Below are 64,069 nucleotides of genomic sequence, written 5' to 3' on the forward strand. Positions count from 1 at the left end.
GTAAATCAGCTTTGTGTTACCATAAAGCTGTCTCTCCTCTCTCCTAGCAACGGCCTGCCATTCCCTCGATTTTAGGTGGAATGGTCCTCTTGGTCGGTGTGCACGGCCCCCTCACTCACTCTCTCCTTGTCCTATTTATGGTAATGAGCCATCTGCCCTCTCTGTAACAGCCGCCCAAATAGAGGAGGGGATGAAGGGAGGGGTCTCTGACGGACAAGCGTCTGAGACAAAGACGCTTATCCTGTTGTGTCTGCCTCTGCCCCAGTGGATGCCTTCAGATACAGTACTGACATGGTTAAATGATGATCCATCAGAAATATATGTCGTGGACAAAGCATCAAGGAGGTTTATTTGAATGGAAGAACTGAACCAAATGATTTCAGTGTGCATCTTGATTGTGATACAGTGACCACACCACCACATCGGTAGATATGAAGTTGTGCAGGGTATTTATTTGTAATGTCAGCTCAACAATGACCCCTCCCCAATCTTGCACACACAGTTTTGACTACTGGGCCGAATAATGCCGAGCCAACTCATTATCCTCTGCTGCTGTATGGATTTGTCCCTGTGACTTGGTGACATGATAGCGTTGGTCACATCAGCCAATACAGAGCGTTCAATAGACTTCTGTTGCTACTGGATACTGGATTGGTTACCAAGCCAACACATGTGCTGCACTGTCATAACTCAAGTGGATTAGTCGAGAAGAAGACATGTGTTTCTGCAAGAAGACTGGTGATCCAGTGTGACGTTTACATGGCTTAATAAATATTATTTCCTGGTCTTCCTGGTCATTGCAACGATTCCTAACATTTTATTTTACGGGGATAGCTTTGTCACACACAACACCACAACATCATTCATGCTTCATTAGTTCTCAACTATCGATTTCACAAGAAACGCTTTCTGAGGAGAGGGATTAGATAGAGAAAGGAGTTTTGTACAGTACCAGCATTAAACATAATACCCTCAGCTAACTATTGATTCCTGCCTTTGCAAGGCCAATCACCATTAAAAGAATGAAAAAAAAATTGGTTGCAATCAGGATGTCACGTTTAGGAAATTGATGGTTAGTTTTGACTCAGTGGTGTGAGTCATCAGGGGTATAAAAATGTAACTCAAACAAGTAAATTAATTTTAGACCAGTCTGGAAAGTGTTTTTATAGTGGTCACAAAGAAATAGTATAATGCTGCAAATTAAAATTAATCTGTCATAAAGAATACTCCATCATATGCAACAGTTCTAATACTATTAGCAAATCCACATCTTTTTTTTCAATCGACCATCAATATGGAATGCAATAGGAAGACAAAAACTGAATGATGTGAAGCATCTTCCAAACAATAGACTCTGTCTCTATTGCATGGAGAGCTGGCGATTGTTGATGTGGACCACAGAAACCATGTGACACTCATTTCTCAACAGCTGGAGAGAAGTGAGAGGAGACATCTAGAGGGCAACTAGCGAATTGGAGCCAGCGGTGGTTGTTGGTATTAATAAATACCGTTTCAATGCTTATATTGTCATCATACAATAACCTGAGTCCCTTACAGATTTTTAAAAAATAAATTGAATTACATGGTGGCCTGGTGATCCAGTGGCTAGCGCATCGACCTCACAGTGCAGAGGTACCGGGTTTGATTCCAGCTCCGGACTTCCTGTGTGGAGTTGGCAGTTCTCCCCGTGCCTGCGTGGGTTTTCTCCGGGTACTTCGGTTTCCTCCCGAATTCCAAAAACCTGCATGGCAGGCTGATTGAACACTCTAAATTGTCCCTAGGTGTGAGTGTGAGCGCGGATGGTTGTTTGCCTCTGTGTGCCCTGCGATTGGCTGGCAACCGGTTCAGGGTGTCCCCCGCCACTGCCCGAAGACAGCTGGGATAGGCTCCAGCACCCCCCGCGACCCTTGTGAGGATAAAGCAGTTCAGAAAATGGATGGATGGATGGAAATTGCATTAAAAAGTCAAATTTTATGTGATCACACTCATTTGAACAGATTAATTAATTCATGTTTTGGAAAACGATATGTTAAAGAAGGTACTCAACTACTGCAACATTAAATAGAGTTGGATCTAGTTCTAACAATTTATGGGTTAAAAAAAACAACAACAACAACAAATCAAAAAGTGTCCCGTGAGCAGGCATAACTCTTGTTAAAAGGACATAATTAAGTTTCCTTCCATAAAATACACTAAAGTGAAAAACAACACATTTTAAATAAGTTATCAATCTGAAATTTAATAGCACAAAGTTGAATAACACAGAGTGAATAAGAAACGTACGCTATGTGGTGTAAATAGCTCTTATTTATATGCCATCCACTCAAGCTCAAGAGCACCACCAGTAGGACAACCCACCACCTGTTTCAATACAAGCAGACAGATTGTTTTCCCAATTCACCAGTCGATACCTATCACAAAAAAGCACGAGATTTCAACTTGACATGATCAAATCGATAAACCTTTCAGCAGATTACTGAAAGCGTCACTCACATACAATGTGCCAAAGACTATATTAAGCAAAACAAAAACATATTCCAGCTGACTTTGGGTGAGAAGTGGGGTACACCCTGGACTGGTCACAGACAAGAATTAACACATCAATGCCTATGGACAATATAGAGACTTAAATTAAAATAATCTTGTTTTTTTTTAAGAATGGGCACATGCTTGAGCCGAATTTCAAACCCAGAACATCAGTCCAATGCGCTGCCCAAAAATAAAACGGAAGTGAAACTTACTCTAATCATGTAGGTTTGTGTCTGAAATTGTAATTCAAAAAATTGTGCACAGCAGGGTAAAAACATCAATGTTGATTGATCAACTTTGAGGGGAAGTCAAGTAATTTTTTTTCTTTACAATATATATGTTCAATACCCACTAATCTAATCGCATTATTCTGATTAATATTGCATATGTGGAACATGAATTGGTAGCAAAATATTCCCGTTTTATCTATCTTAGGGGTTGGCCATTTTGCCACTTAATTGTCGACTGAAAATTACATCGGAATTGTTTAAGGCTCAGCAGTCTGAACAATTTATCATTTTGCGACCGAAATCGGCATCTCAGACAAAGCAATTTCGAGATCGTCAAAGCTGCATTTTTTTTTAAAGGGCTCATCCTCGACACTCACCGATCAGTGGCATGATACTGTGGACAGGTCATACTAACCAGCTCTGAACTGGTTTAAAAAAAAGGTTGCATCAACGTCACGCTCTCAACTGTCACCCATACGCAAGTATGCAAGTGTACAAGCGTACACTAGACTTTTCACAGCCCTTTAAAAAATAAATAAATAAAAACACACAGCTTCGACGATCTCAAAATCGCATTGTCTGAGATCGCGATTTCGGTCCCAAAACAATAAAACGTTCAGCCCTTGTGAGCACTGAGCAACTGTGATGTCATTTTCACTCGACAGTAAGTGGCACAATGGCCAACACCCGAGATGGATAAAAGCAGGTGGATTTTGCTGCTTCATTCATCTTCCACAAACAATATGAATCAGAATACCGTGTTTAGACTAGTGGAGGCACATAGAACATATTATTTTAAAGAACATTTTTGAGTTGATTTCCCTTTAAGTGGATAAAAATACAAATATTGATTATTAACAATTAAAACAATGAGAATATGTTCATTTCATCACATGTACTTGTGATGTCTCTGGCCGTGTTCAGGCCAGAGACAGTTGAAATTGGGGTGACCCCAGGCCATCGGGCCACTGTTAATGTGGAACCATGTGTCTGTTTCTTGACAAAATTCTACATAACCTTGTCAAGTCTATTGGTGCGAAACCACCCAATAACATTTGGTACGCCTTAATAATCTCACAAGCAGCATAAACCTTTACAGTGAAAATAATTTGATAAACTATACTGATGAATTATATTTGGCTGTATGAGTACAGCGTAGTACAGTTCTACACAAGGCTACAACAGCTTTGTAAAGGCTCGCTACTTGATTCGACTTTTGTATTAGTATATCTTTGAATTGTGAAGGTTTACTTTAAAACAATCACAATGCCGTTTATCAAGTCACCTTACCTCCAACCAGGAGCCTCACTGAAGCGTTGGCTACAATTTGGGTGTAGTTGGTGCAATCGTAATTGATTGTTTGGGCTGGATGTAAGAGGGCCATGTGACGGGGAGAGGTTGTCCCATGTGATGCGACTGATTCCAGGCGGACGGTGCAAGTCTGTTATGGCTCCTCCTGCTACAGTGGTTAGGCCGAGACATAGCGCCAGCGTAGGGGACCGGGAATAACCCGACCGCCGTGCAATTTTCCTAAACCCACCGCAGAAGATGACAGATCTCGCAATGCTCATGGAAGAGGCCTAGACGATGCGCTCGACGTCGCCTCTTCTGCTGTGAAGGCTTCGACATTTCTTCCGATTAACAACACCCCAAATGAACTCCGTCAGAGCAAGTAACGTTAGCAGAAGACCAAGGCGAGTGTCGAGGCCGCGCCCGGTGCAGCCGGAGAGGAACCACCAGGAAAGAGGTAACCTCGACATCGGTCTAGGAAGCGTTCATGTTGCTTTGTCACTCGGTCAATACTTATTTGTCTGGATATTTATTTAATTGAAGGTGTGTGATCGTCACTGTTGTTTCAGATCTGCAGAATGTCGGTTGTTGTTGAAACGATAGGTACCATATACCAGGCGTATACGTCGGCTTGTGTTGTCAGGCAACGCCGAGGCTTTTGTGTTCTGACCTAGCATTCAGGCCGCTCTTTGTTTTGCTCTAATTTATTTTTTTGCTCTGCGTGGGCATTGATTTGAGTTGACTTGTATTACCGATGTTGGAAGTGTGCTTTCCCACCAACCAACGTTTGTTGTGACGGTAAAATGACGAGCTTGATACGGGGGTTGCTTGTTTCACGACTGGCAAACGTAGGAAATGGTACACAAAGTGGTTGTCGTAGCATACTCAATGAACCCAGTCGTCCCCGATGCTATTATTAGCATGTTTGGCTAACTAGTTGAACCCAGGTGTTTGTTATCAGACCCTTTTTGGTCAATGAAGGAATACAACTTTGGGATTTGATGTTTTAACAACTATGGTTTGACTTAAATTCATCGAAACGCACATTTACTGTAATGGAGTAGAGTACGTGCAGCGGTTGCAAAACGTAAACAAAAGCTGGTTATGGTGTTGTTATAGCTGAAATGCGTTTGATAGAGAAAGAACATACAATTTCGCTAGTGATATGCAGTAGTAATTAGGTGCTAGTGGAAACCATTCACGCCAGCTCTGTTTGGCTGGAGTCATTAAATGATCTCATAAAATATACTGACGGATATTTATTGTCCATTAGAAAATTTTACAAGGTGTGTGCAGGTCGGTCTTTCCAATTCCTACCTGCTTTATCTGAATCTGATTGTTGCATTGTTTTTTGGTGGGGGCTGGCTCATTAGCCTGGGAGTGTCATCTTTGCAACCAGAGCAACAAGCAGACAAGGCTTTGCATCTCCCTTCAGGGGTACCTAACAACCCACCATTGCTTAGCATATAGCACTGGGTGAATGCTCTATTTAGGCTTGATTGAATCCCCTTCTTGATGGGATCTGTATTGGTTTCTGGAGCCTACAAAGTAGGTAATTACAACTTTTTGTAGCTGTGTTCTAATGTGTCTTTTGTGCTGTTGCTGACAAATGTTGCATCATGTACTTGACAGTCTTTGAGACGGTACTTATGTAATGCTCCACCTGTATGCTCTACCTCCATGTAATATGCATATAAATGTTGTGTCACCTGTACTTCATTCATGTCTGTCAATACAAGGGATGTTCCGACCAGGGTTTTATGCTGCCGGTTCTGATCCCAATTATCTATAAGTGAGATCGTCCGAAACAGATTCAGACGACTGCTTAGTTTATTCCACACTCTCCAATCACATGAAAGTTCCACACGACAGCATGATAGTTTTAGTTTGCCCGTCTCTGGTGCAGTGTTAAGGAAAGAGGGAGGGGATGCTAAACTGCACACAGGCTGGTCTGTAGTTGGCTGCAGACTGATTTTTATTTTATTTTATTTTTTGTGATCAGGCACTGATTGATATATGCCGGTCATGTACTTTCCCACGGAAACTGGCCGATTGCTGTCCCATCGGCCGGAGCACCACTAGTCAATATCTTACATATGTGTTTTGTTCAATAGTTTGATTAATCTCTATCTTTACAATTACCAGATGAGGACATTCCTGCAGATATGGTTGCAGAAGAATCTGGTCCAGGAGCTCAGAACAGTCCATACCAACTTAGAAGAAAGTCTCTGCCCAAGAGAACAGTGTGTCCGACAAAGACAAACATGGAGGTACAAGAAATAAGATGACTGTGCATGCCTCATAAACACAACTTTGTGTACAAATGTTTCCTTTGATTTGTTCTTCTCATAGGGTGCTTCCACTTCAACCACAGAAAACTTTGGTCACCGACCAAAGCGACCCAGGGTTTCAGGCAAATGTCAAGATATTCCATGTAACTATGCACACTTTTTGAGTGTACTGTAGTGTTTGTATTGACACTCGAATCAGACGAAAATGCACTTTGAGCAACTGTTTACACTGATTAGTTTTTCCCACATTAACTTGTTTAAACGTGAAAAAAATGAAACAGATTTTGAAAGATTTCATATTGTACAACAGATAATTCAACAACACGAGTGTAAAATCATTGTAGTCTTGAATGAAATCAAACGTGGTGTAGAAAATTGGTGTATAAAGTGAGAAATAGAATCTACCATGTTGGGTTTATTGGGTAGATGTTTTCTAGCATAAGGACATTGTCTTGAACCATTTTCCTTCCACTTCCCCTTCACTCGCACTCAAACTTTGTCCAAATTTCCAACCGTAAAAAACAGAACATTCTAAATCAAACCACCTGAAAGTAAAATTGCATTCAATCAGGCGGAATTACATGAGGGACTCACATGTTTTGATGGAAGGAGTGTTGTTATATTTTCTGAAATGAGACAACCTGACATGCGATGTGACTTCATGTAATTAATAATAATAATAATACATTTTATTTATAAGCGCCTTTCAAGACACCCAAGGACACTTTACAATAAGTATATATGCCTGTTGTTCACTCATAGCCCCAAATATATCCTTTCAGCAGCTCCAGCTGAGCAGTATTTGCAGGAGAAGCTTCCAGACGAGGTGGTGCTCAAGATCTTCTCATACCTACTAGAGCAGGATTTGTGCCGCTCGGCATGCGTGTGCAAGCGCTTCAGCGAGTTGGCAAATGACCCCATCCTCTGGTGAGTCTCTGGTAGTGTGTTACATCATTTAAAGCACTTTTTATGAAGATTTTTTAAACATTGCATCTTTAGGAAATCTGCTTACAAGGATGTGTTTATTTTTTAATAACATTCACACACTTATTTCTGTCATGAATTGTTCTGTTTGCCACACGCTGTCACGATACCAAAGTTCTGACGTACTTTATAGGCGTTTTTTTTTCCCCCTCTAATAGATTTCAGTGTGTATCAATTTTACATGGATTTTTGCGATTTGCCAGCCAGCCCAGTCGCTATCCCTACTGTGTGTTTACGCGTGCGTGCGTTAATTTTACAAATTATTGACTGATCTAAAGTTGAAAATGACTTGTTCTCTTTGACTATGTAATATTAATGATGAACAAACAAACTGTTTTTTTTTTCTACTCTCTTATAATGCAATACAATCCATCTTTATTTATATAGTGCTTTCACAACATCTGCAGTTGTAACGAAGTGCTTTACCGAGCATTCAACCCAAGAAACCAAGAATACAACAGAACACATCACATAAAACATCAACAATAATACAATCGGAACAACTATTCCTATGTATGCCTTTTATAGAGCACGGTTCTAAAGAGTAATGATTTTGGAGGACTTGGACTAGGAATGACTAACAGCTGAAAACAAGCATGTTTTGCCATTTTTATTTGAAGATTGTCTTTGCTATTTGCGAACTGCACAGCACATAGCACGTTTGGGGAGGGTAAAATATGTTTTTGTTGCATTTTATGCAGCGAGGTTTTGCGATGCTATTTTCGTAACTGTAGACTGTGCAGTCCTATGCCATGCCGATAACAATACAATATGGATCTTGTTTCAGGAAAAGACTGTACATGGAGGTTTTTGAGTACACGCGACCCATGATGCATCCAGAGGCAGGGAAGTTCTTCCAAATAAACCCAGAAGAATATGAGCAGCCAAATCCCTGGAAGGAAAGTTTTCAACAGCTGGTACGATATTAATTCATGAGCTTTCAGACCCCTGTGGTTGTCTTTTCTATTTTTTTTGTGTGCTTTATTTAAAGTATTTTAATTTCAGCATAGTAGAACAATGTGATTTTGCAAATGCTGTCCTTATGTCTTTTTCATGGCATCGATGGCCACATTAAATACAACCACACAATGTGAACATTGTCATCTGTAATAGTTTTGACTGACACTGTTAGGGAGTTTCACCCCATGACACAACGCAGAACACATTGTTAAAGAAACGAGAGATGTCCTTTTTATTTCTTACATCTATTTTGAAACATTTTGTCTTTCTTTTGTGCTGGGTTTGGATGGCTAATGTGAAAGGACAACACCACAGGCCATAACTGTGACCTTCCATTTGCAGGGTGTGAAAGGCACGCTGTGTTTAATTTGTCTTCCTTAGGGCTACATTAACCTTGAAGGTTTCCTTGAATCAGTACATTTCTGCAATATTTTCATGATGGCTTCACCCCCACTCATCTTAATACCGTCATCCCTCCCACCCCAAATGTCTTTGTCAGAGTTCGTATTGTGAAGAATGGCTAAGTGTGTGACCATTTGTTTGCAGTATAAAGGCGCGCATGTGAAACCAGGTTTCGCAGAACACTTCTACAGCAATCCTGCAAGGTACAAAGGGAGAGATAACATGTTTGTAAGTGACTTCACACAAACATTTGTTGGTCCTTTTCAATACCGCAAAGATGATCTGACGCCTTTGTTTTTTTTTCCCCCAACCAAGTACTATGACACCATAGAAGATGCTCTTGGAGGAGGTCAGGAGCCGCACTTTGACGGCCTCATATTTGTTCACACTGGTATTTACACAGATGAATGGATCTACATTGAGTCACCGATCACAATGATTGGTGCTGGTATGCGTGTCTTACTTTTCACATTTTGTTTCTTTTTAGCGATTCTGCACTCTAGTTTGACCCTTCTCTGTTTGTAGCTCCTGGCAAAGTGGCAGAGAAAGTCATCATTGAGAATACCAGAGACTCCACGTTTGTGTTCATGGAAGGTTCAGAAGACGCCTACGTCGGTTACATGACCATAAGGGTGAGTTTACATGATTATTATTTATGTGTTGCCTGATCTTAAGAGATGGTGATAATCTGGACTCTTGTGTCCACTGTAGTTTAATCCTGACGATAAATCCGCCCAGCATCATAATGCACACCATTGCTTGGAGATTACTGTCAACTGCAGCCCAATTATTGACCACTGCATCATACGCAGCACTTGCACAGGTATTTAAGGCTTCTAATACTTTGCTCTGCTTCAAGAGTGTGTCTGTACGTTACGTAAATGTTCATCCTGTATTTTTTTTTTCTCCCCCAGTGGGGTCAGCGGTGTGCGTTAGTGGCCAGGGTGCTTGTCCCACAATCAAGCACTGTAACATCAGTGACTGTGAAAATGTTGGGCTTTACATCACCGACCATGCCCAGGTACTATGCCCCTTCATTCACACAAGTCTGAGAATGAACATTTCAGAAAAGTATTTCATGTTTTTCCAGGGAATATATGAGGACAACGAGATCTCAAACAATGCTCTGGCTGGTATCTGGGTGAAAAACCATGGCAACCCAATCATCAGAAGGAATCACATTCACCATGGCAGAGATGTCGGCGTTTTTACATTCGACCACGGCATGGTAAGTTTTCAAACAACAAATCCCAGTAAGTAGTGTTTTCCTGCAATTACGGCACTGTGGTTTGTCAAAATCCCTTTTCTGGTCTGTTTCCAGGGTTACTTTGAGAGCTGCAACATCCACAGGAACCGCATCGCCGGGTTTGAGGTGAAGGCGTACGCCAATCCGACAGTGGTGCGCTGTGAGATCCATCATGGCCAGACGGGGGGCATCTACGTGCATGAAAAGGGCCGCGGACAGTTCATTGAAAATAAAATCTATGCCAATAACTTTGCCGGAGTGTGGATCACCTCTAACAGCGACCCAACAATACGGTCAGCATGCCCCCCCCAATGTCAAAATGCTTACGTATGCATCTGCTTGTGCCCTTTATGCTGAAATGTGCTGTTTCAATGCAGGGGAAATGCTATATTCAATGGCAACCAAGGTGGAGTGTATATTTTTGGTGATGGCCGAGGTCTCATTGAAGGAAACGACATCTATGGAAATGCCTTGGCTGGGATACAGATCAGGACAAATAGTTGCCCTATTGTCAGACACAATAAGATCCACGACGGTCAGCATGGTGGCATTTATGTGGTGAGATTGCAGTTTAGATGAAATCCATTAAGTTTGAACATTTCTTATCTTTTAAATGTATGTGCAATTTTTAATGAGGCACCTGTCTTTTTTTTTTTTTCCCGTCACACAGCATGAGAAGGGACAAGGTGTCATCGAGGAGAATGAAGTGTACAGCAACACGCTGGCTGGAGTGTGGGTCACAACAGGCAGCACGCCGGTACTGCGGAGGAACAGGATACACAGCGGCAAGCAGGTATGATTACAACCTGTATTACATTGGGTTTCCACTGGGCCAAAGTCTTTGATTTGAGAAAAAAAATAATTAAGGCTTTAAAGTTTCAAACTCACAGAATATTGTCTTGAATCATTTTTATTTGGTGTTAAATTATATTCATATAGCATGTCTGAAATAAAACTCTCCCACATCATATTTGAATATTTTCCAACCATACAAGCAAAGAACCCAACAAAGCAACCAATTAGCCGTCACATTATTAGCGAGTGCCTGTTAAGTGTCCAGGGAATACCGACATCACATAGCAAGGGCAAAGTGAGAAACCTAAACCAGCTGATAGAATAAACTCTGCTGTTATTTTTATTAACACAACGGCACAGTAAATGGCATGAGTTGTTTTAAAGGGACAAGCTTGTGCTGGATTTGCCACATTCATACAGAGGGTTTCTTTTTTTTTTTTTAGTTATTCAGCCGTTAAAATGTACTGGTAACTAGACATGAAATGGTCTGATCAGAATATTCAGATTCATCACCATCTTTCATTGGGACAGGTCGGGGTCTACTTTTATGACAATGGCCATGGTGTTTTGGAAGACAATGACATTTACAATCACATGTATTCTGGAGTTCAAATAAGGTTTGTATGAGGATCATTGTTTCACATTACTTTGGTCCACGCAGACCTAAAATTTGTTGTCGAAGTGAGCTTGTGTCCCAATTGTGCCCTCTCTCCCATCACTAGAACTGGCAGCAATCCCAAAATCCGGCGGAACAAAATATGGGGAGGTCAGAATGGTGGCATTTTGGTTTACAACTCAGGTGAGTAGTGGACTTAATCTTTTTAATTCTTATTATTTTATTTATTTTTTTAATGGTATGATGACCCAAATTTCTTTGAAATTGAAACGGTTTGTTTTGCAGGCCTGGGCTTTATCGAGGACAATGAGATCTTTGACAATGCAATGGCAGGAGTGTGGATTAAGACAGACAGCAACCCAACCCTGCGAAGGAATAAGATCCATGATGGGCGAGATGGCGGAATCTGCATATTTAATGGCGGAAGAGGTAACTATGTTGACATGAATCGCTGTTGTTGGACTATTGAATACGATAAACCCCTGCCCACTCACAAATTCACCTATTTAGTCTCTCTCCCCCGCACACACCGTGAATTTATTGCACAGGAAAAGATGCATGAAAAGAGTGAAATTGTCATGGTGTTCATTCAGGGACGGAACATTCGTATCAGTTTAGCTTTGCGCTCAGTATTTTGTGGCACAATGGAGGTATATTCTTAGTAAGGAGAGCAGAACGTTTACATGAAGACAAACAACTCAGACTGGAGAGAAATGAAAGTCGTATTTGCCAGGCTGGTCAAATTGGCTTTCAAATCTTGTGAGTCGTTGTTTTCAGGTGCTCTCATTTTTTGACTGGCTCATATTTCACTGAAAACAACTGGGAGGCTGCAGTTGTGAGATAATGTATGTGTTTTAGTCTGCTGCTGTTTCATTCTACTCTCGCTTTATTTATGTATGTATTATAATTATAAAAATATTTTTTTTGACACAAAGTTGCTGTGGTTAGATGTCAGTTATTTTTTTAATGTACTTACTGGAATTTCTTTTCCATTTACAAAGATAATTGTGGAATAACAGTAGCTTTCTTTGGTATTTTAAAATGGATGTAAATTGCCATTCGTGTCTTCCTTCAGGTTTGCTTGAAGAAAATGACATCTTCAGAAATGCCCAGGCAGGCGTCCTCATCAGCACCAACAGTCACCCCGTCTTGAGGAAAAATAGAATATTTGACGGCTTTGCCGCAGGTCAGTTCACCTGAAATCCAGAATTGAGTGTAATTACAGAGCGTTAAAAAAAGACAACGTATAGCTGAACCCCATTTGTTTTCACCAGGTATCGAGATCACCAATCATGCCACAGCGACTTTAGAGGGCAATCAGATCTTCAATAATCGCTTCGGAGGGCTTTTTCTTGCATCTGGTGTCAACGTTACGATGAAAGGTACTAGCTTGACAAACTTTCGGCCAACTGTTATCAAATGACAATTGTAATTTTTGTTGTCCTGCAGATAACAAAATAATGAACAATCAAGATGCCATTGAAAAAGCTGTGAGCAGAGGTCAGTGCCTGTACAAGATTTCAAGTTACACCAGCTATCCAATGCACGATTTTTACAGGTAATTTCATGTTAAGAGAACCAGATAACAATGTCACTCGCTGTTTTTGTTTTGTTGACTTTTCACGGCTCCCATTTGGCTCGCCACAGGTGCCACACCTGTAACACAACAGACCGCAACGCCATCTGTGTGAACTGCATCAAAAAGTGCCACCAGGGACACGATGTGGAGTTCATCAGACACGATCGGTCAGTGCGCCCAACACATTTTGGACCTTGAATACTCTTTGAGACGCACCCCTTTGTATTAAAACAGCAGCTTTCAGATTGAATAGATAAACAATGCTTCCCTCTATTCAGTCAGTGTGATTTTCATCCTTTTCCCCATCTCATCACTCATAGGTTTTTCTGTGACTGTGGGGCAGGGACACTGTCAAATCCTTGTACATTAGCCGGAGAGCCGACACACGACACAGACACCCTCTACGACTCTGCGCCTCCTATAGAGTCCAATACGCTGCAGCACAACTGAGCCCCAGATCATGAGTCCAGTCGCGCCTCAGCAGTAATGGATGCTCGGGACCGCAGTGGAGGAAGAGGAAACTGAAATTTAAATAGACTCTTGCAGAGCATTTACAATGGAAAAAAAAAAGAGACTTGGACATAAAATATGCCTAGCTTTTCTGTTTCTTTATTTTATAATTAAAAAAAAAAGTGACATCAATTGAAATGATGCAGAGGGAGTTTGTGGGCATGTCGGGTTGCCCAAATGAGGGACTATGACAACTGGGGGAGTGGATCACCACATTGGAGAAGAAAAAAAGGGCGGTCATGTAGAAACTTGGCAAAGAGAGACGTTTTGGTGGAGTAAATCACCCTCAAGGCCACAATGCTTCCATCGCTGGGTGACCGAGCTGCTCGTACCATCCGTATGAGAATATATGAACTAGCACTTCCGCCCCCCCAAACATCCAACTCAACTGTTTGATTTTAATGCTTTTTGTGTAGTTTTGTATTTTCATGCAAAAATTTTACTGTACTTGAATGTTTTTATTTTATTAAATGTGTTTTTTTTTTGTTTGTTATTGTACCCCAGAATTGCTGTAATTATACTCATGTCGCAGTATCTAACTTCTTTCTGTGAAAGAGATCTGAGAAATGAGAGGGAAACACTAAGCAGTTTCTCCTGCAACGCTGTCATATTTGCAACACAGACTGAAATGGACTTTCATAAGACTTCTCTTTCTTCACACCAATGTATTCAAAATGCATAAACGTATGCATAAAGCAAACAAGTCAGCTCTCTTCTCTTGACCCACACATGGCTGGTTGACCGCTATTGCCATGAATCTCGTGGCATTTACATGCCCAAAAATCCCAACTATTACACCTTGTCGTTTAACTGCTTCATTGTTTCCATTTAATTGAGCCCCAGGTCTTGTGAAATCCCTTTCAGTTTTTCCCCCCACATTTATCAGTGTTGCAGGAAAACTTAGTAGGCTTTTTACTCCATTGAAGACCAGTATCTTCATACAGCACTCTATAATTTCATTATCCCTCCCCCACTTCATGTGTACTGGTGATTGTGGGTTCTAATTCAGACTGAAATGTATGCATGTATCATAACATCTAGACTTAATATATTGTGAAGTATTCAATAACCGTTATGTAGGCACTAGCTTGAATTAAAAGGGTTTAATTTCCTAGGTGAACATTGTCTTTTTGTTTTTTTTAATAAACTTTATTAGATCACAGTAAGTAGTATTTTCTCCTGCAGTACAAAACAAAGTATGCACTAGAACTAGGCCCTTCACACTGCACCTGGGTCAAGTGGTGTGTTTGATATGTGTGAGCGCTATGTCTCAAAATAATACAGTGTCAGAAAAGTGACATGACTGCAGATGCAAATGTGATCAAAGCATAACCGTGCACATTGAGTGCGGGATTGTAGTGTGACATAACTATGCCTAACACAGGTTTCCAAATTACATGGCTTGGATCATCTGAACAAGTGCATTGAAATGGGTCTTATCCTGCGTGGTGTCTTCAGCAAACTGGCAGAGCTTCCTGTTAAGAGTAGAGAAGTTGTCACAGTGAGCTGGGCAACGACAACTTCAAGAAAAAAAAACCCCCAAAACATCACACTAAGAACTTACTTGAAGAGTCTGCGGCTCATGGTGCTCTTCTCAAACTCTCTGGCCTTTCTGTGCCCCGACTGGATGACCATTTCTGGCAGGCTGGCAAGTCGAGCAGCGTTGAAGCCATAGCTCTTGGGACACGCCCCAGAAATGAACTTGTAGAGGAATGTGATGGTTTCTTGGCTTGGATCCTCGCACTCGTTTTCCACCATGCATGCCTGAATGAGATGCATTGCAAAGCTCTTACTGTTTATGCAAGTTGCTGAAAATGTACACTATTCTACATGCTCCATTTGGGCAGCAACCAGGAAACAATAGCCTTCAACATCACATTCAAAGGAGAATTCTTTTACATCTGTCCTCAGTTTATGATGCTCTACATTTATGGCATTTCAACCTTACAAATGCCACACGGTAAGACTGTTTGTTTTCAATTTATGGGCTAAACATGTTTTTTTTATACAAACATAGTATTTGCAGCTTAATTACTGTTTTAGTGTAGATTAGTGATAGCCTAATTCATTCATAAAAATTCAACCGAAGACCCTCTACAGATTACAAGTGAATGTCACAAATGACATGCTCACCATGTGGCCGAGGCGCACCGCTGGATTGTTGGCGTAGTCTTCCACCAGGGAGTGGTAGTGTGTAGAGAAGAGTGTGCGACAGCAGATATTTTCAGCAAGTTCCTTCACAACAGCACAGGCGATGGCTGTGCCGTCATATGTGGCCGTGCCCCTTCCTGTTCACAGTTCACAACTGAATGCTTCCACAAACGCATGCAAAAACTAAAGCATCACGACGAGTGAATGTGTACCCAATTCATCCAGAAGCACAAGTGAGTCTTTGGTGGCATGGTGCAGAATACACGCAGTCTCGCTCAACTCAACAAAGAAGGTGCTTTCTCCTATAGCGGACAAGGGGATTAATAGAAGCTCAGACAGCGGAAGCGCAGAAATGTCTCCTGGTTTTGAAACTTTACCGGCCATGATACGATCCGAAGCGCCGAGCCGAGTGAAGATTCGATCGACTGGCGTGAAGTGCAGACTCTCAGCCGGTACGAAGCAACCCAGCTGAGCGAGCACAATCACAAGTCCGCACTGCGGCAAAGGACAGATGCATACTTTTTGTCATTCTGTCAGGCAACAACATTCACAGAAAAACACCTGCATTACACGAGAACATTGGCGCTGAACAATTAATCAAATTCAATTTGGCAACGCAACGTAGTTAAAAGTAGTTGCAATTTAACAACTATAACTTAAGTACCGCTAGATACAGTACATAAATTTTCTCTCAAATGTCTTTGCGGTGCATTTGCCTTTATTTTGGCATTATAAACTATAAGACCAAAACATTCATTAATCTATTTCTTGAATTTGTATGAAGATGAAAATTATATTCTCCAGTCACATTTGACAAGGGATTACAATTGAATGAGAGGCATAACTATGGATATCAAGAGACAAAAAGTGGATAGAGCATATGCAACAAGTCGATATCAAACAGCGTAGTGTCACATAATTTCCCGCGTGCAGCCACGAGTGGCCCACCTGTCTCATGAGTGTGGACTTTCCGCCCATATTGGGCCCTGTGACGAGGACACAGGAGGCATGACTTTTTTGCTCTTCGCCGTCCTCACTGCCACTGGGGCAGCCGATGTAGATGTCATTAGGGATGAAGTCATCGCCAAAAAACGTCTTGGTGACACAGGGGTGACGAGAACCGGCGAGCTTGAGGAAGGGTGCTACTTGCTCATCGCCATCTGGGAGAACAACCTGCGGCCTAGTCATTGGTCCACCTCCGCCCTGGCTGTAGCGTGATAAGGCCAGCAGAACATCTGGAAACAAATTACTTTTAGATTAGTTAAAAATCAAAACTCAGTTCATCACTGTAGTCAAACCTCACGCATGAGCTTAATTTGTGATGGGTGATATGATTGGTCGTTGTCTGAGCCCTGAGCAACCGTGATGTCATTTTCAGTCGACAGCCAGTGGGAAAATGGCTGCCCCCTAAGATGGACAAAAGGGGTAGATTTTGCTGCTTAATTCATATTCCGCAAATTTAGTCAGAATGCCATGTTTAGACTTAGCGGGGGGCGCATAGAACACATTATTGTCAAGAAAAGGTTTGACTTAACTTCCGCTTGAAGCAGAATTTGTTTTGCTTGTGTGCAGTGTCTTGTAACGATGCTGTGGAAATCAAATAAATGTTTATACCAAGCACAGCCATGCACTCCACCGCAGTTTTCCAGTTGCTGTAGTTCTTGTCAAAGTTGTAGAAGAGCCTCCTCATGCAATCTTTCAGGGCAGCATCTCTCTTCTCCTCAAATCCTTGTAACTCGGAAAACAGCTGATCAGACTCCGTCGTCACGTAACGTTTGCAGCCTTTCTTTGTGGACTTCACCTCATATTCCTCTGGAATATTCCTCTCAGAGACGCTGTCGGGCACCTCCATTTGGAAGCGATTTCGCCCGGTGCCCCAGTACGCCATGTTCTTGCAACCGAGTCTCTTTTTCTGTCGGTCTAGATAATCCTGTAGCTTTTGATTGCAATTTTGGATGCCGACCAGGGCCTGGTCATATTCTGGGTCGAAGCCCTTCTTCGGAGTAATGACACCGGTGTTACGAGCTTTCTGGTGGTCGAAAGCCGTCTCCCAGCGCTTGAGTTCAGCCGAGAGGTCAGGAAAGAGACCGCCACTGTCACTTTGAAGACTGACCACTTGGCAAAGTAATTTGGACTGAAAGTCGCCAGTAACTGATGCAAAGACATTGACAATCTCCTGCATCGTTTGGAAACCTTCGAGCGCAGACAGAAAGTCTGCTATTTTCCTCTTGCTGTAGGTGACGTCCTCATAGAGGACCGCCCTGCTGTCCGGGTGGTTCTGACCCTTCAGTGGTGTGCCAATGCTGTGAATTTTACTCAGGAGGCGCTCCAAATCTGGGAGTTTCTTCAGCAGGTCAGAAACTTCGGACACTTGCGCTTGAGCAGCCATCAGGTCTTCCAGCGCATCCAGTCTATCCCTGATGGATGTTGGGTTACACAGAGGAGCACAGAGCCACTGCTTGAGCAGCCGTTTTCCAAAGGGGCTGGAGCAGGTGTCCAGACGCTCGAGCAGCGTTCCTTCCGTACCTCCAGAACCGTTCTGAAAGATCTCAAGGTTTGCCAGAGTCACTCCATCCAAGACCATGCGCTGGCGAGTCTGAGCAAAGAAACTTTTCCGTCCGTCAGCTTTGTCCATTTCAACGTCGACAGGGGTGTATTCTTCAAAATTGGCCATGGAGAGGAGCTCCTGGTCCACGAGACACTTTTTCAAGTAGAAGATGCATCCACCCAATGAGGAGAGTGCCAGCTCGTAGCCATCCTTGGGGGTAAGACCGAGCGAATCACTCTCGGAGGTCATTTTTTTAAGAACAGCTGGGAGAAAACCTCTCCCTGTCCCCTGGTCCTTGCCCGCACTCTCTCGAAAGTAGTCTTCCTCTGAAAGATTTTTCAGAGTGTTCTGAGCATCCCAGAATTGAGTGCTTGCATTCAGTCCCTCCTGCAGCGCCGAGGAGAGAGAAGCCTTAAGTATTTTGCGCGTTTCGACGGATGGGTTCCCCTTTTCGAAAAGCACTTCAGCGGGCGCAAAGTGTGCTATCAGGGTGCGTAGACGTGAACAGTGTCGGTCGTCTGGAAACTGACCAACATGGAAGCAGCCAACAGAGGTATCGACAAAGCAGACTCCGTAAGTGCGGCAGCAACCCCCCTTTCCTTCATCTTCGGGTTTCTCCTTTAAACTGAGCAAAAACTTGCTCTGACTCTCAGTCGGGGTACCGTCTAACACGCTGTAGGTTTGGGTGCCTCGCGTTATGATCCTGCACACTTCTCTTTTCACAACACGGTCAAACTTGGTGGGTTTGAGCAGAGTCTTACACCGTGCTTCCATCATTTCTGGGGTTTCGGTCTGCTCCACACGTGCCACCTTGTAGCCCTTCTGGACCAGTACGTCTGAGAAGCGCGCGAACCCAATTTCTGGAAAGCCAGAGTGTGCCCAGGTCCCTTTCATAAAAGTCAATCCAAGCTCATTGACTCCGATCACGGCATCCATGTGGTAGAGTTCGTAGAACTTCCCAACCTTATAGAAAATAACAGTGTCGAACATCTGGGATTTGATCATCCACCACTGACGTATACCAGGAGTGTTTCGGTTGTTGAAGTCTTCCGGCACATACAGGGTGGTCGGATCATACCCGTCATCCGTCACTTTGCGCCTTTGGCCATCTTTCCTCTTGTGATCCTGCAACCACTCCAGCTTCTCGTGGTCCCAAATTGTGGATCCTCCACCAGTACCTGACCCAGTAGCCTGGCTTTCAAAGCTGTCAGGGGCTGAAAAGGCGGACAAACGAGATTTTGTGTTGACAGATAGAGATGCTAGAGGTCTTTTCGGTGCACTGGAAGGGGTGCTGATTATCTTTGGCTTTGCTGATGCAGGCTTGTCCACGGACCGTTTACGTTTTACAGGCTTAACTGGGCTTTCCGCTTCAGACTCTTGTGTGCTCTCTGCTTCTTCGACCTCGCTGCTCACCGTAGCCTCTTCCTCTTCATCCTCGCTGCTGCTCGAGGCTTGCTCAGGTTTAAATTCATCATCAGATCCCTCACTATCTGAGGCCACGACGATGCGGCGTCGCTTGGCTTTATTTCCCTTCGACCGGGATGGACGTGGACCGACCCTGGATGATTTTACTTCCTCATTCTTCTCTTGATCCTCATCGCTGACCTCATCATCAATCATTGTCGGTTTATCGAGCTGATAACATAAATTAAAAAAGTACACATTATTAAATTGAAAGCATGGGATGGTTGTTACTTTACCGTTAGCCTATTTACATCCAATTGGACAACAAATTAAATAAGATTGCGTCACCTCCATTTCTTCTTCTTCTTCGTCATCCGATGGATCTGTGCAGTGAGGCATTTTTAATCGTTTTTCTGGGCTATCGAACAAGACTTTGTCCGCAAGTTCCATTGCATGGTGGATTTCAGGCTTCCCACTGAAAAACAACCCTCCGGTTTTAGCGTCACTATTGTCCGAGCCTGCAACACAAATGATAAAACAACTCACATCAATGACAGCTGGCAAGTTTAGCTAGAGGACTTAAACGGAGATTTAAAAAATGTCCAACCTCGGTACTCTCGGACGTATTTGGTGCTGACCCATCCCCGTGTGGGTGGTTCATCAAAAAAATGGACATGTAAACGTTGGGCTCGACCGCGGCCTCGCATCTGCTGTCCAGTCAGCGGTTGAGGTACCACCATGCATGGCCACCATGGATGCCCCTCCAACTTTGTCCAAACAAGAGAGCCAGCACTGAATGAGCATGTGAAGCTCCTGAAAGCAAAAATGAAATCCAACAATAATGCCAAATCAGACGTTTGTGTGTCATTCGGTGTGGTTCACTGCAGACGTTTATTCCTGAAAAATACATCAATAACCATGACGGGGGGGGGGGGAATGATTATAAAACATACCCCTTAGCCATGCCATCAACCTGTTATTTGGCATCTCTCATACAATGTAAGACATATCAACATTGTGGTTGATGCTATTTTTTATTTTTAAACGATAAATTGGTAACAGACTTCTGGTCATTTAGCATTCAAACTGGAGAAATACATAATCTTTGCATTTGTTTCTAATCTATTACTTGAATGTCAAGGAACGTTATTTTACATCACTTACACCATTCATTAGCAACTATAGCAAGGGGGCGGGGGGGGGGCTAAATACAGTTTGTGCACAAATTATCCAGGAATTAGGCAGAGCCAATAAAGAATAGCAAGATTAACTCACGCGTCTTTTGGTGTTGACGCCTTGTCGCCGAATAGTTTGTTGAATCCTCCTTTCGCATTCTTAACGACACTTTTTGATTTGACTTTGGTGGCCTTGCTCGGGGGTAGTTTAGCTTCTTCTTTAGGAGACGAATTGGACTTGTCGATGGAGGACGGCAAATCGGCCTCTACCGGGTGTGCACTGGGCTTCGGTTTGGACACCGGCGGCGGAGACTTTGAGAAGAAATTGAGAAGTGAGCTTTGCTTCGCCATGAAGAACCTCCACCGTGACAAGTTACAAATTTAGCTGTTGCTAAGTTCAGCTCCCTACGCCATGAACACGCAGCACGAGCAGCCCGTGTTCGCGGGGAAACACACGCGCGTCAAGAGGAAGGCGCGGCTACAACCATTGTCATCCAATGACAAACGAGAACTGGGGAACTCGGATGTCACGTGGTCCAAACATCACGGTCACCCAGAAATGACGTGGTCTTAAACTCGGAACCAGGAAGAGCGCCTGGTTTGACAAAAGTGGTCACAAATGCAAATTGCAAGCATGGCGTCTGTCATCTGACGTCTGGAAAAGAAAGTCAACAAAATAATTTTCCACCTAGAAATATCAAAACCACGACAAAAGCATTATATTAAACAGAGAGACATTTCAGTCGTCATTTACACGCAGTTGGCAGATGAGTCCCTTTTGTTTCTTTCATAAAGCTGTACTAATGTAATGTATTTTCTAAATGAAAATGGAAGGTTCCTTCAAATTAATCGAAATTTCAGCTTAAAGTAGCTCATCAATGTAGACTTGCGCTTTGGAACCGTGAATGTGAACGTTTGAGTTACACAGTGCCCCTAGATGTTGGAGAGGCCCTGGTTTGCTCCCTGACTGCTGTCGAGGTGCCTAGGAGCAAGTTATTGTACCCGCCTTCACAACTCAGGAGGTGCAGCACTGGACACCCCTTTACTATGACATCTGTACTTGCATGGGTTACTGAACATGTGTAAAATCAGTTAAAAAAAAACTTTAAATAACGAGGACAATAAAATAAAGACATACTTTTAAGTATCGTATGCCCGGAACTGTGCCTCAACTGTGCTTATAATAGACATCCAGAAGAGGGCGGCATAATAATAACAATACAGTACACAAAAAAAATCTGTTGCAGTTTGAGAAAAATAGTTTCAACAAAGAGCATAATCTGTCTCGCGTTTCCCTTTGCATAATCACTGTAACCACAACTACAGTATATGATTTAAAACCAGTCGAGGCAAAAAAATCCTTGCGCATTCCGAATTACATTATTAAACCATAAATTTTGGATTGTTTTCAGGACTTGTCTGTTATCCTCATAAGTATGCAATGGTACAGAGATATACTTTGTGGTGGAACCTGGACACATCTGTGATGTTAACTGGGTCACAGGTTGTTTTCGGGTCTCACATCAGACACTCTCACGCAGGTGATACAGCTGGCCCCGAACTGTCTGAAGATTCTCAGACCCGATGTAGACATTGGCCTGTGAAGTCCCCACCACCTACTTCTGAGCTTGCAGCTAGTTTTCCATCCCTTCCTCTGACACCAGGTCAGCATACTTGGCCTTCTTCTGCTCCTAAACCACCTTCATCTGAATTTCCCGGAGGGACAGTTGCATCCCTTTACACCACCCCTTTGCTTGCCCCGGACAACAAGAACCTAATATGATATTATTCTCACTTTGTTTGCAAAAAGTGACATACATTTGACAAGGCAAAACACCCAAGTGTCCGCCCACATCTGAATTTTTGGCATGTGGTTTGTGTGGGTGATGAAAAGCGTCTAATTAAGAAAGGATTATGGAACCTTATGTGGAAGTTGTTTCTTGAAGCTGCCTTTGGTACCATTTCTCTTTGAGAAGACACGTCTTACTATCTCATTGCTTTCAAGGGATGTGTAAACATTAATTGATTGCCATATGTCACATAAAACAAGGACTCCTAATTAATTTTATGCCGCTATGCAGACTGAAAACACTGATAATTCAGCTGTTTATAAGCAGTTCCGGTATATATAAAAACAACACAATAGTTTCTTATCTTAATAGAATGCTATGTGAGATTAGCTGCGGCCCAGAGCACAGACTTTAATGACTGCAACATTCTTCTAAAAGCGCAATATTTACTCTATGTATGTATGAGTAATTCTGTGGTCCTGCTGTATTAATTTAGTCCCCTAAAATGTACTTGGGCAAACCTGCAAATTAATAAATTGATCAATCCAGGTCAATTTGTTAACCCGTGCTATTTCTGACATCATGACATTCTTGCCGCCAATCATTTTCCAATTTTCCAGCTGAACTTGACATAAGCATATGTGACGAAGGTTCAGTCACATCAATCTCATGCCAAAGTGGAAACAATTACTAATGGTGAGGCTACAGTATAGTCAGCAGATAAGACATCAGCAGAAAAACCGCTCCTTCTAGTAGATATAGATCAAGATTAAGAGGCGTATTAAAATAAGCAATGCTATATACCATCTTCTTCTCCGCAGTGCTGAATGGGCAATTTAACACATATGGAAATACATTTTGCTGCAGAGTGCTGGGCAAAAAACATTTGCCACCCCCACATACAAAGCAGGAAAATGCGAGCATATTGCACCAATGTATTGAAGATTTTCCACAGCAATCTACCAGAGGCATGCTTTTAATGCACACTTTGTTAAGACTTTAGTGGTTGTTTGGCAGAGATAACGACAAGCCAATTGAATTTTTGTCAATTTCTCCATTTCATGTGAGTGAGGAAGGTGTCCAAAGCTGAAAGCTTTTCCTCTCCAGCCTGATCAGTATTCATTTGATTTTATCTGATGCAAACTGCTCAGAGGTTTTATTGCATTGGAAGCTGGCTGTCACTGAAGAATTTATGCAATAATAAACACCTCTGTATGCTGATCGGAGGAAGAGATCATAATGTACTTCATTTGCTGAATTGGTGAGTTTCCCTTATCTATTAACCCCTCTCTTCTCCCTATCTATCCCCTTGGTAATTGAAAGAGCAGATGTCATAAGGTAATTGGCTCATTACTCTCTGGCTGCTGAGTCCGTTTACATGTAAATGTTTCCACGACTTCACGTTTTCACTTGAACTTGCGTACTGTATGCACTCTCACCAGGTCCCATCGACACTTCAGTAGAACTGGTGAATGCAATCTGTTCTGTATCGCTGGTTCATTCTCAATTTCCTCTAATTTCACCTATTTTTTTTTTCCATAGACATCAATTGTGCTCGGGATTCAACTGTTTCACCAGCAAACTGTCACCGCCCTAAAACCTTTATTAGCTGTACAGGCAGTTAAACGCTTGAAGTAAGATTTGACCACTCTTAACTGTCAGACAAGTACAAATGTACAATCTCCAATATCAAAGAATTTATGATGTTGTGATAATATATAAAAAAAACAGAATAAAGTGATCGATCATTCGTCATTCAATCATTTAGATTTTGATGTCTGCAACACATTCCCAAAAAAGCTGGGACAGAGTTATAATTAACACTACGTTCCATCAACTTTCATTTTAACAACACTCAATAAGCGGAACTGAGGACACGAACTGGTTTTAGTAGGTGGAATTCTTTTCAATTCGTGCTTGTGGCAGAATTGTAATTGTTGAACTGTCTGGGGTCTCAGTTGTCAAATTTTGTGCTTCATAATGTGGCACACATTTTCAATGGGAGAAAGGTCTTGACGGCTGGCAAGCCAGTCAGGTACTCACACGCTTTTACGACAAAGCCATGCTGTTGGAACATATGCAGAGTGTGGCTTGGTAAAATAGGCAGGGATGTCCCTGAAAAGATGTTGCTTAGATGGTAGCATATGTTACCTCAAACCCTGAATGTACCTTTACGTATTAATGATGCCCTCCACAGATGTGCAAATTACCCATGCCATGGGCACTAACACAACCCCATGTCATCATAGATGCTGGATTTTGAGCATTGCACTGATAACAATATGGATGGTCGATTTTCTCTTTGACCAGACTGACACAACGCCCATGACTTCCAAAAAAATGGCGAAATGTGGATTCGTCAGACCACAGAACACTTTCGACAGACCACTATGAAGTCATCAGGCATATGTAGGAATAGTTGTTACAATTGTATTATTGTCAACATGTTCTGTAGCGTTGTGCATTATGTTGTATTATTGTTATGTTACATTAAATGTTCTGTAAAGCATTTTGTTACTGTTGCAGCTTTTGTGAAAGTGCCATATAAATATGTATTGTATTACATTGTATAGCAGGATGAAAGGGGCTACACTGACACCACCACCCTACCTCTGCTCAGACTTCTGTCGGAGGAAAATTGACAAGTCTACTTTGTCCACTCTTCTCTGTTGGTCCAAATCAGACAGCAGAGTGTCAAATTAATGTGTAAAAAATGGAGCCCACATTGCTCTGCAACAGGCGTTTTTATAATGACTCTTCCAGAGACCCCAAAGCCAATTTAAGTGCTGTAATGCTTGGACCAATCTGTTCAGCTTGACAAGCTTTTATTAAGAGAAGATGATTCTTAACAGCTTGGTGTCCTAATCACTTGCGACAATCTTAAAATGAAGATGTATTACAGACTACTCATGAATGTGTGGTACATTTCAGTACAATTTGGCGAACTCCTCTGCATCCAAGAAAGCAATACAAGCAGTGGAGCAAAACCAGCAGTGGCAATGCAGCAACGCAGTGCGAAGAGTAATGGTGTAGTCATATTGCTCTTACATGAGCGCGAGCACAAACGAAACACTTTTGCCTGCTTTTGGATAAGATCATCACAGAAACTACTTTACTGTGAGCCCATATATCTATATCTATCTATCTATCTATCTATCTATCTATCTATCTATCTATCTATCTATCTATCTATCTATCTATCTATCTATCTATCTATCTATCTATCTGAATGCTACTTGTCGAGATGAAATCCGCCAATCGCAAAAACCTGTGTTTGCATTTTGGCCATCGAGAGACATATATATATATATATTTTTTTTTTTTGTTTTTGTTTTTTTCGTAGCTCATCTCTTTAACCAAGAACAATTTTTGGTAGTACAGAAAAAAAAATCTTCATAATCAGGTTCTGGAAAATGATATTACAGGAAAACGTCAGAGAGCAACAATCCTCTTGGATGACCACAGTGACATTGTGGGACACTTCATATGCAGACTCCTTTTAACACCACCCAGCATTATGATAATGTATGCTCGTCCACATTATTTGCTCAGATTAGACTGATTTTCTTAATAAATGCAACTACAGATCCCCTCTTTATGACTAAAATTCTAACTGGCCCATTGCTGAAGAATCGACCCAAAGCTGTTTCACCTTCAGCATACTTTTTGTTCTCAATGTAAATTAAAAACTATAAGACAACATATGGCGAGTAGCTGTTGTACAGCTCTACAGCAAATTGCACCACAGTGTGATACCGTTAAACCATAAATTACACGCCTGGCATAATGACATCACTGAATTTCAAAGTATATGATGCAAATGGAGTTGGCAGAAGAGCAAGCACTGTAAAGATGCAGCCAAACTCCATTGTTTGGTGCTATTAAGCCAAAATATGATGAATGCTCACTGTGTGTCTTGCAAGACATTCTGTTCATGCAAATTAATGATGACTGGCCATTAATGTGTACTTTTTAGAGGTTAGATTTTATTTTTACATTTTTTTGGGGCATCCCATAAAATGTTTTATGGATGTGTTGCTCAAGATCCCCAATTAAATGGATAATCAAAGAAACCTCACTGGGTAGCAATGCTTGATGAAACCCAATAGCATAGGTCTTACTTTTAATTGCATAAATATAAAATTACAATCATTGGTATAAATGTGCAACTTACAAACATATTTCATTTTCATACATAAACTGGATGTTGCGCCACATTGCAAGTGACATGAGATGAGGTGTCAACAAATCGATGGATCACACACACATTTAACCGGAAGAATCTCTACAGGATGTTTTCATTGGCCTCGTACCATTAGTCGAAACAGAGAGGTTCTTGCTTTCAGCTGGAAATCAAATTCCGGGTCAAAAGCTAATGCTGAAATCACAGTCATACGTCAGAGGCAACCAAGCAAGCACGCAATACGTCATTCTGTTACTGAGATGTTTCCCTGCCTGCTGCTTTCAAAGTGCTTCAATGAATCCTGAACCAAGAACATGCAAGAGTCTTTGCACAAGGCCATGCATCATACTGTGATCATCAAGAAATGGCATTTTTATTGAATTAATCAAAATGTAGACCACGTTCAAGACGAGTACTTTACTGCAGATTCGACTCCTTTCTGATTTGGGGTTGGCTTTATTTCTAATATGTTAAAGTGCTGTTTCCCTTGTGAGAAGACTTCTGTGTCGTACATCTTGAGTGGAAGAGAAACAGAGGGTTGATCTGAACAATTTATGGTAACAAGAGACCCAGGAATCAAACGGTGCAGCAATGCAAGCTCGCAGTGTTCACTTTTTATCATGTACAGTGGAACTCGTCGTTGCGTCCTTTAAGGTGAATTTTGGGTAAGAAGGTGAGGGGTAATTGTTCGCAGCTAGTAATACAAAAAGTTGCATTTTAGCAACATCTCACAAATTAGCTCGATCTGTCTCCTCCCACAGATGGAGGACAACTGGGCCCGTAAATCAACCCGGGATACATTTTGGAAAATACAAAATGGTGTATATTGCAACATATGTGAAAGCTGAATCCATTTTTTTAATGCATGGACTAAGGCAGTTGATTACACTACATGCGTGCATCCTTATATGAGCTGAAAAGTTATCACTATTGTTATATTGTAGGTCTAAAAAGCGTCATGTGGTTTATTGAATCAAATGACATGTTGGAGACTTGAGGTTGGGGAAAGAATTCCATTGTTTCACAGCACTGTACTTCAATTCCCCCTTCCAGCCATATTTACACTCATGCGTCTTGCTGAAGGTTAATGACAGGCTGAATTCAAAAGCTCTGCGGAGACCTTGTAATCACCAAACCTATGGCCCTGCAGGCTTCAGCCTCATTGGGAGAAACAAGGTTGTCTTACAGAATATAATAGGGACTCTTTCAGGACTATGAAGGAGAACACGGTAGCTACACGATGCCAATATTCCTACTTAAATGCCTCCAGGGTACACTATTTTTCTATCTGCAAGGTCACAGCTGTCAGAGGTGCATCAATAAAAATATGACAGCCAGCATCCCCAACAGCATGTACTGTATCCTCAAATATACAGCGCATGCCACAGTTTATGAGGGTTGTTTGGAAATCCGAACATTTTGTAGAATGTGCTTATTTTCTTTCTATGGGGATGATGGCCAAATCTAAACTTGTGTCTGTAGATATTTATCTTACATTCAGCCTCAGTTTTGGTGATTCAATTCTAAAAATCACAATTCAAGCAAAGTTATTTTTGTTTGCCATGTAAATGACAAAGGCTTTTAGGGCTAGAGGTTGTAGTATATCCTGTATTCATAAAGCTGCGTCTTGTCTGTGCGCCAAATGTAAAGAACACCCCACGGCAAGGAATTTTGTTTTTGTTAAATGGGACAAGTATAAAAATACTGTCTATCTAAAAAGTCTTTCTCATTTATACTGCACGTATTGTTTGGCCTTATCATGACAGCATGAAGATTTTACCACCTGAGTCATTTGCTGAAATTCTTCCATTTAATAATGACTAATAAAGTCAAAGTCTGTGCACAGTGAAGCTTCTCAAATACCCAAAATATGGAACCAGCGACAGCAAAGAGGAGAAAAAAACGTGATGAACTAGAAATGAAATGTATTGAGAAAGCGACAGCCTACACTCATATCTGGCCTGGTTACGACTAATATTAAGTTGAAATCAAAATTATATAAGGAGGATCTTCATACGGACCGTAGAGGAAGGCGTGTTGAGAATTCATATGAAGAGACTCACCACCTTTCCATATGCTCCATATGCACTTCATGACCACATCTGTCACTCATCATCAAAGTAAAGGGTGAAAGAGTTATTTATTTTGCGATTGTTTTGTTCACAGTAGCTGGCTTATACTTGACCTATAAGAATGCAAAAAGCTTCCCGAGAAATATGGCATGTTACCCTATCCATCCATTCATCCATTTTCAAATCCGCTTAGCCTCACAAGGGGCACGGGTGTGCTGGAGCCTATCCCAGCTATCTCTGGGCAGGAGGCGGGGTACACTCTGAACCGGTTGTCAGCCGATCGCAGGGCACACATAGACAAGCAATCATTCAACAATTTGGAGTGCCCAATCAACCTGCCATGCATGTTGGGAATGTGGGAGGAAACCAGAGTAGATGGAGAAAACCCAGACAGGCACGGGGGCATGCAAACTCAACAGAGGAAGGTCGGAATTGGAATGAAACCCTGCACCTCTGTGGCAGCCCATGTTACAATATGTAAATGATATTAATATGTTTTTTTTTAATTTTTTATTAATGGTGACAGTTTGAACTTTTATTACGTTTATTCAATTTGAAATATTTCGTCTGGAAAACGTATTCTAACATTGACCAGAACGGTTCCACATTGCATATTTCTGTCAAAACATAAATGTGGACCCAATTTTCTACCTGTGTTTATGCTGTAATATCAAAGTGTGAGACTGTACATCCGACATAAATGTAAAAAAAAAAAATATTTACACGCTGATGTCTATGTTAATCTGATGAGGTTGTGAAATGTGCTTATTTACTCTTGTGTTGACAATGAGGCAGATGATCATGAGCGGAAAGGTAAGCCAAGGAAACATGAAGCTATGGTGCTATGTGTGATCCATGTGGCTCGGGATTTTCCAGAACTCAAATCTGCCAGGAAAGACCGAGCCTGTGGCTATTGATTTGCAGTGGCATGAATCTGGACCTGACAGGAATCTTTTATTGCCCCTGCTGCCAGTGCCCGCCACCCCTTTTCTGTAAACCTCCTTTGTGTCTGTATGCGGACATCAAACATAATCGTGCAGCTTTAAATCACGGATGCCTCGGAGAAGACACTCGCCGGCAATAAGGACATTGATCGGGAAGTCTGACAAGGTGGCACAATATACTCTCCAAACATCCTGAGCCATTAATCCTCGCCAGCACATTAAGACTGAAAGCAGCAAGAAGATCAAGCTCTGCAGGCTTTTGGGTCACATTTGTTTTCGAGAGAGAGAGTGAGAGAGAGAGAGAGAGAGAGAGAGAGAGAGAGAGAGAAAGAGAGAGAGAGAGAAAGAGATACATGAATCTGCAATGATACCTCCCTTGACGAAAGCAGCAAATACCCAGAAAAGGAGAAATCAATGCGACTGAGTGAATCCTTCAGGGTTTTGTTTCCCACTTTAGACTGGCCTAGCTTCCTTCAATGTGCATCATTCAGCATATAATGTGCCTGCAGTCGAAACCCACTTACCTCCTTCACATCGCCTTCCCACAAACAAAAACTTACATCTCATTTATTGGGTTATTTTTTTGTTGTTGGTTTTTTTTCACATGTACATTTCCTCGGTACAAGAGTGTTTCATACATTGCAAGTCTTGAACATTTGTTTTCCTTTCCACACACAGCTGTTAGCGAAGAGAGGGAACGTTGGAAGGTACCTCTCTTACCCTTGAAGTCAAAGTCTTTGGCCACAGAAGCGTGTTTAGAGCTGATAAGAAGGCCGGTGACTCTCTTGAGAAATGGACTTTCGTTCTGTAAACCGCGGTCTTTTCTCCACTGCGAGCAAGAGAGAAAAGCACGATGTCTCTTTGATGCCTTTTGGTGGAAACTCCTCCCAGTGCAGCCCCAACAAATCTGCTACATCATGCTTATAAATTCCTTTTCTGCCACTCTTACATCAAGATAACACGTCAAGTCAAGAGAAAGTATAGACATGGTGCAAAAAATGATGCATGAGATGTATAATGCATAGATTGGTATGGGCCGTAACATCCAGTTATTATACTGCGTCTTAAATGTTAGTATCATCACTGATTATGGACATTCGTATATACATACAAACAGACATCCGACATTGCTCCATATGCTTCCCTTGGCCCTATTATGTGTCATTCCCATGGACAGAGCGTGCAGATCCCATTTTGCGTGTTTGGTGGTTGTCACTTGTCCGGAGTAATTTACCCTGCTGCTTGATGTCTCTTTATGGCATCAACATTTACTAGTCAAGGATCCCTGTCGTCACAGTGGAAATTCAAACCACATTAATCCAAACAGTCCCGTGGGTTTGGCTTTTAACCTGTTGACTTCCAAACAGGGTTTCTTCAACCACATGTGCTCTCACAGTGTCTTGGTAATCCTCTACCTGGAGTTACTGGTTTCTGCCAGTCTGTTGTTCATGATGCCCAAGGCACCCACTCCCCCAGAGAAACCGTTGTGGCGTGAGGTGCCGCACACTGTCCTGGGATACCCGTTGGCTGACTCAGAAAGCTGCTTCTGCATGATGGCCAGCGACACCTTGTTGGAAGCAGCCAAGTCTTTCATCGATATCATCTCCCCAGACATTCTGCGTCCCTCAGTGTCACTGTCACACGGTCCTTCCATGTATGGCGGATGGCGACCCTTGGAACCCGGCCGGATGGCATTACGTCTACCCAGGAAGGTGCTGGCTTTATTGCAACGCTGGCAAAACAAGCAGCTCATCTTCTCCAGCATCCAGTTGAGCACCTGCTTGATAACAATGGAGATGACATTGAAGAGCGAGTAGATGCAGCACACTCCTGTTAACATGAAGAGGAAGTTGGCCACCCGGTAGAGGCCTTGGTATTCATAAGCTACTGTTTGACTGCTAACAAAGTCCCCAAAGCCGATGGTACTGAAGGTCACGAAGCAGAAGTACAGTGAATCTAAGTAGGTCCAGCCCTCCACGGGGGTATACATTGCCGAAGCACAGCAGGAGATGGTGATAGCTGATAGGCCTAGAATCAGCATTACATGGTAAACCGAGGGTTTCCACCCGGGGAGACAGAAAGCCGAGAAGTCCCGCTGAACCCCCGGTGGGAGGAGGCCGCTGTTTCTGATTCGCCTTTCCCTCACAGCTTTCATGACAACGGCGAGCAGTGTGATGATACGCTCCAAAAAGAGATTAAAGAAGAGGATGGTGGCAGCGCAGCCCAGGAGCCCATAGAAGATCAAGAACACTTTGCCTGCAACTGTCACAGGTGTTGTCATTCCAAAACCTGTTGGGACAGAAGAGAAAAATCCACATTATGAGACATAGGATTGGATTGTAATGAGGCACCTATGTAGGACATGGCCCCGTTTGTACAAAGAGAAGTTAGTACCGTATGTCGGAGTATGTTGTCACCAAGGTTGTTGTTCTGTACAAATTGTAAACAATGTTTGGCTTTTTGGTATTGTGGTAAGTGCACAGGTTTTTCGAAGACAATTCATGTTAAAATCTGGATTATTTTCATGGTTCATTTGGCATTTATATCCACTATACATTCATGTGCTAATTTATTCGACATTCAATTTCTGAGCCCCCACCAAATTTAGATTTATGTTCATGTTTTTCCTGTTAATCCGATGTCACTTCTTAGTCCTTTTCAGCTCTTCTTCAATTTATGACAAATGACTACTAGGCTACCTAATGCATGCTTATACTGTTGGTGGAAAAGCACAATTCAAGGACAGAGGATCAAAATGAGGAGACAATAATGCCTGTTAAATGTCTTAGCTAAGCTTATTTTCCCCCAGTTTTAAAGTATGGCTCCCTACTATCATCTGATTTCCTAGTCAATTACTTTAAGTGTTCAAGCAGAGGCAGAGAGGCGTGCTTTTCATTCCCAAGTGTCACAGGTCCGGCTCTCAGGTTAACCTCTATGTGGCAGATGTTTGAGTGCAGAAATAGTCCTTGTCATCTAAAATTCCAGTACATTGCTAATTTGTCTACATGTGAAGGGGTATGCATAGCAAAAGATTTTTCATATGTTACTGCGCTTATTGTTGTTACCGGTGTACTCGAAATGTAGTACACCTGTGAGAGGCAGAACGGCGCTTTAGGGTAACTAGACTACAAAGAAGAAAGAGTACTAGCAGAAGAAGAAAATAGGACAAGCTAACTGGTGTGCTTATCGAGTAACTACATTGCGGCTGCCGACTTTATTCTTTGACATTTTTATTTTGGCAAATAACTTGTGAGACATGTTATGCAGAGACTCCACGCAACCAAACATTCTGTGTTAAACACGATTCAGGGTGCTGCTTGATTGGCTATTGCTGAAGTTCATGTCACAATCACTGAGCCCAGTTCTCGGCCGAATTAGGTGTTGACGAGTGACACATTAGGATTGGATATAAATGTACATAAAATACATACAAATATATAAATATGTATATACATTATCTTGGTCTTTATCACTTCCAGGCCAAGGTCAAGTGATTTTTTTTTTTTTCCCATAATGTTCATCCCTGATTTGAGTCTCCTCTAAGGAAGTCCTTTTTTCCTTTTGGTATTGAGCACCTTTATAACTACCCTTGGCCAGTCATAAATGTCATCAATATCGAGACAGCACTTCCTTTATGGTACTTAAAATGGCTTAATCGACCTTATCTTGCTCACTGACAAGCACTCTCATGCGGGCTGTTGACATGGTGGGCCATTTATTGTAGATCACGCACTGATTGACACAGATGGCTTCAAAGATACAACAGAGAATAAAACCTCACACATGACAGAATACATGGGTTTTGCACAAAAGCAGCAGCTGTGCACCGGTCAGCATTATGTTCGTGGGAAAGTGCAATAACTGACAGCAAAGTAAGGTGATGGCTTGCTATTCCCCATATTAACCTCTGAGATGAAAAGCTTTGAATTTCATATTTAATTAATTACCAGCCCAATTCTCTTGCAGCCCAAGTGAAAACTTAACGTCTTCTGAGCGAGCAGAGACCGTCTTGCGCACCGTCTCTCATTACCAAGCAAATGACCTAAGAGAGGCAAAGTCACCAGGCATCGATTGAGCGTAGCATTACAGGGCTGTTACTCTAGAGCAGTGTCAAAACAGATTAGTCACGACAGAACAAGAACAGAACGCAAAGGACAGGCGCGCTGCAACTACACCTGGATGCTTGAGGATGACTTTATTCACAAAGATTCCTGATTAGATGTGGAAGTCAACAGCAGAGACTAATGATCCTGCCGACCTCGGTGATAACATACTCTCTGCGCCAGCCAAGAGGAACCATCTAACTCAGCAGAACCCGATAAGAAAAACACGTGTGTGCTAATTCCACCAGTGCCCACAGAAGCATATTTATTCATCACCATTAACTATGCTCATCTCCACATGAGAATGCTAATAGCTAATGGTTATTGCAAATGTAATTACACACCAGAGATTCAAGCAAGACAGACTGGATTACTTTTATCAAATAATTGACCGCTTGACAGATTCAAGAGCGAAAGAAGATGCTGAATTGGTTATCAGGCACGGGGTGGTGAAAATGTGGTGTGGAAAAATAAAGCATGTTTCTGGACTGTCGTCGTTTGGTCATCATACATGCTCAGCAATGAGTGGGACAACACAAACAATAACTCTTAGTCCAAAACAAATGCTGTGGTTGATACACACATATTGAATTAAGTTTTTCAATATCCATAACAATTATCTGTAGCGTGATTTTAGTATGATTGGACAATGTCGTACCAGTAGGAAAGTATAATTATGTGACGTGAATAAAGCTGTTTTTTGAGTCAAGTGGCTGCAATAGAAGAACCTACGGTATGTTCATACCAGGTGTGCATTTTGATGAATGAAGGGGACTAATGGACTGGCAAGGCTATGACAACCGTGACGTGTATTTGTGCCCAAGTCTGATGAGAAGAAACGTTCCACATCGAGCTCTGTCAAGCAAGGAAATAATTGATAATGTAACTAATTTCTCATTTGGATGTTTTGAGCCTGCTACTTAAGTGTCTTAGTTCCCCTTTTCTTTCATTTATGTTTACTCTCAGAACCAGCAGGGAGCTCTTTAGTGGAAAAATGCTGCCGCAGAACCTGCTGTGTCTTAATGCACCAAATAGAGAAACAAAGTGCAAAACAACTGGTGGTGGAGTACTTAGAAGGTAAAAAAATTCAGATTTTTTCCCCCTCGTGTATACCAGAATATGATGTTCATTCCCTGAAGAATAAAAACATTTTTACCTGATACAGTATTTATAGGAAAGTCATCTGAGCATGTTTTTTTTTGTTTTTGTTTTTTTTTTGTAGAAAGGGAATTGGCTATTAAAAGCATGAAAACTATAAATTAGCTAGGGTCTATTCCCAGTCAAAATTATTTTGGTTGGCATACTGTATTTTACATCCCACATTCCTTGTGGTCATCACGCATCGTCCTTGAAGTAAAAATATGTTAGCTGTATCCAAAATTATTGAATTACAATGACAGGGGGAAGTGGAGGAAAAATAACTTGATTCCAAGGGCCCATGACTGACTGACACGGACACGGACCCATGTGATACGGGTGGAAGGCCCCAGGTGCCCACTTCACAAATTTATGATCTCCGTGGCCAACTTTACAACAAGAACTGTCAACATTGTAGTTTAAATTTAGTCAGGACAAAAATGTCTGTAAAACTACAACAAGTGTCTTAAACTCATACAAAAAATGAATAAATAAAATCATAATACAATGCTTGAAAATCTTGTTCAAGCTTTGTTTAATTGATTACACTACAAATGTAAGATGTTTAATGATCAAACTGGTAAACTTTACTGATTAAGCAAATAATCATTAACTTGGAATTTTATGCCACCTGGTTTCTGAAGCTGAACCATGACTGGTCATTTCCTGAGCCCTGAGCAACTGTGATGTCATTTCAGTTGGCAATCAGTGGCAAAATGAGATGGACAAAAAAGGGGGGATTTTACGTCATATTCCTCATACGCAATATTAATCCGTGTTTAGTCTGTTGGGGTTGCAGAGAACATGTTCTCATAGAACAAATTTGGTGTTGACTTCCCCTTTAAATCAATGCTAATAACGTGTTGAAAATTGGGTTGAAGATCACTTTTACAAACAACAAACAGGGGTAATGTGAGCTAAAAAAAAAATCCTGCATTGATTCGACTGGATGAAAAATAGCCTCTCAAGGGCAACTGAGCCGAGCATTGAGCTGAGTGTGTTTCAGACATGACCAAAAAAAATAATAAAAAATCAAACATAAAGCTATACTAAGACCTTTAATAATGAGACCCCTTAATTAAAGTAAGTGGTATGTATATATTCACGTCCTTTGAGCTAGTATTGAATCTTAAGGTCCATCTCCAAACTGAGAACCCAAAGAGTCTTCATCCAAAGGTTATGCAACTAACAGTCCAAACTGTGCCTTCCATTGGCGTCCTGTGTCTTTAATTAAAGTGTTTTATAAACAAGCGCTCAGTCCAACTGGCTGCTCCCACCAGTGGGAATGGTCCTAAATTGTTCCGAAGAAAGAAGGAGCAGAATACGGCAGGCGTGCCCGTTGCTCTGATGATTGTGTTTCGATGACAAACAGGAAATCATTAGTCATGGGGCAGCATAGTGGGGGTCTATGGTGGGGGGCAGGACAGAGTGGCCGAGGAAGAGATGACAAGAGACATTATTACCAGGCCATCTGCTGAGGAGCTGCCAAGATTCCTGGCACTGTAGGCCACTCTATTTAATAAGAGCAACATTCACACTATGCAAGCATATTGTGCAATAGGTCACATATAGGGCGATGTGGGTTTTTTTTCAATGAAAATACAAGGAAACTGCCAAAATCAATCACGATGAGTTCCGTGATGCTGGATTATTTCAAACACCAACCACTTATCCACTAAACCAGGGGTCCCCAACCGCCGGTCCGCGGACCGGTACCGGTCCGCAGGGCATTTGGTACCGGGCCGCACAGAAAGAACTTGCCTTATTTCCGTTTTATTTATTTCGGAATACGAAATATGTTTTATTTTGAAAAATTACCGGATTCTCTGTTACATCCGTCTGTGTCACGCTTGACTCACGTCAAGGCACACTTCTCGGTCAGGTGACCGATGACGCTCATAAACAAAACGCTGAAGCCCGCAAAATGAGTAAAAAAGCTGCTTGGAGATCGCAAATGACGGCGGCCTTAAAAGTACGTTCGAAACTACTGGATCAAAGTTATGGCTGAATACTCTGAGATCGCCACAATAGCACTGTTGCTATTTCCGACATCCTACCTGTGTGAGGTGGGGAGTTTCTGCAGCAACAGCGACTAAAACAAAATTACGAAGTAGACTGGACATAAACCACACACTTGAGGTGTCATTGTCTCCTATTACCCCGAGATGGGACTGTCTGATTGCAGAAAATCAAGCTCGGGGCTGTGGTGAGTCGTCATTTTCATGCACTTTGAATTTGCGTTGTATCGTATTTTGAAGGCATTAAACATTACCAGAGCGATAAGTGTTGCGACCAGATTAGACGCTCCTTGTGTTTATTATTATATTTCGAAAACACCACAGTTTTCATGCAGCTCATACCATATTATTTTGTTGTATTAATCCGCCAGACCTTAAATGCCGGTCCCTGAAAATATTGTCTGACTTAAACCGGTCCGTGGGGCAAAAAAGGTTGGGGACCCCTGCACTAAACCATTGTCTGAGGAGTTTGTGCTTCTGATTTTAGTGTTGTACGTCAGTATCTCTTCTATATTTTAGTAAAACCATGCAAACAACAAATAGTGACATGATGCAAGATTGAAAAAAAAAAACCTTACATTTTTTTCTAAAGATTTCTGGAAGTTGCAGCACATTGTTCATATTGTTTATTCTGGTTACTCCATGAGTTTAAGCAGCCACTTTGTGCTACCTAACATTAATAACAAGAGTATACTCGGTCACAATCAGACAAACACACATAAGAATAACCCTCAAAATTGCGGTCAAACAAACCATCTTAACATGGAGCATCAACTACAAACCTGTCCACTGGACCACAGACTGGTCGCTGAAACCTTTTCATTATTTTGAAATTCATTTCTAAACTAATCTTAAAAGATGGAAAAAAAAAGAGCTGTAACTTTATGCGTAAAATAATTACTCAAGAATTCGACAGTGAAGACATGCCCAACTGCAAATGGTGACATGAATGTGTCCTTTTATGGCACTGAAGAGCCAGCCATTCGGCCTTCAGATTAATTGCTTCCCTCTGATAGATCCGATGGCCTTGTCCTTGGCTTTTTCATGACACTGTAGGTGCCCTCCATGTTTGAATATAAGCGCAGTGTCATAAAGCCTTCTGCTATTATCCCCATAGAGTAAACACACCTGTCCTGATGGAGCCTTTGAAACCCTGGCGCTCTGAGACCATATTCAGCAGAAAAGTTGCTGACACAGGATCTCAGTGATGCTACGTAGAATGTAAAGAGTCGCAGTACTCTCTTGAACGATATGAAAAATAGGACTATTAAATCTCGCTCATGTAAATAATAGACAACGACTGCAAAGGAACTTCAAAACACCATTAAAAGTGACTTTGTGCTGTAACAGTGAAACACAACAAGCTGGCTCAGTTAAATGATAAGACAATGCTCAATCACCAGCAAATTGATTTTTCACGCTCTCATCACTCACTTTGTTTTATTCGCAGTCCACAAGGCAGAACCGCTCCAAAAACAGATTTCCTGGCCACAACATTAGATTCAACGACACAATCTAAGAAGAACCAATGCAAAAAAACTGTATCAAAAATGCTACTTTTTCATGAGATATTTAAGGGCTGTTTGTTTATTTAAATTGCATGAAGTCAAGTCAAAAATTGTCTTTGAATTCTGTGTGATCCCATTTGTCTAAACACAGTATTTTGATAAGTATTGTGTACAGTCATGTGCTTTAGTAATCTATATATTTTTTTTCATCCATTTATTTATCGAGGGTTTTCGAGACAGTTTCTCTCATTCCAGGTTTTTTTTTTAGACAGTTCTGTAATGATGTCTATTTGTGCCCTGCAATTGGCTGGCAACCAGTTCAGGGTGTACCCCGTCTACTGCCCGAAAACAGCTGGGATAAGCTCCAGCATACCCCCATGCTTTCCCCCATATTCACATTCTAAAAACATGCATGTTAGGTTAACTGATGTCTTTAAATTGTCACTAGGGGCAAATGTGAGTGTGAATGGTTGCCTAATTTATTACCAAGCAAAGCAAGAGACTGGTATTGATCCTGGGAGGACCTTGCCTCTCACCCAAAGTGAATTGAGAGAACGCCAGCTCATCCGCGGCTCTGAAGAAGTCTTAACATGAGTGTCACTGCACCTCCCATGTGTATGTTCTTCCAGAAAGAGCTGCAGGAATACACTATAGACAAAGATGTTCCACTGTCAATGCTATTATTCATCATTCTATAAAAGCAATTAGTTTATAATATTCATCAATACAACATGAAAGCTTCTTCAAGGCATCGTAATAATGTGTCACCTGACATGAGGGAAATTTCTCACGGGAGCAGGGTGACTTAATTACAAAAATTAAAATGCCTTCACCATGAAGCCATTTATGGTCAAATGTAGAGTGTTAAAGAGTTTCATTAATTGGGTTTGTTGTGTTGGGAGGATGCTTTAAATGTGCTGCTACTGCAGCTGAGGTACACGGTGTCAAATTGAGAGGCTGTTTAATGCAATCACGGATTCAAAAGATGACTACCGTAAATACAGTGATCCTTTTTATTGTTTCCTTTGATGCAAACAATTACATGGTATACCAATATCCGTCCATCCAACCATTATCTTAACCGATTATCCTCACGAGGGTCGCGGTTGTGCTGGAGACTATCCCAGCTATCTTCGGGCAGTAGGCGCATCTACAATAATATACTGTGGTAGTTTGACTCAAAACATGTTCATTTATACAATTCAAAAGTTAAAACAGCGGGCACAATTAATCTACCTGAATTCCGAAAGCAGACGATGAATGGAGCCTTGAGCAGGTTTGTGTTATCTCACTGCCCGGTGTTGAGAGCAAGTTCTTTTTCAAGATCCTGTCCCAATAACTAACTGAAACTTCCTGAAAAAAATAGTAAGCTGATGCCACTGTCCATAGTTACGAGTTCCAAGTATACTTGGTTGTCTGGAACACATGAAGGTTGTGCTTGCAACTGAGCTGGGAGGCAAGAGAGCAAAGGTGAACCGGCAGCTCAACATAGCAAACGCCGATGGATCTGTGACCCACAAGCTGGCCATAAATGCCTTGTCAAAATACAACATTCCTGTAAAGATCTGTACCGTCAGTACGCTCAGGAAAAAGGTGGTGGTCAACTATCGAGGATGAGATCCGAGCAGAAGAGGTGGAAGAACACAACAGCAAGATAGTCATGGCCAAGCAAAAAGCATCGACTGGTTGGGAGCTCACTGAAAAATAAGGCATCACCTCAGCGGACTGAACCGTTGGAGGCCACAGAAGGGGTCTCATGGTGGTTGTGAATCCATAGTGGGCAAATCCGTAAAGCTACGTGCCACTTTACACAAGCTGGGAACTGATCACCCCAGGTCACTCAGGCAAAGGTGTATGACAAAAAACTGGACCCCATACAAATTTTGACCACAGATTTCTCAACGATGACATGTCCAAGTATCACCAGTAGATTTATTCGAGCACTGTATTGCATTGAATTGCAGTTACATTGCAAGGATTGCTCTCTTTACTCTTCTTGCCAGGAGGAAATTACTTGTCCATGTAATTATTTGGTTCATTTCAGATCATTTCCTCAGCTATTTTCTGTTAAACTACACTGTCACCATTGTTTTCATCAACTGGTAGCTTTTAGAATCATTGACACAGGGACTCCGTCTTTCTCATTTTAGTGCAAATGGATGACTGCCAAATAGTGCTGCCGGCTTACTACTGATACCAATTACGGGTTACCCGAGGAGGCAGTAGAACTCACTGGGCATGGCTGTTTTTTGTAAAGGCACTTAAAAAAATGTGTATTTCAATTGAAGAAAGTGTCAGACAAAGGTATTTCGTACTCTGTCATGTGACTGCAGATAAGCTGTTAACACAGAAATCGGCTTGCATCTCAATCTCCCAAATTGTTCTCAAGTATTGAGAGAATTTTTTTTTTTTCTTTTGCTTTGCAGACAAAAGATGATGTGTGTAACTCAGCTTTATTATGTGGACTGTGCCATCTATATTGTTAGTGATTCCCAGGATAGATTCAGCTAAAACAGCAGAAAAACATTTTACCCTGCTGTCCAGATCAGAATGGATGAGGAAAAAGGTCATGTGACCACAGGGTGCAAAGGACACGCGGAGAAAATGGTCTCTTCGCTCTGCTGATGCTGACAGCAGAATCAGTGAAACGCTCATCATTTTGAAGAGGAAGAAGTTTAGAAAAATCTGCTGTGTCCTCAAAACTGTTCTTGGGATCACTTCACTGCCGTGATTTGAGTCTATGACTTCCAGTATGGGGGCGGGTGGACGCCTTCGCTAGTCAGCATAGATTTATGTCCCGCAGTGATGCTGCAAAGGTATGCGCAGATACTTATAGGGCTTTAATGTCAAAAACACACAGGCATCATTAGGGCCTTTAAGGTGGCACCTGGGATTTTAATCTAATAAATGTTTTCTTAATTTCAGCAGATATCTTCCCTTCAGCCTCCCATGTGCATCCCTTGCTTTGTAGCTGACTCATGGGTCGTCCAACTTGTTAGTCAAACAAAACTAGACCCACTATACAAAGTAACAGACATTTAGAACTATGATAATTTATTTGTTGGATCAAATGGATATCTGAATGGCCTTATTATAGACAGGAAGATAACATTTCATAATATTACAAAGCTGCAGTATTTCCAGTGAACCAAACAAAATGATCATCTTGGATAATTACATCTTGTTGCTTTTTGTAGGAAATAGGACATTCTTGAAAGAGCACATAATAATTGTGCTCTCAATTTCTCTGTCTTATTTTGAAATTCAATTCAGATAAATCTGCTTTAAAGCTAACATGGATTATACTGAACTCTGATGAGTTCCCCTTGAACTTAATTGCTGTTCTTCTTCATTGCCTGCTCTATGCCCAAACTATTTTATGCAGAGCTCAGGGCTACACACTATCCGAAGAGACCCCACTGTTGTTGCTGCCACTGCAGGTCCTCTGTTGTCCATTTTTAACAGTGACATTTTGTCTGAGTCGGTTATTTCACAGAGCAGCATGGCACATCTAAAGAAACCGGAGGGCAGAATGATGCGAGACCCCCCACCCCAAAAAAGGTAGGTCATATTGAAGCCTGTTAAAAGGAACTGTAAAAGCCACTGTATTGTGCGATGGGGTGTATTTGGTTGAATTGCAACTCTGTTCCACAAACATGAACGATATAGATTAAAATAAAGGCATGATTTATTTTTATTTGAATTGCAGTAATTTTTCTACAGTCAAATGTAGCTACAGCCCAACCATTCAGAATTCAACATTTTCTGGTGGAATAAATACCTCATATAGGGCTGTATAAAACTTGGAATTTTGTAGTCATGTAAGGTGTCAGTTGTTCAGAGAATGGGTTAACTCAAGTCATGTGTTTTGCTTCTGGATTCTTGTAGCTCTTTATGGACCACTATGAAGTCATCAAGCGTATGTACAGTAGGAATAGTTGTTACGATTGGATTATTGTCAATATTTTATGTGATGTGTTCTGTTGTTTATTCTTATTTTGTATGAAATATTGAACGTCACTTGACCAAACTCCAAAAACAAGTGAGCCGTAACTGTCAGTCCTTGAGCGCTGAGCAACTGTGATGTCATTTTCAGTCGACAGAAAGTGGCAAAATGGCCGCCACCTTAGATGGCGAAAAACGGGTGGATTTTGCTGCTTAATTCATTTTCCACAAACGCAATATTCATCGGAATATCATGTTTACACTAGTGGGGCCAGATACAGCATATTATTGTAAGGAACATTTTTGACTTGACTTCCCCTTGAAGAAAGCAGTAAGATTCTAGTGGTCTCCCCATACACTAACAAAATGGTGTGTTGAATTTAGTCAATTTAATTTCATCAAGTGGTTGCATGAAATAAAATCACCTGGATCCAGATACATTTTTTAAAGTAGACTGTAAATCCACCTATAAATGGATCTAAATCCAAATGATTCTATTGTGTGCAGCCATTTGACAACTGAGTAAATTCAACAGACCATTTTTTAAGTTACTTTTGTCCTGCTTCCCCCAGCGCCTTTTCTTGATTTGTTAGGGAACGATGCGTGCGTTTTAAAATATTAACTTTCCTTAAAAACCGGGTGACAATTTAAAAAGTAAGATATGAATCTCCTTCACATTATGGCTTTGTCATTGACAAGACTGAGTGTGGTGGAATGCTATTGTGCTTATTTTTAAGACTTCTCTTAAAATATTCCATGTACAGTTACCCTAATTAATTAGTTTTATGGTGCCGAGAAGTTGACCTTGGAATTGATTATATCTGTTTTCATTTTTACGAATGGAAAAAAAAACATTTCCAAATCCTCCCAAAATTGCAAGTTTCCCAGCATCCCAGATGGTTTGTGCTTGAACTTTGTGTTGGCCCTGTTACTGTTAGGATTTTTAACAGGCAGCACAGTTTTTGAGTGATTACCACTTTCCCCTCGCTATTCTAAGGTTCTGGGCCTTCCTGTATGGAGTTTGCATGTTCTCCCTGTGTGCTTGTGTGTGTTTTCTCCGGTTACTTTGGCTTCATTTCTTATTCCAAAAAACATGCATATTAGGCTCTTTGAAGATTAAAATGTTCAGAGAATGTGACCGATTGTTTGTCTGCTAGTGACAAGTCCAGCATGAACAGTATACAACACCTCTTGCCCCAAATCAGCTTGAATCGGCTGTGGCCAATCTGTAACCCTATTAAGGAAAAGTGCAATAGAAAATCAATGCATGGATTGATTTTAAACAAAGAAGCAGTGATGTCTTTTGTGAGTCTAACAGTTGTACAGCAAGACTAAGGGAGGAGCAGATGCATTTGCATCAGGACCAATTCTAGTTCTGGAAATGGCGTTTGGGATTGCAGATGATTGTTTTTACCCATCACAAACCACATTATATAACATTACCTCATTGATCACAAGCACCAACAGTAATAACCGCACAGTTGGTTTAATGTCAGCGAGGAAGCACCGAACCGTTAAATGGTCATAAGAACCCGAGTCATTTGACCTATTAAATTGCTTGCATGACAAAATGCACATTTTGTTAGTCTGAGGTCACATTGTCTTCTGACCTCAGAGCACACAACATAGAACCTGTTTTTTTAAAAATTCTTCTTCTTATTTTTTTTTTGGGGGGGGGGCCTGGTTCATGCAAGTGTGCAATAATCACCCCATGCCTGAGTAATTCATTGCTTTTGAATGAATGTGGATTACATTGCTAAGGTGATTTCCATTTTATTAGCTCACTGTGATGTTGCTACTAAATGAAGTATCATGATAGAATATAAATATTGCTGAGTAACCATTTTATTTTGGCACCATTCCTCAACTTTTATGGGGATTTTGGCATAATAGTGTATTTATGGTGTCACTCAATATATTATGTCCAGGATGATATCACATTTTATTTCACCAGTAATTTTTTTTATTGGTATTGTGAATTTATTGTAATATATGCACTGTATATGCCCAATATATGCACTATATATTGCACTGTCAAACGATGACAGAAACTCATTTCGTTACACTGTATCAAGTTGGTTTAATATCCCTCTTTAAATGTATAGATGCCATACACGCGACTCATTGTAGCCCAAGAAACACGAGAGATGAAAAGCTAGATTTATATCTCTCTGTCATCGTATGCCCCAGTTAAATAGATACTTCCATGATTTCGCCTTCCAATGTCGGTGTCATTAAAACGCTCCATACACATCATCACTTATACATCATTATACAAAATGCCATAAAGTGCACTTGCAGCACCCTGCACACGCCGCATGAACATAAAGGGCACGTTACAGTGAGCGTCATTAGCCCGATGAGACCACCTTAATTACTTTATAATAGGATCCACCTGGATTCAGCTGACTGACATGCCGCGCACCTGGATGGTAGAAAGGTGACGTTATGATGCTGCATCACATCCCCAAACAAGTGCTTGTTTTACAGGATCTTACCTTCTCCACTCCACCTGCACTGTCCAAAGGGATCCGATAAAAATCTGTCGCACTAAAAGGATTTGGAGTTTTAATGTTCCCTGTCGGAGAGATATTGCTTTAACATAAAACGATGACCGGGGTTGTAGTTTGTTGTGGTATAAGACTGAGAGAGTCTGTCTGAACTGCTGTTTTGATACCAGTGAATAATGCTATTAGATTGCAAACTACAACCACAGCCGTTACAACGCAGGACTCGGCAAAATTCTTTGGCCACTGTTAGTTTTGTTCCTTTATCAATGCAATTGTGAGAGACTTTGTAATATCTCTCTGACAGTGTCAGTCAAAAGGAGAAGTTTGTTTCTACTTTTGTATGAAAGTGTACATCAAAGCAGTGAGTCCTTCTATAATTTTTGAATTGAGATTCCTTGTCTGCACTTGCAAATTGTCTGTGTGGGTGGCTATAAGTGTGAGGGAGCCTGTAGCGTTAGCCTGCCAGGGGCAAAAAGAGGAAGGGCAATAACCCAATATACAAACCTGCAGCTGACATGGAAAGCTACTCTAATTGGTTTGACCCTCTTCATCACCGAGCACACCTGATTCCTACCATGAGTACTTCCGAACAACAAAGAACATCTCTAGGATGCCGCTGAAGCATGAAAATTAGCCGAAATTAGATCTTGAGCCCCATAAATGGATTTGGAGAGCTGTTCTAATTGGCAGCCATCAGCTATCAATCAGTCTCAAAGGTTATAAATAGCAGATGATGCATTCATAGAAATGTCTGTTTACCAAATACGTTCAAGTGCCCCCTTTAATGAGCAGTGAATTCTCTTTGAGCACATCCAAAGTGGGGTGACACAAATGCGTTGGATGGAGAATAAAAAGTCTCTTGGACTTGTATAGGAACATAAGAGTAATAAGTATTTGTCTGATGCACGTCATAATTTTTTTCGCCCTTTTATCTCAGATACTTTTTATTTAAAAAAATGTTTGGCCTTTTTTGATCCACAGTCAAAAGTTAGAAGCGGTCCCAGTCATAGACTGTGCTGCAGCCATAGGCAGCTACAATATGAACAACCAGCAATCCTCTGTCCTGTTTTCCGTGTGCTACTCATGCATCATCCGTAATTTACTGTGAGCTGCGGCTGAATTCATCATATCGCGAGTGTCATTCAAATATCACTCTGTTTTTGTCAAGAGACAAAAACAGACGGATGAACTTGTTTGTATAGAATTACCTCCCTGATGTAACAGGTAATTCTCATAGGTTTTCTGTCAAAGCCGTCACCATCATCATTATTTTTGCAGAACATGCAAGGTGTGAACATTAGTTACTGTTTGGGACCCTGGTGGACGCCTTAGCTGATTTTTTTATTGAAATGGAAAATATGCAATGTGTTTGCCACAAGGACCAGAGAGAATGCCACGTTTTATTCAACACATCCAAAGGGAAAAAAACAGCTTCACTCCCAATACAGCTAAGAGTTGACTCTGCACAGAATATTGACTCCTCTGGGTACCATCAATATATCCTTAGTTCTATAATGTAACTAGTAGACTGAATCATTTGCTGCAAACTAATCATGAACTATTTCAGTTTAACCAATTCTTATTTTAATTCAAATTGCCCCCCTCCACCCCAAAAAAATAGCAATATCAAAAGTGAAGTGATTGGTGATAAGTTTACATCTACTTTGTAGTGATGCTCTGAAGTAAAATCTGCGGGGTTACTTTAAAAACCTTTTTTATAGAATTTTCAAAATATTACTTTTGCATTATGGACAAACACTGTGTTTTCTAGGGGTGATGATTGCAGAAGTGCACCCTTGCCATGGTTATGATATTATCCTAATTGTTTGCCAATAATGATTACAATATCACAACGCTGGAATTATGTGATAGTGGATATATTGGTAGCAAACTACAATGGACTATAAAACCTTATTGGAACAGTTGTCTTAAGCATACAAAAATAGAGCTGAACATAAAAATTGATGTTTCTTTCATAATTACCATTATAAAATATAGTCTGGTGAGAGTAAGCAATAACCAACATGAATCACAACAGGAATATCGTGTTTTCACAGCAGATGTTTGTGGCATCATGTCAGCCATTTTTGGAGTGTACTGTATGCGTCACTTTTGTGTTTGTGTTTTAGCCATCAAACCAAATGCGAATGCAGGCAAGACAGGGTTATAATACGTTTGGTTTTTGCGTTATAGTTTGCTTTGACTTTGATGTGACTTTTTTTTTTAATTCAGTTTGTGTCATTTTGTTTTTCGAGCAAGTTTGTTAGTTTTTGTTAGATTTAGTATTAGTTTTTGTTTTTTTAATCATATGGGTGGGCTGTTTGCCTTGTGCATGATTAAAAAAAAGGTTAATAAATAATGTGTAATAAAGTAAGGTAAATTATAATTCATGACTGTTTGACCCTTCATCTTCTGTATGAGGGTACAGCAATACCGAAATAAATGTTTAAAATGAATCCCCAAAGCTCATGTATGATATTAATTTGACCAAGATGAAAATGATGGCCATTTTCATTAGTGATAGTTATTTTTGGATAGTTTTATAAAAGTAAAATGCAGTTTCAGATAGTTTTTAGTTTTTGTTATTTTTCATGAACGAAAGTGGGATTTTTTTCAATTTTTGCTGACTGAAAAATAGTCCCCACAATGTTTTTGCCCAATTGTGACAGCTTTAGCAGGAATGGCCTTTCTTCTGTGATTGCGCTCTGCAGTATTCCCCCAACTTGGCAAACACACCGAGTGCAGCTCGAGTGTAGGCTGACCAAATGTAGGCAAACTTTTCATCCTTTACAGCCATACTGTGGTGCCACATGGAGGTGAGAATCATTCTGGGACTGAATCCTCTCTGACCACAGTGGGAGCGGTAAGTGCTTGGGAGGATTGTCTAGAGCTACAGGGGGATGCCACTGTGATAACACCTTGTGTGGGGAGGCCCCATATCCCTTTCATATCAGCATCTTACGCCGCACATGAGCCAAAGGGGAGGGGGTGGTATGCAGATCAAAGCGAGATGGAAATCCAAACAGAAACCCATGCAAGCGCATGAAACACTTTGGAGAGAACCTCCGAATCACCCCTTCCCCCAACCAGACAGAGACGACTGATTCAGTTTATGGGTTGTGTTTTTCAGGGGGGAAGAGTGTGCGACAAATGAAGCACAAAGGATTTGAGGCAGACAAACACACAAATACGGCTTCCTTCTCAGCGAGTGAGCTGAGTGCACGTACTGCCCTGGAGCTTTCTGTTGGTGGGTTTTATGTAAGAAAAGTGGAAGGCACACAAGAAGATCAGTTCAAAGTAAATACGTCTTACAAGTTACCTTATTTTAAGTGTACAGGATTCTCGTTGAAAGGACATCATTGTGTAAATATTCTATATACAGTATGGATGTATGTAGAGTAGAAGGTGACATTTTTTAGGTCAAATGAATCCCGCGGGATTCCCTTGTGTTGGGAGTTATCTTTACTTTTAATCATGGGATTGCGGTATTACAGGAAAAAAAAAGTTCACAAGTCAGGAGTGGGATCATCCACTAGGAAACAAACATAACCTCGGACAGGGGCGCAGCCATTTTTTTTATGGGGCCAACCTCCAAACTGTGAGCAGTATGTGAGTGTGAGACATTCTGAATTGGAGCAGGGCAGGAGCGGGAGTTATTTTCACTGGGAGAGAGCTGGACAGGATTTTTTTTTCTTTCTTTTTCTTTCTTTTTTTTTTTTTAACGATGGTCCTGGACTGGGACAGATTATTTTTCTGAGTAGGATGGGACAGAGAGAAAATCCAGTGTCAACCTCTAGTGTAGAGGGCAAGGTCGGACAGTGACTGTCCTCCTCCCATCGTCACCGGATCTCACCTCCTCCATCATTTAACTTTATGCTCCGGGTGGCAGAGTAATGGCCATCATACATGCAGGCCATCACCGCAGCATTGGCCCGCGGGATATCCTGGGAGGGACACTTGCTCTTTTCTGACCTATTGCGTGAGTAAATGTTACAGGGGGTGGTTTGGGAGGGGATGCAGAAGGGGGCACTAGATGGCATTCCAGTTGGTTTGAATCGAAATGTGGCTGCACCCATGGGTGCTGTCCTATAGCTAGAAATGAGTGTGCTGTTCCAAATGGCAGGCAGAGTCAGATGTCAACCCCTTGCCAAAAGCCCCTCGCAGCCAAAATGTATCACATGACTTGGGGGGGGGGGGGGACAGCAATGCTTGCAACAGATGCAACATTCTGCACATACGCCAGTGGAAAGGAGCCTATGGGACAGAAGCACAGAACTGTCAAATTATTGTTATTGTCTTGATACATTGAATACATTAATTTATGCCATGAGGGATTTCGTTTGCAAAATGCAGGTTCAGTTCGGAGAAGTTGCTGAAATTGTAGTTGATAGACTTCATACTTGTATTTTCATCATTCATGTGTTCATGAGAAAATCACAACGCTGTCCAATAGGACACACTTGACTGCAGCATGGAGAGAGAGAGAGAGAGAGAGAGAGAGAGAGAGAGAGAGAGAGAGAGAGAGAGAGAGATGTAGGTCTTACAAAATGCGTATAAGTTGTGCTCATAAATGTACACTTGTAAACTTGTAAACATGAGCACAACTGTATGTCTGACAACTAGTTGTGAATGGTGATATGTTATAGTCATAAATTTACATACATACACTGTGGTGCTATCATGGAAGCCGGTTCACACGGATTCGTTTTAAAGTAAAAGAGAGATCATCTACGGGAAATTGTCCATTTCACTTAATCGGTGGCAAAAGTATTTATTTACTACAAATGTATCTAGGCCAGCAATGGCAGAAGGATTACATGCTCTTCCGCTAGAGGGCACAAATCACATTGTGGAATTAACCTGCTTGTAACTTTTCGTAACATTTTTGTTTGGTGGCATGCCATGAGATTTTTTAATTGATTTTTAATGTAAACTATGTGTATTGGCAAAACGTCGTTTGGGAAACATTGGCTTGAAGGGCTCAATAATAAACACGGGTTTGTTACCGAAGTGTGTTTGTAAGGAAGTTCAAAAATTAATATGTCGAGGATACTGTTAAGGGTGCAAGGGTCAAGGAAATGACTTGATGCTGCTACATTATAAATCATAGATCATAAAACACCCACCTATTGTTGACACCACAGTTCCAACAAAGTAAAAAGCCCCTGTAAAATCCCATCGTGGTCTGAGAGCATCAGCTCTGATCCCAACGGCGATGGCCGCTTCGTACTGCCGCAGGAAAGAGTTAAGCTCCCCCAGGCTGATGTTGAAGGTCTCGCTGAAGTTGCGGAGCGTCCCGTTCCAGCGGCCGTGAACCCGCAGCTCGGAGGGCCGCTCGATGGCGGAGAAGACCGCGGCGCCGCACAGCAGGTAAAGGATGATGAGGAGGGCGAGCAGCACGAAGCGGCCGTTGTCCTCGTTCAAGTGCAGGGAGCGGCAGCCTTGCAGACGCTGGCCAGGCATCATCCAAATTTCAGCACCGGTCGCGCGTCGGACAGCGACAAGCTCCACGTCGGAGGAGGCATCAAAAGCAGCGGGTGGGCGCTCACTGCACCGCCGTCACTTCACTTTCTCGGGATGCCTCTCCTTTGAGAATCACTGCACCCCGTCCCATGGTGGAGTAAGCATCGCAGAGGCTCCACTTGGGGCAAATCCACCACTTTTCACGGACCCGACGAGGAGCAAGAGTTAAGGAGAAAAGACACCGGCGCATTGTGTCATGCTTGATGCCCGCACGCAATCGTTGCCCAAATCCAACAAACGAGTTAAACAATAAAATCAACCAAGGATGAATACAGACGAGCTTTCCGCTGTGTTTCCTTTGCCAAAAAAAATCTTTCACACGGTCTCATGCGTGGGGTAAGACAGGTGCTGCAGACTGCACGCTGGCGCGCAAATGGCGAGCTTACTCGACGTTACTATCTCTCCGCTAGAAGAACGGTAGCCACCAATCGTCGTTTTACTCGACTGCTTTGTTGCATGGAGGTGTGAGCGCAGACCACCCTTTCAGCCAAGGCAGGGGGGATACCGGCGGGAGCGGTAAGTAGTTCAATAAGCAGTTTCAAAGTTGTTGTTTTTTTTTTTCCTCAAAGCTCAAAGCTACAAGTTGTACATGATCATTAATAACAGAAAATATTCAAGGGCAGTGAGCAAACGTGTCAAAGTTATACACAAGATAACATGCACTTTTTTTCCCTGAAAAACATAATGTTAGATTTAGTGGGAACAACGCCGCCTGATAGAGATCCAATACATGTGTTGGGTCATTGTCTCATTCCATGATGAAGGTTCTCCCACTAAGTTTGGGTGCGACCCAATGCTGCTGCTACCATTGTGAGTTACATCATAAATAAACACCAGTGAGCCCATTCCAGAAGCTTTTGCTCACTTGAATGGTGGCCGGCTTCAATAAAAGTTACTGTGTCGTTATTTGACATATATAGGTGCACTGTAAATGCCATGAAATAAAAGCTGAAATTCTTACATTTTTGTCTCATATTCATCTTTTGATCTGAAATGCAAATATATTCAGCATCCAACAAAAACACACCTTGCTGCTCCAATACATTTGGAAGGTACTTGTACATCTCCTCTAGTTTTACAGCTTGATTTGCATTTACAGCGCCTCAATTAATGTCAACTGAAACAACAATTTATGTGTGAGTCGAGGCCTGATAAAATCAATGGTGACCTCAAGTTGCAGGTCAGATGGCCATGAAAGTAGTGACTATTGCTTTCAAAAGTGTAAGTGAAAGCTGTGGGTGTATGCAATAGGTGTGTACATTGAAACTGAAACATTTATTTGTGAATGCAAACACTTTGTTTTTCTTCTTTATTCTTTCTACCCCCAATTTTGCTGCTGTAGACTGTAAATTTCCCCAATGTAGGACAAATAAAGGATATGTTATCACTTCCAAGAAATTGTCACTTGGACACATAAAGGAAGAAGGTGATCAACTATGCAGTTTAGAGTTGTATGACTGGGAAGAATTTAGAGCATTGTAGAAAATTACAACCTGCATGCAAACTCTGCTTTTGATGTTACATGAATCTCTTTTATAAGGAGAGGACATGAGTGCTTAATCGGATTACATAATAGGTGGTTGGAATGATTGCATTTTCTAATCGAATGCATTGGTTTGCAAAAATCAAAGCAGAATGTAAAGCACGAGTAATACACTTGTCTTGGCTGGTTACCTCCACTGTCTCTATCAATTCAAACCGCTGACGAATAGTACTGATGCGATGCTAAAAAATTGGAGTGACATTTATTTGAAGAAAAAAACGTTTTTTTTTCCACTTTGAAATTTTACAAGGTGTGTTTTTGCAAACCCATGTAGGCACGGTGAAAACATGCAAACTCCACACAGGAAGGCCGGAATCGGAATCAAACCCTATACCTCTGGACTGTGAGGTGGGCATGCTAACCAGCCGACCACCATGCCGCCCTGACGGTGTAACCATTAAATTCAATGAATGTATTGCTGTTTATTCTTCCAGCATATCAAAATTTGTTTTGACGCAGCACAGTGTCCATCAAAGTGAACTGGTATTGAATTATAATTTGCTTAAACCACGTAACTGACTAATCTCTGCTTTGAGCTTTGACACATAGATCAATATTCATCGAGAAGGGCCCACTTGCAAGTCCTATCGTTCAGCAAGTGCTGAGCAGGAAGCTGTTTCACTGATGTAAACAGCACATGCACTCGGGCCATAAATGCACACCATAACCGTCTGATTGTAGGAGATACAGAGGCAGAGGCGATTGCTTTAAGACTGCAAGGGAAGCTCAGCTTCCCCTAAAATGTCAAAAAATAAGTGATCAAATATATGTGTGTACCGGTACATACAATTGTGTGTACATGTCATTGACTAAATATGCGCTACAAGGCACTCAACTTCTGTTCCGAATCACAGCTTCTTACTACTGGTTACGACGCGACTCTCTTCTCATTCATTCCCGCAGCTTCACTGTGCTTTAAACTGTGTGGACGCTGAGAGTCTACAGCACAGACGCTGGGCGTCTCGAAAATAGTCCCAATGCATTGAAATGAGACGAGTCATTGGATAAATACTGGTTTTATCCCGCACATCGGACGCTCAGCGTCTCTGGGAGTCTATCGACAGTGGGCGTTTATGGGCTGGCCCGGACGCTCAGCTTTTCTGCATGATGATTGGATGATCTGTCTGAGGCTGAATCTTCTTTTTGATTGACAGCGAAATGAGCTAATCACCGATCTTTTGGTGTAGGCATCCGTGGGAGCATTTTTCAATTCTCATTCTGTTCTGAGTTGAACTGGAGACTTCTTCTAATCATTTTAGCGACACTCTCTTTGTTAAAAACGACTAGCAACAGATTAAGCTTTTATTTCTGGTGTGTTTTATTGTAGTTGCTTGTGTTCGCAGACTGACTTATATCACCCCAGTTAAGACCCTGGAAAAGACGCCTTGTTGGTATGACAGGGTCACAGGTCATTTTCTTGAAAAGGAACGGAGAGTAGAATTCACGTATAAATAAAAGGACACATTTTATGATGTAGCCTGAAATTGAGCTTCCCCTCCTTGACAGACCAGCATCCGCCACTTTACAGAGGACGTGGGCTAGACAGAGGAGAACCTATCCTTCAAAACGCAGCGGTGAGAGCAGCTCCTCCGCTGAATAATGATGAGAAAAGAAGAAAAGGAGGACGCACAAGCATCTACACGGAGAAATTAAGCAGGAGAATGAGTGAGGCATTTCCTTTCGCCCTGCTGAGCGAGCGCAGCCTTGCCATCATTTCGAACCAATCCTTTGTCATGCTCGGAACACTCGGGAGACAGGAAGGTTCAGTGGTCGAATGGGATGTGATGAGTCCCATGAAGTTCTCCAATGGAAGGGTAGGGCAAAACCCTTGCCTAGTCACATTAAAATAAATTGGAGTTTATTCATTTAGATCTGGCTAGACAAAGCCAATTAAGTCAGCGAGCGCAATCCTCTGAGTCTCAGGAAAGTAATTTGTTCCAGAGGTTCGAAGTAAAATGTTAAATTGAGTAAAAGGTAAAAAAAAAAAAAAAAAAATCCTGTGCATTCCTAACATGAATTTAAACCGTTGAATAAACCTAAAAACTGTGTTAAGAAAAATGGTTCTGGTCCAGTGTAAATTAGGAACCCATGTTCATGTCAATAAAATGCGCTTTTCACATAATCCCAAATTAATTTATTCAGATGTTGGACTTTTATTTGCAACATCTACTTCACAGATTTGGGGTTTGGATTGAGGTTTTAGTTTCAGCCTTTCTGAGTGGAGGTTGCATGTTCGCTTTGCACGCTTGTGTATGCCACTCCTCCCACATCCCATAAACATGCATGTTACTCAACTCAACTCAACTTTACATCTAAAGAAATTTAACAACAACCACAGTTGTAAAAAAGAACATAAAACATAAAAAGTCAATAATGAAATTAATAATGAAGCAATCATAACTAAACAAAATAACAAAGGAACAATAATATTTCCAGTTATTCAATAATTCACTAGTAATTCAATGATTCAACCTAAAATAAGGAAGTGGTGGCACACCCAAATGTTCATATATATCTGCGTGTATTTAAATCAGAAATGACAAACAGTAAGCACTCATGAGCTTGAAGGCCACCTATACTGTACACTCATTGTGGGTACATTCTTTTCACTATCTTTTAAATGTAGGGCTTTTAATGGCAGAGGAAAAAACAATCTAACAGCCTGTCCTGTTTTGTGGAGTAGTAACACTTTTTTCCTCAAGTTGCAACAGTGATTCATCAGCGCGAAGGAGCTAGGAATGTGTGACTTCTCCTAGAGCTTCTCACCCATCAGGGAAAATTAAACGAATGTTCCCCGGTGTGTGCCAATTCTGCCAAGTAAGCAAAATTTTGCATTTATATTGAGTTAGTCATGAATCTATGTGTGTCTGTCGTACAGTTCTGCGTTCACCGTCCCTTGACGACACACTGTGCGACCAGAGTCCAGTGAAAACATGGAGGTGGACATTGGAAGGTTTGCTGCAGTGTTACATCGTTCCTCCACCCACCTTTTCTACAGCTCCCAAGGGTAGCCAGTGGAGAGCAAATGCAAAACAAAACATTTCTTGACTTCCCAACAAGCGAGGAGGTAAGCAGACCTATAAATGTCCAAGGGGAATTTCAGCATCACTTTCAAAAGCTATAACAGATATACAAGATGAGTTATAGACAATGGATAAGCGATGTAGTTCCTTTTCGATTCAACAAACATTTCATTCTGTTTCTGTTTTGTTTTTGTAACTCAGTTTTACTTTGATGAGCACCTGAGCCACTCTGCATATTAAAATAAAAGCAGAGAAGTCAAGTAGGGTGAGGATGTATTTGGTAATTCTTCTCATTTCAGGAAAAAAGCTGATGGGACAAGTTCACAATTACCGGGCTGCACCGGTGGATGCTGTGATTGTCCTGAAGCAGCAAATGTCTCAGTCAAGTAATTTTAAGTGGCACTTTGCACAGACACAACAGTGCTGCTCTCCACTGGGTCTTTATTTGGCTACACATTTAATACTAAGCATTTGTATTTGCAACCATTATTGGATGAGGCAGTGGTGTACTGCATGCAAACTGCTGGGTATACCTGCACATCTAGTGGGATTCATCACAGAGAGCTGTTTCCAATATTTGGGTTCCCTTATTTAGCTTTAGCTTTAACAATATGCCATTCTGAGTTTTCGTATGAATACGATTCCATATATGGTTATTTAGTGATAAAGGTATATTTTTACCATAGCTCTTGTATTGGACCTAAGAAGATTGTCTCGTTTTGTCACCAGTGAGTTTTGTTTCTCTCTCCCTTCTTCATTAGAACGGGGTATTGCCCCTGGGAAAACCAAAATCAATTGGAACCTATAGATTCCTAAAGTTGTGAGAAGAGTTCCTATAAGCTTCGACTCATTTAGCCCGCTGAGACTTTCAGTTGTACAGTGAAGGAAAACTAACATGGTCCAATGCATTCATCATGCTGACAGTCTCCAATGGGTTTCCTCCCCTTTCCTTCCATAGGCTCGAGGTTTTCTCATTTAGATTTCCAGATGAATCAGCTACACTATGTGTTCAAAATACATGCTGAGTTTCACCATGACCAAAAGGCAGAATTTATCACCGCAAGTCTCAAACTTGAGTTCTAGTATATTTTATTTTGAAATACCGCTTTTAGATCTGCTTGCAACCATTAGAAGATAAAGTTGTTGGAGGTAAATATATATTGGTACATCTAAGTTGTAGAACATTATAATACAGTACAAAGTAGATTCGAATACTGTATAGCAGTTGTGGTTAAAACAATATTTTTGTTTAGAGCATATCAGAAAGTAAAACTATATACAGTAGCAAAAATTGTATACAGTAACGAAACGGTAAACATGTTTACAACAAGGTGCGTGGAGCTAGTGTTAATTTCAGAGCCCTGCTTTGATCGTGGGGAAAAAAATAATTAATGGTCCAGTGGTATGGACAGAAATATGTGCACTGTATTATCTCACATAATCTGCATATTAATATAAAGTGTAATGAGGGTGTAAAATCACAACATGCAACAGTATCCATTTTTTTGTACTTGGAATAGTGCACCAGCAGTACGTACATTTTCATTGCACATTGTGAGATGCACAGGAGAATGTGGAAAATGTCATCCAAGCAGCACATTTATTCTAAATTTGGGTGAGTGCTACTCAGTGCCCAGAACAGCTCTGAATTTCAAACTGGATGTTCGGCAGATGTGGAGGGTCCTTAGGGAGTTGAACAGTATGTCATGTTGTCGTGGCATGGACACTGTGTCTTCATCAGCTGATTGTGAAAGATCGCTGGCCAAGGATTTGACAAAGCCGACAGCGGGGTCCATTCTCAAAGCGATGAGTTGGCATTTTACTTGGGTGCTGTGAAATGTGAAAACTCCAATTTACAAAAAGAGCTATTCATAATCCATCTTTTGCAAAGATACTAATTTTGGTATTAATTATACAATGTTTTCATTATTGTGGCTGGAGTTGCACATGATACAACGGTGACATTGTCCATCAAAATGGAGCTTTTGTTTTCTCTTGAAGCTTTTTTGGATTGGATGTCATTAGAATGTGCAGAAATACCCGTTGTTATGGCCATTAAATGGTGTGTGGTCAAAATTTGTGCAATATTAAGTTGCAGTGACGAAACTGTAATAGAAATGCATCCATAGACGGTTATTTTTATGCTCATGTAATATTCATAGCAGCAAGAAATCTTTGAATATGTTTCCCATACTAATCTCCAACAATACCAATCCACAGTAACTTGGATTGGTATCAGGTAACGCACCTCCAGAAAGTTATATTCATCTTAACAAACCATAAACATTAACCTGGAGAAAACACTTTAATTTGCACAACCCCTAGTAGGCTGTTTACCTGGGCAAAAAAACAACAACAACAAAACGAACATTTGTAAACAGACAATTGAATGATATAGACAATAAAATGCCATCATGTACAGTTGGTTCCTCCTCCAAACAACATTCGTAACTCACAACACATGTATCTCAAATCATATTTCCTCAATACAATGAATGGAAATGCCATTGATACATTCCAGCCTCCACAAAAAAAGTATTTTTTTTTTCTAAGGGGATTTTAACAAGAAAAATAGCATTCTATTACATTGTAAGTAATAGAAACATGCAGTAATTCAGTAGAATGCAAAGAACTTAGCCATCTAAAATGTTTGCTCTTCCAACAACGGCATCTCAAACAACTCAGGTCTGGTCGCTAACACTTCAAGGCACCAATGTAATAAATAAATGACAATGTGCATTTGCAGCAAGGCTGGAGGGTGTTGAGATTGTGACAAATGCTTAGGGACTGGGGTCCAGTTTCCATGTCAATATTGTAATTTCTCCATCTTAGACTTGCTGTCAGAAGGGCAATGGTGATCAGCGGGATTGCTTTTTTTTCCTCTCGCACAAAGCATCACTTTATTCCCACAGGCATGACGATGAATGCACAGATAACAACTCTGCTCCGTCATCACAAGGCCACACGTGATGCCTATGTCCAAGCCTGTTCGAGGCCATACCGTGACAAATATGTGAAAAAGAGTAAAGACACGATGCAGACCTGAGATGGTAAGTGTGACTTCTGGTAAACAGACGAGTCTTTATCCTTTCTGGGAGATGTCTTGTCGTATCCCCGAACATCGGTGTGTATCTGTTTGGACATGTGTTCATGTCCTTGTACGAGCTAATTGGCGAGCTCATCTCGAGATATAAATACAAGCCTGAGGCCAGCAGGCATTTTACTCAGTTACTCCCTCCTGTCACACTGTCATCACATATTATGTCCATGTTGTAAAGATTTGACAAACCCATCTCAGTGGCAACTCGCACAAGATTGTTTTGCATCTTATGGATCATCAAGTTTCATGGCATTGTGAACACATCAGCACACTCTTGTCTGCAAACCTACCACTGACAATTTAAAGACAAACATGACATTGTTTTTCTGCACCTAGAATTCAGCTTTATTCACTGTTTTCACAATCACGACCACGTACAAGTGTACCGATGTGTCCACATTTCATTTTATAATCTTAAATATATTCTGCAAGCCTCATCGATCTTATCAAATGATTAAAAATTATAGAAGCAATGCTGGCGCCATCTTGGTATATAATGGTTTTGTTGTGGCTGCTTAGATTACAGGCCATGGGTGACACATTGTTTGTTTTTTTTTTTTGTTTTTTTTTAATTCCTTAATAATTTATTTCTACCCTTATGTGACTGATAAAAATATTAGGTGCACACAATCAGGAACCACATCAGTGGAGTCACATGCAGGAAATCCTGAATTATAGGTCATCAAAGGTGCATATCACACAATTTATTGCTTTAGAGTTTTATCATATAGTGGTTAAATTGCTGATTAAAAAAAAAAAGTTTAGCTTTTGACCCTTGATTTGACAACCACACGATTTTGGTAATTCACTTCAAAAAGTGGATCTTTTTTTTAACCCACAGATTTTTTTTTCCCTGGATATAGAGGGCCTAATTCCCTATGAGGGGCACTACCGTACTAGACAATTCAGAACGGAACAACTATATGGTGTCTTGTTTTCATGAAAATTTTGAATGGGAAGAGCTGTCCACATTTCGATGTTGATAAAACAGCCCAAATGTGGATTTTTATGAGAATACATCCAAGTTGGCCAACAGCACAGCATGGCAACGGAGTTAAATACACTCACATGTTTGTGCCGCATGGACCCAAGATGAAGAACATTCGTGTTTGGAACATAGGCCTGAGAGTTATAAAATTTTGAGTTTAAATTTCTGCGGATTTTGCATTTTCTCTCATTGCTTGCATGGATTTCCCCAAAATTCTTCCCATGACCATAATGAGGACAAGCGGTAGGCACAGTCAGAGAATTATTAGAGACAACTTTATTGCACCATACCGAGAGCCATGTGTATTATTTTGTCCCGCTCATCTATCCTAATGTTTTAAGTAGAGTATGTGGCCGGTAAGTATATATGTACTATGCTAATGAGTTTGGTGGCTGAGAGAGGCGGGGATAAATATGCAGCTTTTATGCACCATGGTGTTCATGCCATCTGGAAATGCCACTGGTTCTGTCCACTGAGGAGGATGGGAATCCAACTGCTAGAAATGAGTGTATTACTGTGACGGGTGCAGCCTTGTGAGAAATTGATCCCTGCTTCATAAAACATCTTCATTTAGCCATTTCTTCCCAAAAAGCTGAATGTCGTAGCTTTGCAATGCATATGCCCTCCATCACTCAGAAGCCTAAACAATTACTGGAAAAACTTCATCCTCATATTTTCCTCATCTCTCTCTATAGTCATTTTTTTCCAGCTCCAATGCAGGACACCAAGACAGCAAATTGCAGCAGCTAAGTCAGCACCGCCTATGGGTAAGAGTCATCTTTTCTTGCTTCCCGCTGGAATTACAAAGAACGTTATTCTCCTGATTGATGACACAAAAGGTAAAATCTTAAAAGGTAATTATTTCCTAAGGGGGGAAGAAACTGAATATTATGGGACTCTCCGTTTGGGGAAATGCAGTCTTCCATTCCTGGTAAAAGACTGTGATTTATCAGTTCACCATCATAAGCTTCTGATTAGTTTTCATGAGCACTTGAGAACTGGCAAGTTATAAAGATCAGCAACCATGTGAGGGATTAGTTCATAGTGGATGTTGTTCCTTCCCATACTTACTTCCTCTCCAGGGAGGAATTCTCCTGTAAACATTCATTTGAATCGTCATACAAAAGTTTGAAAGGGACATTAAAGCGTCCCGGTGGGACTTGAGACATGACAATAAGCCAGCACGCGCAACAGGACAGCACCCTGAAGGCTCAAACAGAAAGAAGTTATGATGGCATATAAAATAGTGAAAATGCAGTGAAAAATACTTTGAAGTGTGTATTCGTGTGAATTTAAGAACTGATGTCTCACAGAGCGTAATCGTTGCCTCCACGCCCATACTTTTAGCACTGCGTCCGTGTAAGACAATAGATTTTAATCTCGGTCTAACTGCAAAGTCGGACCTTCTGGTTTTCAATGCAGTTCTAATTTTGCTTCTCTTTTTCCTCCTCTCGTCACCTTTTTTTCCCACACAGTTAACAACATTGTTGGAAAACCTACTTTACATGGTCTTCTAGAACAGGTGCGTTTCCCACTTGTGCTATATTTTCAGGCCCTGTCTGCTCTTTTGCTTTTCTACTGTAACTAGCGCAAAATGTGCAATCTGCTTCTCTTCAAAACTTCATGGCTTCATGGCGTTGGAAAGGAGCGTCGTTGTTGGTAACATCTGTGATGTCCCAAAATGACAAATTAAAAACGGTTGCAGACGCAGTGGAATTGAAGTTTTGTTGTTGCAGAATGACAATGTTTTTGTGTTTATTTTACTTACCCTGACTGGCAACAATATAACCACCTGCATAAATTAATAGGAGGCAATACAATTGTTTCAAAATTTCTGCCTTTACAATAATCGTAATGCCAAGTTTCTTAATTGTGTTCGTGGTTTTCAGTGGTATAATACAGCTTCAGGCAGCTCAATGAAGTTGCAGCTCACAGTAGCTCAAAAACTACAACCACACACCAAAAAGCACTTCTAAGATAATTTAATACAACAATGTCAACCAAAACTGAGAATTATTACATTTGTAAGGGTAGAATATTTGACTTAGCTATTGTATTGTAAATTATGCAAGCGGTCATAATGTTGGGGACAGTCACGGCCTGTTTTTTATTGATATTTTTATCACCTGTGAGCAAATACTGCAGTACTTTTTGTAGTTCAAATAACAAATGGAGAACAATGTGTACCTTATAAAGAAAACTGGAAATAGTAGTTCTATTTAGATCCTTTGGCGAAATGACCCATCCAGCGGAAATGCTTGGCATCAGCCTGCTAACATTTGGCCTTCATCAGTGATTTCCATTTGGCAAAGGCCACATGAACATTTATCCACATTAACATAATTACTGCCTGCCCCCCGTTTTTTCCACTTCCTTGACAATGACGAATTAAGATGTCTAGTTTTTGCACAAGTCAGAGAATAAAACCCTTTCAGTGCCACAATATGATTTTTTTTAAAAAATATACTACCGGTATAGGCCCATAATGACAACCTTTTTCCTTATCTGCCAGATGTGCTACGTTCAAGTGGGATTTTCCAAAGGCCATTATTGACATGGAGTTATCCATGCCGTTTTCTGTCATTCTTTCTATTACCCTCATTAGGGTCATGGGTGACTCGCACAAGAGAGAGCGTAAACCGTGCACTGGTGTCCAGCCAATGGCAGGGCACAACCCTCCTTGCCATCCTCGTGACCAGGCTCAGAACCTGGGGGACTAAGCCTTCTCTGTCGCCGCCCCCACCCTCTGGAACTATCTACCACAACACATCCGCAACTGTATTGACCTCCAATCCTTCAAATCATTTCTTAAAACTCACCTGTTCCGCAATGCTTTTAACACCTTTTAAGCTCCTTTACCCATTTCTGCTTTGTTTTTCTTCTCCAAAATGTGTTTGTTTTAAATCATGTATGCTTGGCTTTAAAGTGTACATTTTTATCCTGTGTTTTAAACTCTTGTAAAGTGTCTTTTGAGTACGATGAAAAGCGCTTTCGAATTTAAAATGTAAATAAAAGGCCAAATAAATAAATCTGATGTGATGATGATGATGATGATACAAATAGACAAACAACCATTCACATTCATATTCATTGGTGGACAATTTAGAGTTATCTGTGATCCTAATGTGCATGTTTTTGGAACTTGAGAAAAAGCAATCAGATGAAACCCATGGGGAGAACGTGCAAACTCCACATAGCGAGGGCAGAACCGAGATTCGAACCCGAGCTTTAGAACTCTGAGGCATATATGATAACCACTAACCCACACTACATGCGGTCATAATTCATGCCACTGAATCCCAAACTGCTCCACCATCCAGTCTTTAAATACTAAATATTGTTGAAACCCAAAGCAATGTTGCACAAAAGAACACTCAATCACTCAGTTTGTATTATGCATGTTAAATGCCATTTCACTCAACGCAATGCTTACCATAAATTTCCATCTCTATTATGAAAAAACAAAACAAGTTACTATGAAACGCTATGAAGCACAGCATGATACCGCCATCTACTGGACATCTACCCCATCCCTCAAGAATCAAGTTGCTTTCTTCTATGATTCATGTCAGTCTGTGCCTTTTGGTCATTTGTAACTGAGAACTTGATGTCTTTAACATTTGCCATCATAATTTGGTCATTTCCTTTACTATAATAGTAAAACTGCATACATCATCAACTCTGGTTTGCAATTAATATTTGCAAAATAATATTTTTGTCAGAGCAAAACTGAGTATGATGTTTGTAAAGGCACAATTGTTAATGTAGCCCTTGTATCGAATGCCATTCGATTGGACAGATGTTTTTTCATGCTTGAGAAAAACATGTGAGGAATGAACGATTGATGAAATCCTCAGCGTTGGCCTGAATCACAGTGACAGAAGGCACTGGCACGTACCATTGATGACGCCATATGAGATGCTAAAGAGTTGGTCAGTGTATCAGTCCTTAATTACTGAAATCATTTCCAAAACAGTTGGTGTGTAAACTTGAGCGACAGCTGCTTGCAATTTGTTCCAACCACAATGAAAACCATCAAATAACGTTTGGAAATAAACAAGTTGTTTGTGTTTGAACCGCTTGACTGTGTTGAGTACACAGGTGTTTGGAAATGATAGATTTGTATGAATCTTGGCATAGGCCTTTTTGTGTGGAGTGCCTGATTGAGCATTCTAATTTGTCCAAAGGTGTGAATGTGAGTGTGAATGCTTGTTTGATTATGTGTAACCTGCAACTGACTGGTGTAACCCAAAGTCTGCTGGGATATGCTGCAGCACTGCGACCCAAACAAGGACAAGCAGAATAGAAAATGGAGGGATGGATATCTAAATTAATTGTATATACCTGTACTGTATAAATAGCCAACATTATAACGTGAAGAAAAAAAAAACATGACAATTGCTTATCATTTGGCAGAAGTTGAAAACAAAATTCATAAATCAGACACGAAGCAGATGCATTTTACATACTTGAGCTTGGCACATTAAGTGCAGCATGGTGCAGAAGAGCCATTAACCACCCATTGTTCAAACCCATTGGTCCAAACCCCCTACGTCAGAGTCTTATGTATAGAAATGATATTTAAAAAATAAAGGCTTAATGTGATGCCTCAGGGCCCAGAAATGATTTATGGTACGTTTTTCCACCCACAACAAAGAAGCAACACTATGTTTGCGCATTGCCAAAGTCCAAATGGAAATTAATTTCTTTTCCACCAGCTTCTCGGCCCACTTTATTAACACCAAATGAAATTTTGACACAGGTTAAGAAGAAAAGCACAAACGTTGTTCAAATTTCCACCCAGGGCGTTTTGTTTTTTTCTCTTCTCTTTTGCGTGTGCGTATGTGTGTGCGTGTGTGCGTGTGTGCGTATGTGTGTGCGTGTGTGCGTATGCGTGTGTGTGTGTGTGTGTGTGTGTGTGTGTGTGTGTGTGTGTGTGTGTGCGCGCGCGCGCGCGCGGGGGTGTGTCTGT

At 41.2% G+C, this 64,069-nt stretch overlaps 3 protein-coding genes across 5 annotated transcripts; 1 reads left to right on the plus strand and 2 right to left on the minus strand.

Annotated features, from left to right (window-relative positions):
- Positions 1 to 4,108: 4,108 nt before the first annotated feature.
- Positions 4,109 to 14,102, plus strand: fbxo11a (F-box protein 11a). Of its 3 annotated transcripts, none has more exons than XR_002168317.1 (22): positions 4,109 to 4,506; positions 6,195 to 6,319; positions 6,402 to 6,483; positions 7,123 to 7,267; positions 8,112 to 8,241; positions 8,831 to 8,914; positions 9,002 to 9,134; positions 9,212 to 9,318; positions 9,398 to 9,509; positions 9,601 to 9,707; positions 9,777 to 9,914; positions 10,008 to 10,225; positions 10,310 to 10,490; positions 10,603 to 10,725; positions 11,259 to 11,344; positions 11,450 to 11,526; positions 11,629 to 11,772; positions 12,419 to 12,529; positions 12,618 to 12,725; positions 12,793 to 12,843; positions 12,991 to 13,089; positions 13,243 to 13,355. XR_002168317.1 is itself a non-coding variant. In XM_019870608.1 (22 exons), the coding sequence occupies exons 1-22, from the start codon at positions 4,413 to 4,415 to the stop codon at positions 13,370 to 13,372; spliced, it is 2,640 nt and encodes an 879-aa protein (XP_019726167.1). In that variant the 5' UTR covers positions 4,116 to 4,412; the 3' UTR covers positions 13,373 to 14,102. The 3 variants fall into 3 exon arrangements, 2 of the variants coding, with proteins under 2 accessions (XP_019726167.1, XP_019726166.1); XM_019870608.1 differs by having other exon boundaries at positions 4,116 to 4,506; positions 7,126 to 7,267; positions 12,793 to 12,901; positions 13,243 to 14,102; XM_019870607.1 differs by having other exon boundaries at positions 4,119 to 4,506; positions 12,793 to 12,901; positions 13,243 to 14,102.
- Positions 14,103 to 14,520: 418 nt separating this feature from the next.
- On the minus strand, positions 14,521 to 21,180 carry msh6 (mutS homolog 6 (E. coli)). Its single transcript, XM_019870606.1, has 10 exons — positions 20,811 to 21,180; positions 20,143 to 20,348; positions 19,884 to 20,053; positions 17,198 to 19,766; positions 16,532 to 16,818; positions 15,961 to 16,078; positions 15,796 to 15,885; positions 15,566 to 15,720; positions 14,997 to 15,196; positions 14,521 to 14,907 (listed from the first exon to the last, which is right to left on the minus strand). Exons 1-10 carry the CDS (start codon positions 21,059 to 21,061, stop codon positions 14,826 to 14,828), a joined length of 4,128 nt encoding a protein of 1,375 aa, XP_019726165.1. The 5' UTR covers positions 21,062 to 21,180; the 3' UTR covers positions 14,521 to 14,825.
- Positions 21,181 to 29,374: 8,194 nt separating this feature from the next.
- Positions 29,375 to 50,709, minus strand: kcnk12 (potassium channel, subfamily K, member 12). Its single transcript, XM_019870319.1, has 2 exons — positions 50,047 to 50,709; positions 29,375 to 31,988 (listed from the first exon to the last, which is right to left on the minus strand). Exons 1-2 carry the CDS (start codon positions 50,384 to 50,386, stop codon positions 31,111 to 31,113), a joined length of 1,218 nt encoding a protein of 405 aa, XP_019725878.1. The 5' UTR covers positions 50,387 to 50,709; the 3' UTR covers positions 29,375 to 31,110.
- Positions 50,710 to 64,069: the final 13,360 nt, after the last annotated feature.

This window comes from Hippocampus comes, unplaced genomic scaffold (genome assembly GCF_001891065.2).
Source record: "Hippocampus comes isolate QL1 unplaced genomic scaffold, H_comes_QL1_v1.1 scaffold76, whole genome shotgun sequence".
In the NCBI taxonomy this organism is placed as follows: domain Eukaryota; kingdom Metazoa; phylum Chordata; class Actinopteri; order Syngnathiformes; family Syngnathidae; genus Hippocampus; species Hippocampus comes.

What these genes read in the sequence shown, in the direction of transcription:
- kcnk12 (XM_019870319.1), bottom strand. Translation starts at nt 50,386, where the DNA reads ATGATGCCTGGCCAGCGTCTGCAAGGCTGCCGCTCCCTGCACTTGAAC. An exon ending in AACTGTGGTGTCAACAATAG is followed by an intron (nt 31,989 to 50,046) that starts GTGGGTGTTTTA and finishes CTGTCCCAACAG; the next exon opens with GTTTTGGAATGACAACACCT.
- fbxo11a (XM_019870607.1), top strand. Translation starts at nt 4,413, where the DNA reads ATGAACTCCGTCAGAGCAAGTAACGTTAGCAGAAGACCAAGGCGAGTG. An exon ending in CGACAAAGACAAACATGGAG is followed by an intron (nt 6,320 to 6,401) that starts GTACAAGAAATA and finishes TTCTTCTCATAG; the next exon opens with GGTGCTTCCACTTCAACCAC. An exon ending in CATTTTGGTTTACAACTCAG is followed by an intron (nt 11,527 to 11,628) that starts GTGAGTAGTGGA and finishes TTTGTTTTGCAG; the next exon opens with GCCTGGGCTTTATCGAGGAC.
- msh6 (XM_019870606.1), bottom strand. Translation starts at nt 21,061, where the DNA reads ATGGCGAAGCAAAGCTCACTTCTCAATTTCTTCTCAAAGTCTCCGCCG. An exon ending in ATACGTCCGAGAGTACCGAG is followed by an intron (nt 20,054 to 20,142) that starts GTTGGACATTTT and finishes TTTGTGTTGCAG; the next exon opens with GCTCGGACAATAGTGACGCT. An exon ending in TGTGCTTCTGGATGAATTGG is followed by an intron (nt 15,721 to 15,795) that starts GTACACATTCAC and finishes AACTGTGAACAG; the next exon opens with GAAGGGGCACGGCCACATAT.